We start from the raw sequence: 54646 nt of genomic DNA on the forward strand, positions 1-54646 counted from the left end.
CAGAAACAAGATCAAAACAAATTGAGATATCTTAGAAGTCAGAGACTCTGAATGTTTTGATGCCAAAATCCAAGAGCTAATTATGTGCTGCTCTTCCTTCCTTCCTTCCTTCCTTCCTTCCTTCCTTCCTTCCTTCCTTCCTTCCTTCCTTCCTCCCTTTGAGAATGTTCACAGCTGCCTTTCAGAGATTGGTACAAGAGGTAGAGGGAAGAGCAGTGCCCCTGGGGAGGGGCCCAACCTCCCTGGGAATGTTGCAGGAGCGGCCCTGGCTGAGATCCGCCCTCTGCAGCTGTCTAAGGGGTCCCTCAGCTCAAGGATGAAAATAGAATAGCCCGCTTAGCCCTAGGTCATCTGTAATCATAAATAGCCTCCACCCAACCCCATTCAACCTCCTGTCAGGAGGGAAGTGGTTGTAGTCAGGAGCCATGGAGGTGAGGGGTGGGGCGGGGGACTCAGAGAGAGGCTGGGGCCCCCCTCCTCTTCCCGGAGGGACCTCCAGGAAGCCTGGGCAGAGCTGGGGACCCAAGGCTGGCCCTCCTTCTGGAAAACAAGCACAGCTCATAGCTAAGGGGGAGGCTGGACGTGAGGATCCGCACAACGCTGAGAACAGTCCCTCCAGAGCGGCAGGGCGAGGCCCCTCAGAAGTGACCTCCCCTGCCTGGGCCTCAGCTTCCTGCTCTGCAACTTGGGGATGGGAATCGGCTTCTCAGGCCGCCATGACTGGCTCAGCAGTTGCAGCCGTGGCTTGTGAAGACTGGGACGCCTCCCAGCCCCCGTGTTCCGGGGCCATCCTGCGGGGTCTCCACAAACACCCCAGAGGTAGCCCCTTCAACCTTGGTAAGAGGAGGGGAGCCCTGCTTTTAGGTGGCCGAGAACAGACCTGGGCTTTCCCGAGAGTCCACCCTGACCCTCACCCGGATTCAGTGCACGCCAGCCTCACCCTCCTGCCCTTCTCAGCCCCGGGCATGACCACCCAGCCCATCCTATCTTGCAAAGCATTCCCACACTATTTTCATGGAACCTCTGACCCGAGCCAGGCACACATGACAGTTACATTTTCAGAATAAAGAACCAAAGTTCCCTCCAGAAAGTTCGTGCTGAGTCATGCTGTATTTGGGGATGCCCCTTTACACTGAGGCCAGCTCTGGAGTTTAAGAACTTTTTAATTTTCAGCTGTTTGCCAAAATACAATATTGCACTTTTTTAATAGATGAAAACAAGAAGAAGCAAATATATTTTATTTTATTTTTTATTTTAATCTTTAAATGTTTTATTGTTATGTTAATCACCATACATTATATCATTAGTTTTTGATGTAGGGTTCCATGATTCATTGTTTGTGCATAACACCCAGTGCTCCACGCAGAACGTGCCCTCTTTAATACCCATCACCAGGCTAACACATCCCCCCCACCCTCCTCCCCTCTAGAACCCTCAGTTTGTTTTTCAGAGTCCATCATCTCTCATGGTTCGTCTCCCCCTCCGATTTCCCCCCCTTCATTCTTCCCTTCCTGCTATCTTCTTCTTTTTTTTTTTTCTTAACATATATTGCATTATTTGTTTCAGAGGTACAGATCTGTGATTCAACAGTCTTGCACAATTCACAGCGCTCACCATAGCACATACCCTCCCCAATGTCTATCACCCAGCTACCCCATCCGTCCAACCCCACCCCCACTCCAGCAACCCTCAGTTTGTTTCCTGAGATTAAGAATTCCTCATATCAGTGAGGTCATATGATATGTGTCTTTCTCTGATTGACTTATTTCACTCAGCATAACACCCTCCAGTTCCATCCACGTCGTTGCAAATGACAAGATCTCATTCCTTTTGATGGCTGCATAATATTCCATTGTGTATATATACCACTTCTTCTTTATCCATTCATCTGTCGATGGACATCTTGGCTCTTGCCACAGTTTGGCTATTGTGGACATTGCTGCTATGAACATTGGGGTGCACGTACCCCTTTGGATCCCTACATTTGTATCTTTGTGGTAAATACCCAGTAGTGCAATTGCTGGATCGAATGGTAGCTCTATTTTCAATTGTTTGAGGAACCTCCATACTGTTTTCCAGAGGGGTTGCACCAGCTTGCATTCCCACCAACACTGTAGGAGGGTTCCCCTTTCTCCACATCCCCGCCAACATCTGTCGTTTCCTGACTTGTTAATTTTAGCCATTCTGACTGGTGTGAGGTGGTATCTCATGGAGGTTTTGATTTGGATTTCCCTGATGCCGAGCGATGTTGAACGCTTTTTCATGTGTCTGTTGGCCATTTGGATGTCTTCTTTGGAAAAATGTCTGTTCATGTCTTCTGCCCATTTCTTGATTGGATCATTTGTTCTTTGGGTGTTGAGTTTGATAAGTTCTTTAGAGATTTTGGATACTAGCCCTTTATCTGATAGGTCATTTGCAAATATTTTCTCCCATTCTGTCGGTTGTCTTTTGGTTTTGTGGACTGTTTCTTTTGCTGTGCAAAAGCTTTTTATCTTGATGAAATCCCAATAATTCATTTTTGTCCTTGCTTCCCTTGCCCTTGACGATGTTTCTAGGAAGAAGTTGCTGCAGCTGAGGTCAAAGAGGTTGCTGCCTGTGTTCTCCTTTAGGATTTTGATGGACTCCTGTCTCACATTTAGGTCTTTCAACCATTTGGAGTCTATTTTTGTGTGTGGTGTGAGGAAATGGTCCAGTTTCATTCTTCTGCATGTGGCTGTCCAATTTGCCCAACACCATTTGTTGAAGAGACTGTCTTTTATCCACTGGACATTCTTTCCTGCTTTGTCGAAGATGAGTTGACCATAGAGTTGAGGGTCCATTTCTGGGCTCTCTATTCTGTTCCATTGATCTATGTGTCTGTTTTTGTGCCAGACCATACTGTCTCGTTGATGACAGCTTTGTAATAGAGCTGGAAGTCCGGAATTGTGATGCCGCCAGCTTTGCTTTTCTTTTTCAACGTTCCTCTGGCTATTCAGGGTCTCTTCTGGTTCCATAAAAATTTTAGGATTATTTGTTCCATTTCTTTGAAAAAAGTGGATGGTATTTTGATGGGGATTGCATTGAATGTGTAGATTGCTCTAGGTAGCATTGACATCTTCACAATGTTTGTTCTTCCAATCTATGAGCATGGAACATTTTTCCATTTCTTTGTGTCTTCCTCAATTTCTTTCATGAGTATTTTACAGTTTTGTGAGTACAGATCCTTTGCCTCTTTGGTTAGATTTATTCCTAGGTATCTTATGGTTCGGGTGCAATTGTAAATGGGATCGACTCCTTCATTTGTCTCTCTTCTGTCTTGTTGTTGGTGTATAGGAATGCCACTGATTTCTGTGCATTGATTTTATAGCCTGCCACTTGACTGAATTCCTGTATGAGTTCTAGCAGTTTTGGGGTGGAGTCTTTTGGGTTTTCCACATAAAGTATCATACCATCTGCAGAGAGTGAGAGTTGGACTTCCTCTTTGCTGATTTGGATGGCTTTGATTTCTTTTTGTTGTCTGATTGCTGTGGCTAGGACTTCTAATACTATGTTGAATAGCAGTGGTGAGAGTGGACATCCCTGCCGCGTTCCTGACCTTAGGGGGAAAGCTCTCAGCTTTTCCCCACTGAGAATGATATTCACTGTAGCTTTTTCATAGATGGCTTTTATGATATTGAACTACGTACCCTCCATCCCTATACTCTGAAGAGTTTTGATCAAGAAAGGATGCTGTACTTTGTCAAATGCTTTTTCTGCTTCTATTCAGAGGATCATATGATTCTTGTTCTTTCTTTTGTTAATGTATTGTATCACATTGATTGATTTGTGGATGTTGAACCAAACTTGCAGCCCAGGGATAAATCCCACATGGTCATGGTGAATAACCCTTTTAATGTACTGTTGGATCCTATTGGCCAGTATTTTGGTAAGAATTTTTGCATCCATGTTCATCAAGGATATTGGTCTGTAATTCTCCTTTTTGATGGGGTCTTTGTCTGGTTTTGGGATCAAGGTAATGGTGGCCTCATAAAATGAGTTTGGAAGTTTTCCTTCCATTTCTAGTTTTTGGAACAGTTTCAGGAGAATAGGTATTAATTCTTCTTTAAATAGTGGGTAGAATTCCCCTGGGAAGCCATCTGGCCCTGGGCTTTTGTTTGTTGGGAGATTTCTGATGACTGCTTCAATTTCCTTAGTGGTTATAGGTCTGTTTAGGTTTTCTATTTCTTCCTGGTTCAATTTTGGTAGTTGATACATCTCTAGGAATGCATCCATTTCTTCCAGGTTATCTAATTTGCTGGCATATAGTTGCTCATAATATGTTCTTATAATTGTTTGTATGTCTTTGGTGTTGGTTGTGATCTCTCCTCTTTCATTCATGATTTTGTTGATTTGGGTCATTTCTCTTTTCTTTTTGATAAGTCTGGCCAAGGGTTTATCAATCTTGTTAATTCTTTCAAAGAACCAGCTCCTAGTTTCGTGGATCTGTTCTACTGTTCTTTTGGTTTCTATTTCATTGATTTCTGCTCTGATCTTTATGATTTCTCTTCTCCTGCTGGGTTTAGGCTTTATTTGCTGTTTTTTCTCCAGCTCCTTTAGGTGTAGGGTTAGGTTGTGTATTTGAGACCTTTCTTGTTTCTTGAGAAAGGCTTGTATTGCTCTATACTTTCCTCTCAGGACTGCCTTTGCTGAATCCCAAAGATTCTGAACAGTGGTGTTTTCATTTTCATTGGTTTCCATGAATTTTTTAAATTCTTCTTTAATTTTCTGGTTGACCCATTCATTCTTTAGTAGGATGCTCTTTAGCCTCCATGTATTTGAGTTCTTTCCGACTTTCCTCTTGTGATTGAGTTCTAGTTTCAAAGCATTGTGGTCTGAAAATATGCAGGGAACGATCCCAATCTTTTGGTACCGGTTGAGACCTGATTTGTGACCTAGGATGTGATCTATTCTGGAGAATGTTCCATGGGCACTGGAGAAGAATGTGTATTCCGTTGCTTTGGGATGGAATGTTCTGAATATGTCTGTGAAGTCCATTTGGTCCAGTGTGTCGTTTAAAGTCTTTATTTCCTTGTTGATCTTTTGCTTAGATGATCTGTCCATTTCAATCAGGGGAGTGTTAAAGTCCCCCACTATTATTGTATTGTTGTCAATGTGTTTCTTTGCTTTTGTTATTAATTGCCTTGTATAATTGGCTGTTCCCACGTTAGGGGCATAGATATTTACAATTGTTAGATCTTCTTGTTGGATAGCCCCTTTCAGTAGGGTATAGTGTCCTTCCTCATCTCTTATTACAGTCTTTGTTTTAAAATCTAATTTGTCTGATATAAGGATTGCCACTCCAGCTCTCTTTTGGTGTCCATTAGCATGGTAAATGGTTTTCCACCCCCTCACTTTCAATCTGTGGGTGTCTTTGGGTCTAAAATGAGTCTCTTGCAGACAGCATATCGATGGGTCTGATTTTTTAATTCAATCTGATAGCCCATGTCTTTTGATTGGGGCATTTAGCCCATTTACATTCAGGGTAACTATTGAAAGATATGAATTTAGTGCCACTGTATTGCCTGTAAGGTGACTATTCCTGTATATTGTCTGTGCTCCTTTCTGGTCTATGCTGCTTTTAGGCTCTTTCTTTGCTTAGAGGACCCCTTTCAATATTTCTTGGAGGGCTGGTTTCGTGTTTGCAAATTCCTTTAGTTTTTGTTTTTCTTGGAAGTTTTTATCTCTCCTTCTATTTTCAAGGACAGCCTAGCTGGATATAATATTCTTGGCTGCATATTTTTCTCGTTTAGTGCTCTGAATATATCATGCCAGTCCTTTCTGGCCTGCCAGGTCTCTGTGGATAGGTCTGTTGCCTATCTAATGTTTCTACCATTATAGGTTACATATCTCTTCTCCCGAGCTTCTTTCAAGATTTTCTCTTTGTCTCTGAGACTCGTAAGTTTTACTATTAGATGTCTGGGTGTTGACCTATTTTTATTGATTTTGAGAGGGGTTCTCTGTGCCTCTTCGATTTTGATGCCTGTTACCTTCCCCACATTAGGGAAGTTCTCTGCTATAGTTTGCTCCAATATACTTTCTGCCCCCCTCTCTCTTTCTTCTTCTTCTGGGATCCCAATTATTCTAATGTTGTTTTGTCTTATCGTATCACTTATCTTTTGAATTCTGCCCTCGTGATCCAGTAGTTGTTTATCTCTTTTTTTCTCAGCTTCTTTATTTTCCATCATTTGGTCTTCTATATCGCTGATTCTCTCTTCTGCCTCATTTATCCTAGCAGTTAGTGCCCCCATTTTTTTTTAAAGATTTTATTTATTTATTTGACAGAGAGAGACACAGTGAGAGAGGGAACAAACAGGGGGAGTGGGAGAGGGAGAAGCAGGTTTCCTGCAGAGCAGGGAGCCCGTTGCGGGGCTTGATCCCAGGACCCTGAGATCATGACCTGAGCCGAAGGCAGATGCTTAACGACTGAGCCACCCAGGCGCCCCTAGTGCCCCATTTTTGATTGCACCTCATTAATAGCCTTTTTGATTTTGACTTGGTTAGATTTTAGTTCTTTTATTTCTCCGGAAAGCGTTTCTCCAATAACTTCCATGCTTTTTTCAAGCCCAGCTAGTATCTTTAAAATCATGATTCTGAACTCTAGGTATGACATTGCACTAATGTCCGTACTGAGTAGGTCCCTGGCAGACGGTACTACCTCTTGTTCTTTTTGTTGAGGTGATTTTTTCCATCTTGTCATTTTGTCCAGAAGAGAAAAGATGAATGAGAGAACAAAATGCTAACAGGTTAACAACTACAATATTGCATTTTTAAAAGTTTTTTTATTTCTTGAAATGTGGAGATGAGCAGCTTTCATTTTTTGTGGTTTTTCCTATTTCTTTCATTACAAACGCTTTCTCCTCTCCTTATAGTTTGTCCATTTACCACTGGGGTTTTATTGCTTCTTATTGATCTGATTCCATTCTATTGAAATTGCCAATATTTTTCATTTGTCACGTCTTTTACCTTTGTGTTTTCTCCCCCAATGCACGAAAGTCTCATTTTATGAAATTGGATTTGGCAAGTTATTTCCCTTACAACTTCTGAGTTTCACACTGTCCTGTGAGAGCCACATGAAATGGTTCTTGAGCAGCCACCTTATTTTAGGGGACGCCCAACACCCTCCTTGATGCAGATGCTGGGGTTGCAAATTCTCCCATATCCTGGGGTTGTTTTCTGCTTCCTACTAAGTTTTTTACTTAACCCACATTTTTCTGCCTCCAGGGCTGCCATGAATTGCACCCAGAACACAACCCCTTTTCTTTACTTCCTCAAAGCCTCTCTCTCATGAAGGTATCATGGTGAGAAAGCAGAAGACCTCACAGCCTAGGGACCAGGTGTCTGTCACACTCCTTTTTTTTTTTTTTTAGCTTTTTTCAGATATAATGGACATGTAACATTGTGTAAGTTTAAGGTGTCCAACATGCTGATTTGATACATCTATACATTGCAAAGTGATAACCACTGTAGAGTTAGCTGATACCTCCAACACATCCCATAATTACCATTTCCGTGATTATGGTGAGAACATTTAAGATTTAGTCTCTTAGCAACTTCCAAGGACATGATGCACTATTACTAGCTATAATCACCCTGTTGCACAATAGATCCCTAGAACATACTCACCTTTTAACTGCAAGTTTGTACCATTTGACCAACATCTCCCCATTTTCCCCACCCCACAGCCACTGGTAACCACTCTTTTGTTTCTACGAGTTTGGTGTTTTAGGATTCCACATAAAGTGGTATCATAGAGCATTTGTCTTTCTCTACCTTTCTTTAAAAAAAAAAAAAGATTTTATTTATTTGAGAGAGTGCATGAGCAGGGGGAGGGGTTGAGGGAGGGGGAGAGAGAAAGAATCTCAAGGAGACTCCCTGCTGAGCAGGGAGCCTGACGTGGGGCTCCGTCTCAGGATCCCGAGATCATGACTTGAGCCAAAATCAAGAGTTGGATGCTTAACCAGCTGAGCCACCCAGGCACCTCTGCCTGACTAATCTTAGCATAATGCCCTCAAGGTTCATCCAAGTTGTTGCAAATGGTAGGATGTCCTTCTTTCTCATGGCGGAATAATATTCCATTGTATATCTGTACCACACCTTCTTTATCCATTTGTCTATTAATGGACACTTAGGTTGTTTCCATATCATATTGTGTCACACTACTTCTTACGCTGTATCTGGGTCACACGTACTCCAGGGAATTTGTCACAGGCAAAAATTTCTTCTAAAGTTCCCACCCGAAGCCTTTCACCCCAACCAACCACTGCTGAGATGCTAATTCTTTTCTAATTCTCATTTCTTTACTCCTCCATCCTCTGCCAACTCCACAACTCCTTTCAGACCAAGGTCCCTCCTCTCCATCCTCAACTTATACCTCCTGAGTGCCCCCCTACCCAATGTCACTCTGTGGAAAATGGGGTTTGTCATCTTGTTGTCATCCCATGTCCATATCTAGTGCTGAAAGATTAAAATGCCAAGTGACTATTGTAGAAGTCCTCACAGTCACAGCGCTACAGTTTAAGGAGTGCTTAGAAAAAATTCTACTGAATAATTCTAATTTGTATCTCTGGGCACCTGAGCCTGGCACAGAACCTGCCAGAGGGCAAGTAGGATCCTCAACTCTTCCAAAATCTCTTTGCTAAGAGGGACTCCGGGGGCAAGAGAGACGGACACACCTAGAATCCATTCTCTGCTATGACCACCTTGAGCTCCCCCTCTGTGCCAAGCCTTGCACTGATCCAGGTATGAAGTGGCAAACTGAGCAGACAAGGTAAGACCTCAAGAATTCCAAGTCCTGTAGGGGCAACAGGTATGAAAAAGCAAGCACTGACATCCATAAATCATGACAGCCTTTGAAGCCCAGCAGCAGATAAAGATGGCAGTGGGTGTGATTTATGGAGGATGTTTGAAAGGGTCTTTCTGGAGGGTGACTTGTAACCTGAGGTTGGAAGGACTCAGAGGGTAGGTGTGGAAGGAGTCGAGTCATGAGGGAGGTTGGCCCCAAAGAGGTTTAAACAAGGAAATTCATATTTACACTTGTGTTAGACACTGAACAAGAAACTAAAAATGGGAGTACAAACAGGAGGTTACCAAGGCAGGGGCTTTTCAGAAAGACAGAAATTTCATCTGAGACCTAAGGGATGAGATGGAGCATCCATTTAAACACAGGAGAAGAGTATCACAGATAGAATGACATGTGCAAAGATCCTGAGGTGAGAATGAACTGGGCTTGTTCGAGGAAACCATAGAAGCTGGGGAGTCTGGACTGTGGAGGCAGGGAGTGGAGCCCAGAATGAGGGCGGACAGATGGACACTGGGCAGGCACATGGGGCAGTGACAGCTTAGTCATGCACCCTGAACTTTATTCAGCATGCATTAGAGGTACCAATGGATTACACGTTGGGGTGGGGGATATGGCTGTAATTACCTCTTCTTAATGCCTCTCCTTCCTTTTCCCAGCCACCACCCATCTCCGCATGCTGAAGTCACCGGACCCCTGAGGCCTCCCATCATCTAACCCATTGGTATAATTTCCCATGGGTGAGCCCTCCCTGGCCCCAGACACGCCATCTTCACTTGGCTTCCAAGGACACCCCACTGTCCTTGGTAGGCTTTCCTCCTACCCACTGGCTTCCCCTACCCATGTCCTTCACCACTTCCACAACACTGTGACACTTGAGGGCTTTGTGGCTCAGAAGTGGCTTCTCCTTCTTGCTCTCACTCATCATTTGGCCTTTGATGCCCATAAAGCCCATTCCTTCACCGCCTTCCCTCTTAGGCAAGCATTCCAATGTTTCACGGGTGTCTTTTTCTGTTCTTATGAAACGTGGATTATATTCTAGGAAAAGCAGGTCACTGCATGGCCCCTGTAGTTGCTGCTCAAGTCACTGATTCTGTCTCATGCAAGCCTATGGCCTTTGGCTTTCTTTGCCTCTCTGCCACATTCCCAGGTCTCGGCCGCACTTCTGCCCTTCCTGGCACCTGGACCAGCCCGTCTCAAAGCCTTCTCACGTGGCTTTCTCCTCAGCCTGGACCTGGATGTTTCTCCGGAGCGGGGTCCTCTCCCCACAGCCTGCTTGTAGGACACAGTGCAGGAAGCGTCCCCCCACCCCGCCAAGGACTCTCTTTCCAGGGGCTTCTGCTCCCACAGTCTGCTAATACAAATGTCACCTGTTAATTCTCCTCACACAGTGTGTGAAAGGGGGTTGTGCCCCTTTAAACCTGTTTAAAGGTCTGGTTCATCTCTCTGCAGACAAAAACCCTCCTTCACTCCCTTCATTTGACTTCAGTGATTCAGCCAACAGACAACATGGCCTGAGTGCCCCCCTCATGACAGTCTTGCTGCAGATAATCTGCAGGGAGGGCACCAGGCCGAGGGGCGGTAGCACATGGTGATGGAGCGCTTGGGAGATTGGGGAGCCCCTTGCCAGCCGGGTGCCTGGGTCACGTTCCTCACCCTCTGGGCCTCAGGTTCTCCCCATGAAACTCAGCTGGGTGTGGTGAGGGATAAATACAGAAATGTGGTGACAACGCAGTCGCTGGGGATGTGGAAGCCTTAATCTATGCCAGAGAAGCCCACACAGACAGGAACAGGGGACCGTGGGTGGGGGAACACAGAACAGGGGGTACCACCCCTTTGCTCAGGGCTGGGGGATGCTCCTCAGAGGTGGGGTGTCTGGAGGTTTGCAGACAAAAACTAAGCAGAGAGTAGTTGTTCTTTCAGTTTGACTCACTGAAGGGCTGTTTATTCCGTTTGATTTATCCTGTCATAGCAGGAGCTGTTAAAAAAGGTTCTAGATTCTTATAAACAATGTTGACACCAAAAAAGATCTTGTTTCTCTAGGGAGTGGGGAAAGTATACAATTGTGAATTTTGACTTCTAATATGGCCTGAGTGAGAGGAACTCGCTGTCCACAAACCTGCACCTCCCTCTCCTGGAAGGAGAGCTTGAGACTTGCTGGGTGATCGGTGCCCGCAGACACACCAGAGCCTCCAGAACAGACACAAGCTCTAGGCTTAGATGCAAATTTGGGCTTCTTTTTTCTTCCCGGAAGGGCTGCCTTTTCTCTGACGGAAAGAGAAGAGCCTCGGGTCTTTGTGCTTCAGGCCTAGAGCCCAGATGCTGGCAGTCTTTTCCCCAGATGAGGCTTCGTGGGCTGCCTGTCCCAGCCAGAATCAGCATCACACGCCCTGGAAAGAAGCCCAGTCTCCAGCTCTTGGGATCTGTGGAGGCCCCCACCCAGCCTGTGGTCTGGGCAGCTAGGGAGAAGGCCGAGATGCTGCTGTCAGAGGCCCAGGCTGAGGACAGGCAGGGTAGGTAGTGCTGGCCAAGGATGGAAAGGCAGGTGAATGTGCAGCTTCCAAGACCTTAGCACACCGAGGAACACTCAGGCCCCGTGGGTACTGTGGCCCAGAAGCCACCTGGCAAGGCAGGATTCCCTCATGACATCCCAGCCAACTTGTCTACCACTAGGAGTTCAGCCCTGCCATCTGGGTCACAGATGTTTGGGCCTCACAGTTGGCCTCTCTGAAAGGGGCATCTGAGGGGCTCACCCACTTATTCTATTTTTTTTTAAGATTTTATTTATTTATTTGACAGAGAGATAGACAGAAGTGTACAAGCAGAGGGAATGGCAGAAGGAGAGGGAGAAGCAGGCTCCGCACTGAGCAGGGAGCCCGATGCAGGACTCGATCCCAGGACCCTGGGACCATGACCTGAACTGAAGGCAGCCGCTGAACCGACTGAGCCACCCAGGCGCCCTCACCCACTTATTCTAATAGTGGGTATATAGTAGGGCTCAGACAACGAGGCTGAAGAGAGAGAAGGACTTGAAGGACACAGGGTTCTGGGGCCCTAAGGGGCTGGCCACCTGAGTTGGCCACCTGAGCTTCTCTGTCCTGACTTTGCATATCACCGGGCTCACCAAGAGCCAGGGGTTAATCCCCTAATCGCAGCAACCTCAGGTCTTCAGGGCAGAGGTCACACAGCTTCATCTCAAATCTGCTTTGTCATTGCTCAGGCCTGCATCTGGCATGAGATGGCAACGGGGCTGGGGGGCGTACGGGTTCCTGAGTCAGAGCTCCGCGACTCATGTCTAGGTCCTGACACGTGTGGCTATGGGACCTTGGGGAAGTTACCTACGTAGTCTGTGCCTCAGTTTCCCCCTATAGAAGTGGGAATGAGGTGTTAACCTCATCATGTTGCAGTGAAGAAGAAATGAGATCAGTAATTAGCTCAGTCCCTCACACGTTTGTAGACGCTTAGATGTCAGCCCCTGTTCCTATCTTGGCCAGATGCCTAGCCCGGGAGGCCTCTGTGAAGGCCCTGGCTTAGGACACAGGCCACAGATGTGAAGGGCTGACCCGGCACACCCAGGATCCCTGAGATCTGTGAGGGAGGAGCGGACCGCTCACGGGGGAGGTGAGTGAGGGGATTTACTCTTGATAGGGATGGTTTTTCCACTAAATGAACATGGCCTAGGTCTGAGGGAAAAGCAGGGGAACATTGTGACCACCCTCCTGAGGAGATGTGACCCCCAGCACCAGCAAGCCTCCTGCCATTCACAGTGATGACAGCACAGGGCTAACCCTAGGGGTGTGGCTTGGTCCAGGAGGGGGTGGGGGGTGGGAAGGCACTCCCTGGGAGGGCAGTCAGAGCCCTGGGTCTGGGACATGTGAGAGCTGGGGTGCTGAAGAAGAGGAAGCAGGCCACCCAGATGCCTTCAGAGCCAGGCCCGGCCCCACTCCCACCAGCTCTAAAACACAAGCTTCTTGGGAATTTCCCACGGGAACTCGCTTCTTCCGAAATGGCCATAGCACGCCGTCTTCTGGTAGATGGGCTTCTTCAAATCCAAATCCCTGCACAGTCAGCAGAGGAAAGGGTCATTTTAAATGGAAAAGGAGCACAGAGTTTCTCTGAATTTTGAGCCCAGCAGTGATTATCAGAGTGTGATGGTCTTTGCATGGAGTGTCCCCACTCAGAGCAATTTCCCATAAACTTCCTGTCTGTGCCACACCATACCTTCTGAGATGACTGTCACTGGCCCTCAGGAAACAGGCTCAGACAGACACACCCAGGACCCAGAATTTGAATTCTGGCCTCACCGTGCCTCTCTCCTCTCCACTCCACTGGCCTGGCGCAGACCAACATCACCAAGCTCCAGAAAGCAGGGATGGCATTAGAAACAAAGGGAGATGGGACTAGACCTGCTGGCTCACTTCTCAGCATTCGGCTTTACGATTACTTTTCTATGACCCTCCCCCACCACCTGCCCCAAGATGGCCCCACTGGAGTGTCTCGGGGCCAGCCTCCTTCAGCCTGAAAGCAGGCATCCTGCATTTGGGGTGTCTGATGTGCCGGTCCAGGAGCCTGGACGCCCTCCTGCTTTGGGGAGGCTGAAAGTCCTTCCTTCTGTCTCGCTTCCAGTGGAACCGAGCCTCTGGGTGAGGGAGGAGGAGGGGCCTGTCCGGCAGCGGTGGGCGGCGCTTTTACCTGACGATGACACCGGGCCGAAGGTCAAAGTTCTTACTGACCACATCTAGCAGCTCTCTCTCTGTCTTCTGAGAGCTTCCGTAGGTGAAGATGGAAATGGACAGTGGCTTAGCCACACCAATGGCATAGGAAACCTTCCAGAAGAGAGCAGGGTCAGGGGCAGAAGCTTCTGTGCAAACATCCTCAGGGAGGGGCAGCTGGAGCCACCCACTTGCCCAACATGCTCCCCAACCTTGTCTGCCTAGAAAAATCCCCACCATCTTCACAGTGATGTATGCCTGTCTCCTAGAAGATTTTTTTCCCTCCCTCAGGTTTTCAGGGTACGCGCCCCAGTGCCCTTGGCAAAGTGTGTGGGCGTCCCACCGGGCCAGCACGTCCTCACCCAGGGCCGAGATGGGGTGGTCAGAGTGGGGCCCACCCACCTGCACGAGCACTCTCCGGCAGAGCCCCGCTTTCACCAGGGACTTGGCCACCCAGCGGGCCGCGTATGCCGCCGAGCGGTCCACCTTGGTGTAGTCCTTCCCAGAGAAGGCCCCGCCACCGTGCGCCCCCCAGCCACCATAGGTGTCCACGATAATCTTACGGCCAGTGACGCCCGCGTCCCCCTGCAGAGGGAAAGGAGGACAGGGAGGGAGGAGATAAGAACCAGAGTGCGCAGAGAGCAGGGCAGGAGGGCAGCTGGAGCACGCTGAAGGCCGCTGGGCTTACGTGGAAAGGGTGCCCTGAAGCTGCCTGCGGGCATTTTTCAAGACCTGCCCTGCCCCCCAGAGCTGGAAACCTTGGTCTTTAACCCCAGTTCAGTCACTGACCAATTCCAGAAGCCAGGTAACCTGCCAGAGCCCCATGAGAAAGTGCAAACAATGGGCCAGAGGCTGGAATCCCAGCCAGCTTCTACTTCAGTCTTTGTTTTTGTGAGTCAGTCATGCTGGAGAAATCCAACTGCAGGCAGGAACTGTGCTAAGTACACCCCAGGCTGTGGCCCTGGCTGGTGGCACCCGGCACATGCCACGGTGCCCATTTCCTCCCGTGTCTGCTCTGTGCAGCATCAGGCAACCACCATGTTTTGAAAGGGCAGGGGCTCCGTGTTCAGTGTTTTGGGGAAAGACTGCGTACTCTATCCCCCTGCTTAGAGACCCACCATTCCCACCAGCACATCTAGGCTTTGAGAAGTCCTACAAGAAAGGACAGTAAGCTTTGCCTTCCTTTTACCCTGTGTTTCTGCAAGACATTTGGTCATGGAACCCATTACGGGGGCTCCGCTTGGTGGCAACACATCCCCAGTTGAGGCACCCCTGGCAGAGGTCAAGCAGCCTCTCTCCTTCCTCTCTCCTGGAGAGAGAGAAGAAAGGGGGCAGCAGGGGTCCCCATCGAAACACCTGCCCCCACGCAAGTTGAAGGCAACCTGTGGCGAAGACCCCGTACTGCCACCTGGGGAGGCCGGTCATCGGCAAGGGTGATTTGGCAGCTCAGCAGGGTGAGGTAGCAGCGTAGGCAAGTATGACCAGGGGAGGCTGGGCAGCACTAGGTGGGAGGGTTCTGGGGACATGTCCCAGTTCCGCATGCACTGACGCACACACAGCAGGCCCCACGGAGTGCGAGCCGACCTCATGTTCTGCCCAGGCCCAGACGTGGCTGAGCCACACAAAGCCACCTCCTCCTTTGTGCTCCGGCAAGTAAGCAACCCCAGTAACAAAGGCAAATCAGGACTCTGCTCAGAGGCAAGGGCGCACCTGGGGACCGCCAATGACAAACCGCCCGCTGGGCTGCAGGTGGTAAATGGTGTCTTCGTCCAGGTACTTGGCGGGCACCACGGCCTTGATCACCTGCTCCTTTAGGGCCTTGCGCATGTCCTCCAGGGTTATGTCCTCGTTGTGCTGTACGGAGATGACGATGGTGTGGATGCGCATGGGGATGACCGCGCCATTGTCCTGGGTGTACTCAACTGTCACCTGTTGGGTCACAAGGGCAGGAGATGCGCTGAGCTGGGGACACATCGCTGCCAGGGACAGACACCCAGGAGCCAAGTGAGGGGGGCCTCCTGTCCTCCAGGGGCCTCCAGGAAAGTTAATCTGACATCTTCTTATGTTTGAGCAATTGCCACGTGCTATGTATGGGATGACTGGGTATGAGGCATAAGCTATTCCCACCTATGACCCCTATTAGTGCCCCTTAGAGACTCAGGGTTACAGAGTTTCCTCTCATTTGTGACCCAACTAGACTCCTCCCCTTCTGTCTCAGAGGGCTCTGGGTGCCAACAAATGTCCCCCTGGCCAAAGCCCTCTCTTGACACTCCACGGCCTGGAGCCAAGGTATCCCAGCTTCTGCCAAAGAGCACAGGCCTCCACGGGCCAGGCCGGCTGCCCCAGCCCCTCAGTGGAAGAGCTCTGGAAGTGCATGGGGCCAGGGGACTTGCCTGCTGGAGGGACAGGGTGAGAGGGGCTCGGGTCAGGCTGGCTGAAATTGAGGGGGCAGCAAGCTCTGGATGGCCAGCCTCTGGGTGTCTGAGCTAAAGAAAGGAAAAGCAGAGAGCACGTGGAGGGAAGGAGCCCACCTGCAGTACCCCTGCAAGTGAGCAGTTCGAATGCTCACTTCTACCCACCTGGGTCAGTGCTGTGCCCGTTCTGGGCATTACCAGTCTGGGCACACCAGGCTTGCAGAGCGAGAGCGAAGGAGACAGTGAGGACAGCAGGTGAAGCTGGGAAAGCAGCTAGAAGAGGTGCCCAAAGCTGTGGGAAGCTGTTGCTCACCCTGTTTTAAAGATAGGAGAGCTGAGCCTTCAGAACCTAAGTACCTTGGTCAAGATCACACAGCTGATAGAGCTGGGCTCTGCCCTGGGGCTACGTGGCCCCGTAGCTGGGGCTCTGCCCAGCAGAAGGCTGCCACTCAGGGCCCTGAGGGACACGCAGGAGCCACAGGCCCCAGTGCCCCCCGAGGCAGTGTGGACCCACTGGGGTGGGGGGGCCTGGGGTACGTGGGGGCTGCAGGAGTGCGACTAGGCCAGCTCTCCCTGGTAGCAACACCCTGCCCCAGGGCCTTGAGAGGACCTCGGGACAGCCAACAGCGCCTCCCCGGGGCTGTGCCTGCAGCAGGATCTCCACCTGCCCAAGGGCCCTCCGATATCCACCAAACACCGGCCTGTTCCAAACTACTACTCTGTGTCCTGCCTGGTTCAAAGAACCAGAGGGTGGAGTCCAGAAGGAGGAAGAGAATGAGCCCTGCCCACATGATGTCTGATCCTAGCGCAAGAGGCAGGTGCGCATGAACATCTGCGTACAGAGAACAACCTTTAAATGCTGGGCTACGTACACACAGCTGCGACAGGGAGCCAGAGCTGGGGTGGGGGCTCCCAGGAGGGGAAGCCTGTGGCCGCTCTGGGACCACTCCCCCGCTCCCTGGACTTCCCACTCGGCCAGCTGTAAGCCCCAGGCAGCATCCATGTAGAACCACACAACTGCAGCAGGGCAAAGGGTTCCAAGTACGCCCCTTATCTCTCCATGTCAGCAAGATGTGGGGAAAAATACACCACGGAAAACACAACTCTGACCAGGTATAAAAATAGCCATCCGCACTGCCACTCAAGTCTCCATATCAGCAGCAAGAGTTTGTTCAGGTGGAAAGACTCATCCTGTTCACGGTCAACACTCTGCTTAGATGATGAAAGTCCTTCTCATATGGGCTCTGGAGCCGGCCCAGAAACCGGTCCTGACACAGTGCGGCGCACAGTGAAGCAGCTGCAGGCGGGGACCCTCGGACGGCCGGGGCAGACCCCTACCCGTGCGTCTGCAATGCCAGGGTTTCGCCCCCCACCTTGCAGCAGGCCAGTGAGGCGGATTTCGGTGTCCAAAGTAGCATTAAGAGGTTTCCGTGCAGCACTGCAGGAAGGGAGCCCCCAGAAGAGCACATCCTCGCCCCCACCCCCCGCCGTGGGCTTGGAAGCCTTCAAGGACTAAGCGAGATGATGCAGGCCTTCCCTGTTTCGTCCGGTCCCATGGCGGTGCCTCCGGGCCTCCCTGTCACACAAGGAAAAGCAAAGCCCTGTCGCTCGGCTTCTCCCACCCCAGTTCCACTGATTCTGTGTTCCGTGGATCTCCACCGCACTTCCCGTCACAGCACGGCTCTGGCCCAGGACGGGGGCCAGGCGCGCCAGCATCTGTGTGCCCCTCTCTTTTGATGCCACCACAGTCTTTGCATGATAGCTCCCCTGCGCCACAACCTCAGAGAACCCGAGGAGTGCTGGTGGTTCCACTCCCCACCGAGGGGTCACGTGGAGAACACCACAAAGGGTTAGCTTGAGGCCGCAAATGCACTTCCTTGCCCTCTGTGAGGCCTCCCACCTGGGCTGAGAAGGATGCACCTCGGTGCAGGTGGGGTAACAGGACAGTCACGTGCTCCATGCTGAGCTACACAACCGCATGTGCTGAATTCCAACTACAGGAGCCAGAGAAGGCCCCGTGAGGTGGCGGCCACCAGGGAAAACCACAGGAGGTGGGGGCTTTGCTGGCCACTCATGGACAGGGGAGAACCGAGAAGATTCCAGGTAAGGTGGAGGGTGCGAGCACAGGTGCAAAGCACTGGAAACAAGGGGAACATGAGTGAAATCAGCCAGATTAAGCAGACTGGGGGAGGGGAGGTAGAGGAAGGTAAAACCGGAAGACCATAAAAGGCTTGGAATACCAGAATAACAAGCAGGGGGTTTGTCCCCCTGTAGGAAGCAGAAAACTGCTGAGGATTCTACTATATGTTGGCTAACTGAACATAATAATAATTAAAAAAAAGAAATTAAAAGTCCGAAAGGAGTTAAGGGGAGTTTCCAGGCAGGGAGAATCCTCGGGAGGGCACAGTGCGGATCCTGGCCCTGGGAACCAAGCTGGAGAAGAAGAGATGCTCTGGAGGGAGAATGCCTAAGGCAGGGTGGAGACAGAGAGGGTGCCGAGCAGGAGGGGGGGCACCACCACACACCCTTGAGCTGAGGAGGAGGTGACACTGAAGCTGCACACGATGGCTCTAGGGCACGGGTGTTTACAGGGTGGATGAGAAAGATGGACGCTGATTCAGAGACCCTGCAGGTAGAAGCTTGGGGTGCTGAGTGGGACACGGTAGAAATTGGGTGTGAGCGTGGGTGGAGGGAGAGGGTGTGCAAGAGGTGCCAAGGACCTGCTGGAGGGCGAAAGAGGAGCCAGGGGAGGAGGCCCCAGGAAAGGGGCCCGCAAGGTCACCAGGGTTAAACAGGGCAGGGACGCGGAGCGTGGAGGCAGACAGGGCCCTTCCACGTCGGCTAACTCTTGCATCACGGCTGACCTTCAAATGTGGACGTTGGTGAGGACTTTCCCACTGCCTGGAGGGGCGATGTTAGGGCCCGAGGGGACAGAGAGTCCGAAACAGCAAAGGGAAAGCCTTTTTATGAGAAACAGGGGTAAAGGGCCACAGTGAGACGCAGACAACACTTGTCAACTAGTGTTTAGTCTTTGCTCAAGGGGTGGAGGCCTGTGAGGTGGAAGGGCAGTGACCGAAAGTCTGAAACTGATTAAGCACCGTGTGGCAGGAGCCAGGAAATCACATGACCAGAGTCAACATCTGCTAAGAAGGCAAAAAAGAAAAATCTAGAACGGTTCTTTCCATTTTTCTGTATTTTAAACATTTTTTCATAATAAAAAAAAATTGGGAGAGAAAACATCTAGACCTGAAGAGTTTTCAAATAAATAGTTCTTTTCACAATCAATAATTCTTTGAGTGTCCTGACTGAACATTTTGATCTTAATCATGACATGAATCAAGAGGGTCTGGGGGCACTGGAAGGGCGCGTCTGGGGCTCCACGGGGGAGCGAAAGGAGGAGGCTCACCTGAGTCTTGGAGTCAGGCCGCAGCCAGGGGAGGACCCCGGAGCGTCTGAGGTCTGCCATCCGGGCGTTGAGTTTGTGAGCGAGGATAACAGTGAGGGGCATGCACTCTTCCGTCTCATCGGTGGCATAGCCGAACATCAAACCCTAGAGCAGGGGAGAGGGCCGACTGAGCAAGGCCCACTTTAGATCACGGGACAACTTGCTGCCAGTCTAACACTTGGCTGCTACTCCGGCCAAGTGTGTTGGGTCCCTCGTGCACGCACCACCCGCACGGGACTGTGCTCAGTCCAGCACTCATGACTCTCCCAGCCAGCCCCTTCTGGGGGTCCGAGCCAGGGAGGAGACAGGCAGTGCCATCCCGACGGCCTGACAAGGCGCCCACGCCCCCTTTAGTTACCTGGTCTCCAGCCCCGACGTCCTCCTCACTCCTGTCCAGATGTACGCCCTGGGCGATATCCGGGGACTGCTGCTCCAGAGCCACCAGCACGTTGCAGGTCTTGAAGTCAAAGCCTAGGCAGAAGGGAGAGGGGGGCTTAGTGGGGACACAGGTCAGGCAGAGCATGGCTGTGAGCTTCCTGGCCGACTGCTCCACTCCTGACGTGGCATTTGGTGTTGGGGCGGGTGGTCTCTCACCAGCTGGGGTCTGTCTGGGCTCAAAGCTGAGGCCCAGGGGTGGGGAAGCCCATGCACCCTTCCCATATGATCATCTAGAACTCTAAGTCAAAAAAAATCCTCCACAGTGCATTTTACTATATTAAATTATACCCAGATTAAAAATATATATCCTAGGGCACCTGGATGGCTCAGTTGGTTAAGCGTCTGCCTTCAGCTCAGGTCATGATCCCTGAGTCCCAGAATCGAGTCCCACGTCGGGCTCCCTGCTCAGTGCAAAACCTGCTTCTCCCTCTGACTCTCTCCCCTCTCATGCTCTCTCTCGTGCTCTCTCTCTCTCTCTCAAATAAATAAATAAAATCTTAATATATATATATATATATATATATCCTGCACAGAACTGCAGTATAAAAACCAGATCAAGAGCTACAGCTACTCTGGCTGAAGAGCAGGTGGGTGACTCATGGCCCTGTCCCCTTAGGCACCTTCTAAGATCTAGGCTGAAAATCGCCTTCCAGCACTGCAGTTCAGAAGCCCAGGGATGTGCCTGATGCAGATATTAAATATATTGGACAAATACAGCGCACAGAAACTACTCAGACATGCTCCCAGACCTAGAGTCCTCTGATCCCAGGCGATGCACAGGGCTTGGAGCAAAATGGAAAAGGCACCCCTCTGGAGGCTGAGGCCCCATCTGCCCATCCCCAAAGGTCAGGCACAGAGATGGAGGCTGTTCTCTCCAGCAAGGGGCTGCAGGCCCGGAACTGGTTCACGGAGGTTCGGCCAGTGGCTGCCCAGCCCAAGGAGCCCAGGAAGGGGCTGCCACGCCTGGACAGCACACTCATCTCCCTGTAGGTCCTCGGGCCTTGCTGGGCTCAGCCATGCGGACTGCGTGAATGAGGGGCTGAAACTGACAGAGGCTCCACCACAAGGTCAAGTGTTAGTGACAAGCTGAGTAGCTGTCACTCTCTTGCCAGTCTATTCAACCTAGGCTGCCAGTGTGAGCTTACTAAAACCAACCAACCAACCAACCCAGATCCAGTCTATTGTTTCTGTACATGCTTCACGTGGGGACCTCCCGCCAAATGAAGCAGAGGCCAAGCCCCTCAGCCCCGCCCAGCCCCACCCCGCTGAACCGCTCTAGCCAAATGCGCTTAGGTGTAGCCTTCAGCGTGGCTGGCTTTTCTACCTCCACTAGGTGTCTCGGTGTAGAATAATCCCCCTCCTCCTCTGACTCCCCATCCCCACACACCCAAATTCAACCAGTTCTCAGTAAATGTCCCTAGGTGTCCCCTCCCCCTCCCTCCCTTCACAGCACACTGTGCCACCGGCTGGCCACAGGGCACCTCATACTGCACCATTTAATGCCAGGCAGTGCCCCCACTCTGGGAGCATCAGGACGCCTTTGTCCCTTGCAGCTTCCTGTTCCCAGCAAACGCTTTTGGATGCACAAACCAATGAACCATCTTTAGAGGGCTGCCAAGGACTCACCATGGTGCATTAAACATTTTGCATTTTTCCTAATCACTCTCTAAATGGTGAATCTTCTCAGCTCTGCAACTCCATCAAGGGCTCCGAGTGATTAGGAAACGGCATTCAGGGGACCAAGGGGAGAGGAGCAGGGCTCAGAAAGGCAGCCAGTCCAGTGACTATGGCCCAGAGCCGTAAGGGGCAGTTAGCCTGGCCCCCCGCCCCGCAGGGCAGCCACCATGCTGCACAGGGTCCTCTGGGTGCAGGCACGGGGATAAGCTGGGCACAGCAGAGCTGGGCTCTCTTTCGCTTCTCTTTCTCTAGGGGACATGGCCTCCTGGGAAGTCTCCTTTCCACCTAGTACAGAACAAGACTTGCTCTTGAATAAGGTCTACACGTATGTAAACAATCGGCTTTTCCTTGTAGAACACGGTGAAGGCTCTGCAGGGTGGCATGTGGGGAAGCTGCTGATTGGGGACAGAGCGTTTCCTCTATGAACACTCTTGTGCACTGACTGGGAGATTCTGCTTGTGCTCACTGGTTCTCCTCCTGCTGATTCCTGACATGGATCCCCCCAAACTTTTATGTGCTCAAATGAGTGCTCTGGGCAGCTCCGAAGGCGGCTGCGCTGAGCTTCTGTGTCTGCACCCTCAGTGGTGTGGGGCTCTCGCTCATATGGGTGCAGTGCCTCATTCTAGCCTGCCCTGACCCACGCGGCGGCGCATGTCACCCTAAAGACCCAGTAGCTGGGAGGTCAGTGCACACAGGCCTTCAGCATCTGGCTCTCGCATGCTGTTCTCTGAGACCGCTCCAGGCTGGGCCCCTTCCCGGCCTGCCCCGTCTCAGATGTTGGAATTCGCTTTGGGCCCTTCTGTTCTTTCCAACTGTCTCCTCCCATGCCCGCCCTGATCACGGCGCTCCTCCTCACTTCCTGCCAGGGCCTGTGTCCCTTCCCTGGAATGCAGGCTCCCGCACTGCCTGGCACTGGAGCCCACCTTAGCCAGCTTGTCCCCTTCACCGGCCTTGGGTACCGGTTCTGGGCGGAGTCGCCTTTTTCTCTATCATGAGAAGCAGCATAGGGAAGCAGAAAGCACAGGAGTCCACATGGGCAGCCACCTGCTGGCCGTCACCTTACACAAATTATGGACATTCCCAAGCTTCAATTTCCTCATCTGCAGGAGGAGTACGGCAGAGGGCCTCAAACAGTTAAAAGGACACCTGCAAGGAGCAGCCCCAGGGCCTGGCAGAGAACACGTCCCCAGCAGGGGGCAGCTCCCCTTACTCAGTGGGTGCTTCTCTCTTCCAAAGCCTTTGCCTGCACCACGAAGACCAGAGTCAAAAATGGATGGACGGACAGACAGACACGGGGTAGTTCAACTGGGTGCCGTCACATGGGCCACCGTGCTGTTGCCAGAGACTTTGACCCCTGACCCTGCTAGGAGGGTCTAGGAATGTTTTCCTCCCGGTGGTATTTGCACTAGCCGAGGACCAAGAGCCTCAGCTCGGACGCAGGGTCGGGGCGCCCACGCGTCTCAGACCCGGGGCCTTTCCTCACCCTTGGCAGAGTCGTCATAGCCAATGTGCCTGATGGCGCTTCTCACCACCCGCTGGTAGTCCACCGTGGCCGTGGAGGTGATCTCGCCGCAGAGCAGCACCATGCCCGTCTTACACACCGTCTCTGCGAGACAGGGAGAACAGTTGGTGGCCACAAGCCAGCGGAGGGGAGCCCCCCTCCCAGACCTCTCGCAAAGAGTCTCACAAAGCATGGATTCCGGACATAAGAGAATAATGCTAACAAACAGAGTAAACCCCAGCAGAAGTGCTGAGCACGGGTAGATCCCTCCCGGGGCACTACACTTTGGACAGAACGGGTCACATTTCGCCTTCGCAGCCAGCGAGCCACCTCCTGCTCGTGTCATCTTGAACCACTTATTTAACCTCTCTCAGTCTGCTTCCCTGTCTGCTACCTGAAGACCACAGTTCCACTGGACTGCTGTGTGGATCAGGGTGAGACCATGGGGGTAGGCGGCTGTCACATAGAATGCATGCGGGTGCCTCTCCCACCCCTTCTTGCTAACGCTGCACCAGGCTGAGATCCTGAGATCAAGGCGGGCCAAACTTCTCACTGGCTAGTCACAAAGATATCAGGGTGAGGGCCACCCTCAGAGGGCACAGGTCCCTGCGGTGCTCAGTGCAGAGGCTAGGGCAGTGCTGGAGAGGGAGGAAGCCGTCTGTGCGGCACACAGTGAGGACAGGGGGGCTCTGGTCTCCATGCAGGCACCCCCTCTCCTGTGACCTTGGCCAAGGCCCTGATTCAGCTGCACCCATGATCACTTCGGGGGCCCCCCAGGCGCTGGGGCCCCTGACTCCCTGCTGTGCCCAGAGCCCCAGCACAGGCACCAGCAAAGGCCTCGAGCCCAGCCCGCTGAGGTCTTCAGCAGGGAGGGAGCGGGTGTTTCTTACCACAGGCCACCTTGGCATTGGGGTCCTGCTTCAGATGGGCATCCAGCACGGCATCACTGATCTGGTCACAGATCTTGTCTGCACAAGAATGAACATGTGTGAGAATCATAGAAATATTAGGTATAACAAACTGAAATGTTAAAATAATTAGGTATTTGGTAAGTTTACATATCAAATTCACCTACCTAAGAGGACACTTTTTTAAATATAAAAAATTAAGAACTTTTTGAAATTTTTATTTCTTCCCATTTCTGCCTAATTTTGGATGATTTATATTAGATAAACTCATAGGGTTCCCTAAAAAAGAAATACATCCCAAAATCAGTTCTAAGAGACTAAAGCAATTCACAATGCACACCAAACACACACACACATAGACAGACATACAGACACACACACACATTCTCCTACTAAAAAGCCTCTTGTTCCTCAAGATATTCCCTTTAAGTCTAAAATCTAGAAAACTCCTAGAAATAGAAGTTAAAATAGCTAACAACATTGGCGAGATTAGGTGCCAACACGTAAAATCAGATGGGACAAACAGATACATTGCTCCGCAGGTTCTAGAAGCTGCAGTGTACTGTATATACGATGCTACGCCCAAATCCACCACCCCACCCACAGGAATTCCAGAAGAGAGCCTCTATACATCGCTGCTGTTCTACAGAACATTTCCATAAGCAGCTCTCAGATCATGCGCATGGCCACGCAGCCTCCTGAAGGCTAGATGTTCTAACAGCTGGGTTTGACCTCAGTCAAGGTGGAACTGACAACAGCTCAGCATAAGCTGGGATTTGATCTTCTTTTTTCACTACTTGCCTTAAGGACTCTACATGGTTGAGCTTGCAGACCCTCAATGCATTGCACTGTGGAAAAATCCACTCTTGTGTTGGGGTTGTGTGAACTGTCACTGTTCAGTTTCAGAAATAAAAGTGACATCTATTTACACATATTACATCTCAATTAATGTTCCCATAGAGTTTGCTCTTAATAGATTAATAAGTTTTTTTTTTCCAGTTTTATCAAGGTATAATTGGTGTACAAAAAATCTGCATAAAATTAAAGTATACAATTTGGGGAGTCTGGACATGCGAATACACTTACGTGACCATCACCATAAACAAGGTAATAAACATATCCATCACCTCCAAAAGTTTCCTTGTGTCCTTCTGTTTTGTTTTAGCTTTTCAGTTTTCATATTAAGGATCCAGATCCAGAATCAAGTGGTTCTGCTCTCACAAGTGCACCATTTAAAATGTTAACGTCAATGCAACTTAAAATATTAATCTGCCATTCAAGGTGAATTCTCTAAACTTTCCTTCAGAAACTGCTACTACACCTTGAGGCTCTCTGTGCAACCTCCCCCCATTGTCAGATCCTGGTTGTAAATCTAGGTTTGTCCAAGGTCACCGCCTCTGCACACCCCTACCAATGAAGGCCTGCTGCTAAAATATCCCTTTTAGGCCTACCCATCAGGACTCCTAGGGCTGCTCACAAGACGACTATGGCTGACTCTGCTTCCTTCAAGGACGCAGGTCACATGTACTCAGTCCACACAGGGCAGTGGGATAAGGGGTGTTAGGGATAAAGCTGGAGCTAAGCAATAGTGTTAAGATAGCTCCACAGACTAAAGGAATGCCTAAGGAGGCCCTATCTGGACAGTCTCTTTAGGTTTTCGGAATTTCTATCGATATTGCTCAGTAGCTTTAAGGTAATCAATAGCTGGTTTTCTTGGAAGTTGAAGAAAGCATTCATATTATCCTCCTGGTGGAGAAGTCAGCACTGGAATGACAAGCAAGCCATCACCAAGCCTTAGGGGAAGCTGACTTACATGGACAGTTAATTGATTGTGGCAAGTGAAAGGAGAGTCAGACAAACTGAAAGGCTACCATGAACTACCAACTGGTTGGCTAGAATTTTTCTTCTCTGTCCACTGAGCACACTGCTGTATGTACGAGGGGAGCACTGGCCACTGTGTGTCAAGGATGCATGTCCACATCCTCTGAGTGGAGCAAATCCTTCTCCTAACCCATGTATGGTCTTCATGTGTTACACACAGAAATGAATCTGAGGTTACGAGCATTATAGACCTAGAGACTTTATAAAGTTGTGCACAATGAAAGAGGCTATTTGTTTTGAATTGAGCTAAGTCACCTACAAAACCCAGCTTAAGCCAAGGTTTCTCAACAGCGTTACTGTTGACATTTGGGGCTGGAAAATTCCTTGTTGTCGGGGGGAGGGTCTTGTGCATTCAGGATGTTTAGAAGCATACCTGGCCTCTATCCACTAAGTGCCCGTAGCACCCCAACTCCTCATGGCAGAGTTATGACAGACAACCAAAAATGTTTTCAGATAATACAAAATGCCCTTAGGGGAAAAGGGGCAGCATCGTCCCTTGTTGAGAACCACTGGCTAAAGCATATGGAAGGAGTGGTGGGTGTGAGGAGATGTCCAGAGCTGAGTTACGAGGTATGAGAGAACATGGATGAGGAAAATGAAGAAAAGGTAGCCTTGGTGATAAGTTACCAAAACTTCAAATACTCAAATGAATTTTGAAGACGTGTTCAAAGACATAAATCAGTGTGTCTAGCCCCCAGGATTCTTCTAGAACAGTGGTTCTCAGAGTGTGGTTCTCACAGCAGCAGAGGACTTATTAAAAATGCAAACCTTAAGCCTCTTAAGGTCTTAACCCAAGACCTACTAAATCAGAGACTCTGGGGGTGGGCGCAGCACTCTGTGTTAGCAAGCCCACCGGGTGATGCCGATTATCCCTGAAGTCTGAGAACCACTGATCTCCAACCTGAGGTTCTGATCATGGGCCTCACTGTTCGCATGTGTGAGCCTCTCCCATTTCCCCACATCACCAAAAACTGCTCGAATGTTCTTCCTCTTCAGGAGGTCACCTGTACTTCTCTCAGGTAACACACCTGAGGCCTTCAGGACCTGGCGATCTATCTCAGCGACTACTAGAATGTGCTCTTCATGCCTAGACTGCACGTGCCTTACATGCCAAACTCAGTGACTGTGGTCTTGTCTGAGGGAAGATTCTCTGTTGACTTGAGTTGCTCAACAATAATAAAGCTGTATCCTCCCTGCCCCCCCAAAATATATATAAAGTTGATATTTGATGATATAATATCCCATGTATAATATGTTCCGTCAACCCACTGTGTGTCCTCTGCTGTGGGTGGAAGAGGTGGGCACAGCACGAGCCCTTGGCTTCATTACCTCGCCACTTCTCATTTCATACTCAGTGACTGTTTTACAAAACTACAAATTAATAGAATGAAAAACGCCTCATATTGTGCCTCCAGAGGTCCCACAGAGTAACCAACACAAACTGTTTTTAAGGCCTCTTGTGAAATGACCCCCCTGGCTGCGGCTGCCATGGGCCCACGACCACCTACTCACCCGGGTGTCCCTCTCCGACCGACTCTGATGTGAACATGAACGCTCCTTCTTCACTTAGAGAATGGTCACACAAGCCATCCACCGGGCCATTCATCTTTGCACACTTCTCCGCGCAGTTTCTTCAGGGTAACGATTTCAATGCCGTGACTTTGCCCGAGGTTTGTTTGGGTTTTTGGTTTTGTTGGTTTTTTTTTTTCCCCTTCTGTAAACGCAACAGGCTTGTCTTTGGCAGAGCCACGGGGCTCACTTCTGCCGAACAGCCCGCAAGCACGTGAGAAGGAGGTGAGGATGGTGAGGAGGAACTGAGCGCAGATGTGTCACTCCCTCCGACTGGTCACAGCTTGCTCCTGAGTGACTCCTATATATGGAAGAGTGAAAGTGCCTGAATAATCATGTGAGAAAATTGGAGGAGTCCATTTCCTGGGAGGGGGTTCTTCTTACCTTGAGGGATTCCAGTTGTCAGCTCGGACGTCCCAAGCGCTAGCATCTGGCCAATGTATGGTAAAGTAGGCTGTGTAGATTCTGCAGAACTGAAGCTCCTTTGGGACTCTGCTTCAGCTCTGCAGCTAATCTCCATATTGCTCCAAGGTTAACATCCCACGTTGGAGGGCGGGGGTCTGTGGTGACTCAGGGATACAAACAGGCAGCCAGGAAATCTTTCCCAGAGATACAGTTTAGGCGAAGACTGCAACACAGGGTGGCCTGTGCTATTGGGTGCTGTCCTTCCTCCCCCACACCTTGTCGGGCTTGGGCTCTCCCCCTTCTTCTACCTTCTCAGAGCTAAAGCATGCACCTGTATTCTGAGTCAGCTTGGATGTTACACAACACATTCATTTAGAAGAAAAACTTTTGAGCCCATATTTTTCTGCTAATAGAAATCGCCTAAATAGTCAATGTCTCTAAGACACTGGCAGTCACATTGACAAGCAATATGTTAAGAAGTATCTGGACAGGTTACAGAAAATGCTTTTTTTGGGAAAAGGAGTCTTGAGAGAAAGATTCATTACAGGGAAATTATCAGAGTCCAAGTTCCCAAAGCTCCCATAAGATAACTTAAACATCTACCTATTCAGTTCTGTATACCTGATCAACACCTGCTCACAACTCCTACACATTTTTTTTTGCTTTGACCAAGAAAAGAAGTGGACAGGCTTACATCTTTAGCCAATTCATGCACTAAATGACAGCATCTCTCTCTCTCTCTCTCTCTTCATTTTCTCCCACCCTCAGATCTAGCTGCATCCTCAGGCCAGCGCAATGGTAGGGAATTGAGATCAGACAGTGGGAATGGGTGGAGAAACCAGTTCCCGCTAGAAGGCAATAAAACGTAAGCAGCCAAAAGCCTGTGCACCAAACACTGGACTGTGGGAAGCAAAAGTTAGGGTGCCGTAACCCCCCACTAACAATTCTGCTGCCCAGATCCCCTCTACACTCAGAATATGAGCACTTAAAAATTTTTCTCTGGTGCTCCAAATCTTGAGTGTTGCCAACTCGTCAGCAGTAGCAACACTATCCCCCCAGGGAGAAACTATATAAAAGTGACCTCTTTTGAGATGAAGTAAGGGATTCTACATATACATATTTCATCAGAGGCATTTAAGAAAGAGTCGTTGGAATGCTCAGGCACAAGATTGTTGAAGGTCCAGAGAGGAAAAGGCCACTGGGAAGGGATGGAAAAATGAGGATCAAATAGGGACTTTAGACAACATAGCCTTGTCCTTGTCAGCAGACAGGAGTCCTCCTGTTTGCACTTAAAATATTTCAACATCACTGTCCCTTTGCAAATTTCTTCTGGGTACACTGGTTTCAAACCTGGAGGCAATATGAGCTAATGTTTAATGTGAACTATAGACCTAGCTTAGCCTAGCAGCTAGAACTATGGCCATTATGTTTTAACTCTGCTTTAAGAGCAAGATGGAGTTTAAGTAGCAAGTACTCACCAAGGTCCCAGAGCTGGCAAGAAGTCGGAACACAAAGCTGCCTAACTATCCTTTGAATTCCAGAATGACTAAAAGCATGGGGCGGAAGGGTGTGTCCCATACAGGGAAGTGGTGCTTTCGGAGACATAAGCAGAAGGCTTCTGCAGTCTGGACACAAATTCAGAGTGAGGGAAGGATCTGGAAGCACCAAGTTCAGTACCCATCTTATGTGTGAGTCTCGTATGACATCCCCATTAAATCTAGGCCACCTAATATTCTTTCAGCCCATAGATGTTAATAAGCAGTACACAGAACGTGGTGGTGGGAGTGCGGGCTTCAGGGTTGGAGTCGTCTGGCCTCTAACACACTATCCACCCTGGGACAGGCTTCCTAACCTCTCAGCTCCTGCTTCGTCATCTGTAAAGCAGGGTAAATGATTACCTATCTCACAGCATCATTGTGAGAAATAGATGTGGTCATTCAGGTAGGATGAAGATTGAGCATAGAGCCGGTATACAATAAGACCTTAATGAAATATTACTTAAGCACCTTCTATGTACATAATATATGATTTTCTTAGGTATAAGGATAAAATGCAAGGCTGTAGCAATGCTGAATCAATCAAAAGATTTCCCTCTTTTAGTAAATGTTACCAGTTAGAGAAAAAAAAATTGCATTTGCACCAAGAGTTAAAACAGTGGCTTCAATCTACCCCCTTCTGACTTAGAAAACTGAACCAATGGGGACATTGCCATCATAAACTCAAATTAAAACCTGACTTACGCACATGCTGTCCCTTACGCATGAATTGTCCTAATGTCAATCCCCCCCAAGCTCCACTGATTACCTAAGTCCAATTCGTTGTGTCAAAGGCCCACAGTTGATTTCATTTCCATGCAGCAACCTTCAACTCTGAAGCTTTGCTGACAAGCTCTGTAGAAACTTGGCTTTGAAAACAAATATCATTTTGGTCAGATTTGCCTGTGATATTAAAACATAAAATACCACATGAATATAAAATACCAAGCAAATGGCTATGTTTCCAGTAAGCAGTGTATGCAAGGACTGTCCAGTTTTAGGAAGGGGCTTTGAGGGCACCTAACCCCAGGTACCTAGTGGAGAGCACCTGGCCAGAGGGTGCCCTTGACCAGCTCCTGCACCTGCCACGCCTGATGGCTCTGCCACAGGCAAGAGAGAATGCAGTTTTGATGACCCCAAAACTCTGGATACAGAAGTGGAGTGCACAGTCACTTCTTAAATGCTATTTAGGTGCAAACTTTTCTCAACTTTGGTGAGAAGCTCCCTTAACCTAAATGGCATAATAACCCCATGGAATATTTGCAAAAGATTTACTACTTTTGTTCTCATTAATTGAAGCACAAGCCCTTCCCACATATATCATTCTAAAACATGAATAACTTATTTATGAAAGAAAGATAAATTTTTTTAAAATTTTAGGTCATTTCAACAATATGTGACTTTGGTTCAGTAAAAAAAATCCAAATAAGCACTCCATATACAATGGCTATTCTGGAAAGGAAGAAAGAAAGTGTGGAAAGATTTCATGGAAAAAAAGCAGGATCTGAGCTGGACCCCAAAGGAATTACAGCATTTCAGAGGCAGCAGAGAGATGGTAAGGCCGTGGGGACTTTACCAGCCAGGAAGTCCCAGTGTGGCTTAGAGCTGGTGCAGAGGAGCATTGCCCCAACTTTACTGGGAGCTGTGGGGTACATGGGCAGGGAGGTGGAAGGCTGGGAAGGCAGGCGAGGAGCCATGCTGGGAGTCAAGCAAATGGTGGTTTTCTATCTGACAGGAAAATGCAAACTAGATTAGAGAGGAAAAGCATTCCAAAATCAGAGACAAGAGGTAAAACTCCTGCCTTGATCCAGGAGTAGCCTGAAGAGCAACAGATGCTGAGACATTCATATGATGTAAATCCTGCTCTGCCTTGTTGTTTTTCAAAACTCCATTGCTTCCCTTCCTAGAATCATCCCTTCCCCCAAACACATCTACCCCAGCTCTGAGACTTGAGATCTTGAGAGGTTATTTCAATTTCTGATTCTTTACCATCAGTATACAATTTCCTGCAAAGCTTGTCAGCAATTCTTCCTCAGTGGTGCCTTGGAATTCTCCCCCTCCATTTTCGTGTCCACAAATAGTTGCTGCCTGCACCCATCCTTGTCATCTCACATTTGAGTTAGGCACCAGCTGGGCCCACCCTCCCATACCAACATACCCTTCAGAGGCTGGTACCATGCTGCACATACTAGGTGCCTTAAATTGGCCTGCTAGTTGGTACCTGGAAAAACAAGCTATCTCTTATACTACCTCACCTCAATTAAGGCGTACAAACAAAATATTTACACAGTAAGAGCTAAACAATCTCCTGGAAATACTCTTATGCTGGAATACCATTCAGCAGTCAAAACATGAACCACAATATCACACACAAAAATATGGATGACTTGAAACAGTATTCAGTGAAAAGGGGGCCAAAAGATAATATACAATCCCTTTTTAATAAAAATAAAATAGGATTTGTAACATGTACTTTTTGGGAATATCTAGAGATCCAATAAAGGATTCAAAAAGGAAAAGAAGGAAGTGAGATCACTGAAAATGGTGGAGTAGAGAACTCAAAGCTTCCATCCAGCTGTAAAAATCAACTAATAACCTAGAAAAAATCCTGCTTAAATCAACTTTTGCAAAACTCTGGAATGTAGTCAAGAATTTGTAGGAAGATTAATAAAGAAAGAGGCTGTCACACTTACTGTGATACTTATTGCTGTCACCCTGCAGTAAGAGAATGCTGTTGCATTTTAAATTGGCCACCTCATCCTGCACTCCTTAGATTGATGGTATCCATGAAGATGGTAATTCATGTTCCCAGTGCAGGTTGTTAGCGCAGAGTGAGCAAAACAAAACCTTATTCTCAAATAACTGAGGTTATATTTGTTTGTTTGTTTGTTTGTTTGTTTTACCTGTCTAGCAGTTCCCAGAAAGACTGGTGTAAGGGCTGGCTTTTATTTTGCCCAACTCAGAGCAGAAAGAATACCTGAAGAACTAATACCTAAAAGCTTTACAAATTTGGTGAGACATCAGTTTACACATTCAAGGTGCTCAACAAACTCCAAGCAGAATAAAATCAAAGAGATCCACAAGGAAACACATTATAGTGAAACTGTTGAAAGACAAAGACAAAGAAAGAATCTTGAAAGCAGCAAGAGAGAAGCATCTTATCACATACAAGGAATCCTTAATGATATTAATAGAGATTTCTCTTCAGAAACTGTGGATGCTAGAAAGCAATGGGATGACATATTTAAAGTATTGAAAGGGAAGGGGGAAACCCTGTCAATCAAGAATTCTGTATCCAACAAAACTATCCTTCAAAAATGAATGAGAAATTAAGACACTCACAGATAAATAAAAATTAAGGGAGTCTGTCCCAGTAGACATGCCCTGTGCAGAATGCTAAAGGAAAGCCTTCAGGCTGAAATGAAAGAACACTAGACAGTGACTCAAAGCCATACAAAGAAAGAACAATGGTACATGCACAGGTACATAGGTAAATATAAAATTATTATTGTGTTTTTTTTTCATTTTTAACTCCTCTTTTTTATTTAAAAGACAAATGTATAAACCAATTATAAATCTTTGTTAATGGACACACTACATATAATTTGTAATTTGGGACAATAACAACAGGATACAGGAGGCAGAGTTATAAAGGATCAGTGCCTTCATATACTAGTGAAACTATGTTGGTTTTAATTCAAGTTTGATAGTTTTTAAGTTGCTAATTGTAATCCAAAGGGTAACCACTAAGAAAAAAAAACTAAAATATATACAGTAAAAGAAACAAGAAAAGAATAAAAATGGTACAATGGGGGAAAATCAATCACAAGAAAGGCAGTAATGGAGAATCAGAGGAACAAAAAAGGTTTGACATACAGAAAACAAAGAGCAAAATGGCAGAGGTCCTTTCTCATCCACAATTATTTTAAATTAAAATGCATTAAACTCTCCAATTAAAAAGTAGAATGGATTAAAAATAAAGCAAAATCCAACTAAATACTGTTACAGGAGACTCACTTTAGAACCAAATATACAAATAGGTTGAGAGTGAAGGGATGGAAAAAGATATTCCAATCAAACAGTAACCAGACCTAGGGTGGCTAACCCTAATGTCAGACAAGATAGAATTTAAATCAAAAGCTGTTACAAGATACAAATAAAGGCTTTACATGTTTTTTGGGTTTTTTTAAAGATTTTATTTATTTATTTGACGGAGAGAGACACAGCGAGAGAGGGGACACAAGCAGGGGGAGTGGGAGAGGGAGAAGCAGGCTTCCCACTGAGCTGGGAGCCTGATATGGGGCTTGATCCCAGGACCTTGGGATCATGACCTGAGCCGAAGGCAGATGCCAACGACTGAGCCACCCAGGCACCCGAAGTCTTTACGTGTTGATAAAACAATCAACTGAGAAGATATAACCATTATAAACACACCTAACAACAAAGTTCCAAAATATATGAAGTTAAAACTCACAGAACTAATGGTAGAAATAGCTGGAGATTTCGGTATCCTATTTTCAATAGCAGATTTAACAAATATACAGAAGATCAAAAAGGAAACAGAAGACTTGAAAAACACTAATCACCAACTAGACCTACCTGATGTATACAGAAAAGTCCACCAAACAACAACAGAATATACATTCTTCTCAAGTGCACATGGAACATTCTCCAGGATAGACTATGTATTATGTGACAAACTCTCAATAAATTTGAAAAGATTGACATCATACAAAGTATCTTCTTTGACCATAATGGAATGAAGCTAGAAATCAGTAACAGAAGAAAAAGTAGAAAATTTACAACATAAAAAACTTAACCTACACAATCTTGGACAAAAATGGATCAAAGAGAAATAAAAATGAAATTAGAAAATACATTGATATGAATGAAAATTAAAACACAACACATCAAAACTTAGGGCATGCAGCAAAAGCAGTGCTCAGAGGGAAATTTATAAAACTGTAAATGTTTGTATTTAAAAAAAGATCCCAAATCAGTAACTAAGTTTTATGCCTAAATAACTGAGACAAAAAAGAACATGTTAACTCTGTTTTATACCTAAATAACTGAGAAAAAGGACATGCTAAACCCAAAGCTAGCAGAGGAAGGAAATAATAAAGAATAGAGCAGAGATAAATGAGACAGAGAACAGAAAAACAAAAGGATCAACAAAATGAAGGCTTGGTTCTTTGAAAAAAAAATGTCAATAAAACTGATAAACATTTAGCTCAATGGAACAAAAGATACCAAAGAAAGAAGACTTAATTAAAATCAGAAATAGAAGTGATGACATTACTACAGACCTTACAGAAATAAAAGGGATTATAAGAGAATATTATGAACAACTGCATACTAATTAGATAACCTATATGGACTGAACAAATTTCTAGAAGCACACAAACTATGAATGACTCAAGAATCAATAGAAAATCTGAAAAGAAGTATAACAGATCAGAAGATTGAATCAGCAATCAAAAACCTTCCAACAAAAAGCTCAAGACCAGATGGCTTCACTGATGAATTCCTCCAAATACTTAAAGAAGAATTAACACTAGTCCTTCTCAAACTCTTCCAAAAAATAAAAGAGGAAGCTACACTTCGTAATTCATTCTATTTGGCCAACTATAAGTATCATGATATTTAAGTCAGACAAAGATATCAGAAGAAAACTATAGGCCCGTATCCCTTATGAATATAGATGAAATAATCCTCCATGAAATGCTAGCAAATAAACTTCAGCAACATCTTAAAAGGATTATGCATCATGACTAAAGAGGATTTATCCCAGGAATTGCAAGGATAGTTAAAAATATGAAAATCAATGTAATATACCATAATGATAGAATGAAAGAGGGAAGACACACGTCTAATTTAATGCAGAAAAAGCATTTGAAAAATCCAATTCTCTTGTATGAAAAAATACTCAGTAAATTTAGACTAAAAGGAAACTTGCCCAATATGATAAAGGGCATTTATGAAAAATGCACAGCTAACATCATACTCAATGGTAATTAACTGAAAGTTTTTCTCCTAACATCAGGAACAAGTCAAGGATGCCTATTTTCACCACTTCTATTCAACACTGTACTGTGAGTTCTAGCCAGAACAAATCAGCAAGAAAAAGAAATAAAAGGCACTGAAATCGAAAAGGAAGAAGTAAAATTATCTATTTGCAGATAACATGATCTTTTGTATAAGAAATCCTAAGGAGGGGCGCCTGGGTGGCTCAGTCGTTAAGCATCTGCCTTCGGCTCAGGTCATGATCCCAGGGTCCTGGGATTGAGCCCCGCATCGGGCACCCTGCTCCGCGGGAAGCCTGCTTCTCCCTCTCCCACTCCCCCTGCCAGTGTTCCCTTTCTCGCTGTGTCTCTCTCTGTCAAATAAATAAATAAAATATTTAAAAAAAAAGAAATCCTAAGGAATCCACACAAAATAAACTATTAGAGTTTGTAAGCTAATTCAGTAAATTTTCAGGGTACATAATCAACACACAAAAATAAGTTGATTTCTATACACTATCAGTGAACAATTTGAGAAGGGAATTAAAATTCCATTTATAATGGCATCAGAAAGAAAAAAATACTTAGGAAAAATTTAACTAAGGAGCTTCAAGACTCATACACTGGAAACTACAAAACATTGCTGAAATGAAGAAAACCAAAGTAAATGAAAAGACATCTCATATTCATAGATTGGAAGACAATATTGTTAAAATGACATACTGCTGAAAGCAATCTGCAGATTCAATGCAATCTCTATGAAAATCCCAGTGGCCTCTTTTCCAAAAATGTAAAAATTTATCCTAAAATTAATATGGAATTACAAAGGATCTCAAATAACCAGAACAATCTTTTTTTTAAAAAATAGAGTGGCTTTATTTTTTTTTAATTAAAAAATTTTTTTAAATTAACATCTAATGTATTATTTGTTTCAGAGGTAGAGGTAAGTGATTCATCAGTCTTACACAACACCTAGCTAGCTCTCACCATAGCACATATCCTCCCCAGTGTCCATCACCCAGCCACCCCATCCCTCCCAGCACCCCCCCCACTCCAGCAACACTCAGTTTGTTTCCTAAGATTAGGAGTCTCTTATTACCCAGAACAATCTTGAAAAGGAAAAATAAAGTTGGAGGACTCATATTTTCCAACCTCAAAACTTACTAGAAAGCTGTAGTCATCAAAATAGTATATGATACTGGCATAAACAAAATGTTCCCCAAGTGGGAAAGCAATATAATATCCCCAAACCTCTGGGTTTTCTGGGGCTGGTTTCTAATACAGAAATGAAAGCAAAATGTTTTGTGTTAAATGGTGCTGTAAACATCTAATCACAATGTTCAATTATATTAGGCTTCTTTAAAAAAATAACATTTAGGGGTGCCTAGGTGGCTCAGTTGGTTAAGTGTCTGACTCTTGATTTCAGCTCAGGTCATGATATCAGGGTTGTGAGATTGAGCCCACCTTGGGCTCTGGGCTCAACAGGGAGTCTGCTGGAGATTTTCTCTCCCTCTCCCTCCTTTAACTCCCCACTCTCTCTTTCTAAAATAAGTAAATAAATCTTTAAAAATTTTCAAAAGAACATTTATTGGATTTACTTCTGGTGTAATTTATGGCAACTGTGGGAAAATTTTAGAAAATAGAGAAAAAATACTATGATCCTTCTATTCATAGATTGGTAAACATAATTAACATGGTGTGTTTTCTCTGGGAGGAAATATATCCATATGTTTATGCATCTATAGTCCCTGTATGTATTATTTAGGTAAATATTTTAAAGTTAATTAGATATGTGGGGTCCCATGGAATAATCACAGTGTACTCCACCCTGACTCTGCCATTGAGTGTCGCCATAAAACCTGGACAGAATGCATGGAGTAGCTGTTTGAGGACTCTGAAAAGTAAACAGTAGTAGGAAAATAGGGGAAGACCAGAATTCAAAGTACCACTGAAAAGGCAGTGAAGTTCCCATTTTTTTCCCTCCCGTATCCTGGACCCAAGGGCGTGCAAACCCGGCAGTGGGCACCTGGGCACACAGAGAAAGCTCCAGGAGAGGCTCCCCTTCTCTGACTACAGAGCACTGTGAGAGGGTGGAGGGAAATCCTCTGTCATTTTCTTTCTTCTACTCTCTCGATCCCCGGCTCCCAGATAATTCCATGGTGACAAAATGGGCAGTGGGAGCCTGCAAGCACCTAAATTTCTGAGGGAGGGCAACTGTCTCTGATTGGAGGAGCTGCGATTCCCCAGAAAGTGGAGACCATCCCTGCTGCTCTTTTTCTCTGTGTCTCCCGCCACCTGGCCCCAGAGGCAGGCATAGTCATGGAAGGTGTACAGCAGAGCCGGGTAACTGAAACCCAGCTGCCTGGACAAAGGACCAAAAAGGGCAATCTGGGAGTGGAAGACAACTGGGAAGTCCAAAGAAAGAGAGAGCTCAGGAAAAAGATCCCACGATGTTGTACCGTACTAATGTCAGATGTTAATCATAGGGGAAACTGGGTTCAGGGTATACAGAAACTCCATACGATCTTGGTAATAATTCTGTAAAGGTAAAGCTGTTCTAAATTTTTCTTGTATTTTTTTTAAAGATTTTATTTATTTATTTGACAGAGAGAAAGAGACACAGTGAGAGAAGGAACAGAAGCAGGGGGAGTGGGAGAGGAAGAAGCAGGCTTCCCGCGGAGCAGGGAGCCCGATGCGGGGCTCAATCCCAGGACCCTGGGATCATGACCTGAGCCGAAGGCAGATGCTTAACGACTGAGCCACCCAGGTGCCCCTAATTTTTTTTCTTTTAAAAAATGAAATATTTCCCTTAGCTCCTTCATTCTTATATTCATTCATGTTACTCACTGAAATATTTACTGAGCACCTACTATGTCCCAGGCACTGCTCTAGTCTCAGGAAATGCCGAGAGCAAACAAAACCCACTATGATTCTTGTCATCAAGGAGCTTACAGTGCAGTGGAAAATGAAACAAACTACAGTTTGCTGAGAGAGGCTGTTAAGCCATAGAAGGAAGAAGTCCATACTTTCAAAGTTAAAAATGCTCTTCTTGAGTCTTCATTATAGAAGAAAAATCTTTGAGAAGTTAAAAGCCTAAGCTGAAGACTGTACAATCTGGCAACTTGATGACGAAGGAGCAGGCTATCCAAAGAGGGGCAAAAGGCTTGGCTCTGGAGCCAAATGAGGCCAATTCCTAGCAGGAGGCCCAGGCTTCTGGTCAGAGCAAGAACGATACCCTTGAGTCTTGCTTACGCCAGAGGCCCAGGCTCCCCATTGGCTCTCGGTAAGGCAGATCTGTGCTGGGGGACAAGGTGTGGCTAGGAAGAAGCATCGTGTCCTGCTGGGTGCTGTCTCGGCTGTGCTTGGGCAGGTAGGACAGGCTGTACCCCAGTCACACAGGGGTCCACACACCCACCTACCCTCCCATCTTCACATTCTACTCATTCATTCTCTGAAGGTGGACCTACTGCATGCCAGGAACAGGGGAGGCCTTCCAGTCATAACAGAAACAGATAAGCCAGGTGACCCTGGGAGAAAACGTCTCAGGCAACAGGAGGAACATTCACCGAAGCCCGCAAGCTAGAGAGAGCAGGAAACCTTCATGACATTTCAAGTGCTTAGTGAGGCCGGGGCACAAACTGTGGTCCAAAAGACAGCAAGAGGGGGGCTCTCTGTGGCTCCTAGAAGGAGTTTAGATGTCTTCCTGATGTCCCAGGGAAGCCAAGGGAGCATTTCAAGCTAAAGATGTGCATCGTTGGGGCATGTGATCAGGATGTGGACTTTCACCAAAGCCATTTTGCCAGCAGCTGCTGCTGTCACGCAGAGACCGGTCGAGGCTGAGCCGCCCTGCCATCGGGGAGTACACAGCACAGTCTGAAGTGGAGGCGGGATCTGATACCTCGCGGGAGGTAGGAAGCAGGGCAGCGGGAGGACTCCGGGGTGACCTTCAAATTTCTGGCCCCAGGTGAGGAGGTGAGGTGCCAGGCCAGCGTAATGATGACAGGGAACATAAACACTGTGTGTGCCCAGGATGTATTGGGATGCTGCCAGGAGGTGAATGGGTGCTGGTGCCCTCGGCGTTCTCAGCATCCCGCACCGGTCTCCCACCCTGCAAATACTAGTCCTGCCTTTTACCCGCATTCCCCAGGCCTTCCTCCAAGTAAACGTCTTTCTCAACAGGTCAGGATGTATTTAATGAGCATCCAAAAACTTTAAAGTAAACATTCTTTATATAAAAATATGAAGAGCGTCCCAGACCCTTATAAATATAGCAATTTCTATGAGGATTTCTATAATTGCGGGATTCTATATTAAATATGCATATTCTGAAGGTTGTTGTCACTAAATAAACAGCACTCATTTTACATAAGCAAACACACTCACTAAGGTAAATATCCAACTGAAGTAAAAATGGAGCCAACACGGGTGTGTTTAAAATTAGCCAGTAATTTCAGAGGACAAAGCAGGAAGTTGGGTGGGATGGAAGGGCGGCATGTGATTGGTCAGTTGATCTCCCAACACAAAATTACCTTGGGGGGGAGCGGGGAAGGGCAGGGGTGGATTACACAAGCCCAAATGTCCTTAGATGGGAAATCATCAACTGTGAATACTTCTAATCCTCTACTCCGTTAATAACAGCTTTGTTGTAGAATGACTTCTAGTATTTTTAAAGTAGAAAAACACTGAATCAAATATATGAGTCATCTCATAGTCAGCAATATGAATGTTAACTATATCATACATGGCTTTAAGGAATCCAAGGAATCTATCACTCCTCCGCTCTAAACTTAGAACACAGCTGGGATGCATTTGGACATTCGTCAGCATCCCTAAAGACTACACGTAAGCACATACCTTCCATTTTGAAATAAAATCATAATGGCCATAGCCAGTCAGTGTAAATCAGTTTTATTTTAAAAACTGAAGGTGATATCAATTGACTTTTTTTAATTTACAGAAATTTAAAATATCATGTCCCTCCCTCTAAGTCAACTCATGCCATCAATTCAACAACACAGGTGGGAAATCGGGGATTTGGGATTGACAGAGAACCATGTGACGTCATTCCACATTTGACTTAATGGGGTTAAATCAATGACCTAAGGTTTCACAATACAGCCAAAGGTATGGCAGAGACAGAAGTCAAGTTGCCTTTTGCCCAGAATATAATTTCTTCACTAAACAAATCTCCATCCCAAATAACTAAACAGGGAGGTAGAACATTTTAGAGGCAAAAATTGTAGAGAAATAAAACTACAGTTGTGAACTAATCTGGCTTTAGTTTTCTCTTGATATATTGTTTTCCCTTATTTGCCCTAGAAAATATTTTCATATGAAAATTATTGGGGTCTAAATACTTTAAGGGAAATAAGAAACTAAAATAATGAATTTTAATGATTATACCATTAGGCCAAACGGAGTCTCCCATCCAAAAATAAAATTTGGTCAGAAGCATTTCATGTTGGGAAATGTCTATATAATTATCTCATTTGGGGGTTTGAGAGCAGATATTAAAAACCTATGTAGAAGCAGCCTCCCATCCCTACTTTGTCTCTGACACCAATTTTCCAATTTAGACAGTCTTGCCATTTACAAAGCACTCCTATAAGTGTCATTTAGCTCTCACAATGACTCGGGCAGGGTGCTGGTCCCATTTAACAGAGGAGGAAGCTGAGGCCCAGAAAGATTCATCACAGCTGGTAAGTGACACCACACTCAAACTTGACTCTTCCAAGAATTCTCTCCTTTTCCTACACCATGATACCCATTAAATCTGCTTCAATTTTTTCTGAATTCAAGATAAGAAAAAGTAATTACCAACAAATTGTGGTTCCTTATCTGCTGTTAGCTACTCTAATTCTTCCTGCTGCCAGAGCTTAGAACAAGAGCCTCTCTCATAGCTTCATTCGCAGAAAGCTTGCTATCAAATTCTCCAGAACTATTCCCAAAGGGTCCTTGGATGATGCAGAAAACACATCCCTCATGCCACTGTTCAGTGTGATCTGCTTCCACTGGCTTTGAAGCCATAAGGATCACGAGCACCGCAGCTCTGTGTCCAGTGAATCAACAGACGCCATACAGGAGAAGGTGACACTGCTCACTTTCTGGTTGGGCTCAGAATCTACAGCATGAGCCAAAGGCACTGCCAGCACTATGCCCACCACCCACCCACCCCTATCACCCAGGCAGCCCTCCACCACCTCCCTTAGAACTGCGGTGCAGTTCTGCCCTCAAACTCCTCCAGTGACCCAAGTGTCTAAACACTTTTCCTTTTCTCTCCAGCACATTCTCCACCATACACTCCTAAGTACAGACTGGGCCCTTGTTATTCAGTGTGGTCTCCTAACTAGGAGCCTCAGCATCATCCGCCCACTTGTTAGAGATGCGGTATCTGGGGCTCCGCCCTAGACTCAGGAATTAGAATTTACACTTTAACAAAATTGCCCAGTGATTTATAGGAAATTAAAATTTTGGGGAAGCCCTACCCTAGGAAAAAGGCAAAGCAAGTGAACTTCCTCTTGTCTGCTTGCCCAACACCCCCACCCGGGGTTGTCGGGAGGTACCAGCTCTTCAGACTCTCAGAAGGTGTTTGGCCAAGTTCAAACCCTCCAGCACCAGCCCACCTGCTCAGCTACTCTCCTAACATATCCAATTCAACTAATTTTGTGGTTTAGCAAAATGGCTTAGACTACTTTAACTAAAATATCAATAACTAATAATATCTACAAATAGTAGGCTCTGGTGAAATGTTACTGAGAGAACACAGTGGTAACAAGAAAATGTTAAAGCCAGAAAAATCTGGGTTTGTTTATCAGCTCTCTCAATGATCAGCTATGAGAACCTCAGAAGCTTAAATAATTCTCTGAACTTCTGTTTCTGCTTCTGTAAAATGGAGATAATATCTGCCTTACAAAGGGATTAGACATAATGGAAAGTAGTTTTTGCACACCATGCATGGCTCTCTCTTCCTTCTGAATGAATGAACCATAATGTCGCAGCTAAATGAATTTCAAAATAGTGTTGATGCAAATAAATATCTAGTTGGTATTGCTCCAGCCACTGTGAGCACAGGGAGACATTTTGAAGTGGGTCAGCATTTCTCATGACTCATAAAATCGCATCTGCCCATCATCTTCAGCCTCGTTATGCTGGGAGTCACTCACCACACACCTCCCATTTGATAACTTCTCCTGTACTAACTTAGACTTTGGAATCTTCTGACCAAAAGCTCTTCTTCTTATCTCCTTGAAGGAAGTGTTTAATCATCAAATTAAAAGGCCAAAAATATTAGCTGGGGGAGAAGTATGTTGTGATGTTTAGGTTGCAGTAGTTTCATTTTTAGCACTTAAAATATCATTTCAGCATTATCACCAATGTACAAGTAATGAAAACTAGAATTGTTTTTATTCAGTATAACTGGTAAAAGTACGCTTTACCTGATTTTTAAATTGCCAGTTTGCTTATTGACCATGCTTGAAAGAAATTAATTTGGAAACTCAAATGAAAATAATTTTTAATGATTTTTAATGAATACCCATTGAGTGGGTATTCAGCTCAGGTCATGATCCCAGGGTCCTGGGATCGAACCCCGCATCGGGCTCCCTGTTCAGTGGGGAGTCTGCTTCTTCCTCTCCCTCTGCTGCTCCCCCATGCTTGTGCTCTCTCTCAAATAAATAAATAAAATCTTAAAAAAACTTAAAAAAAAGAAAATATTTTTTAAGGATAATCTTTAAATCAGCCTGAAACTAATAATGTTTCATTAATTTGTTAGGATATTAAAAAAGCACAAAATATAAACGGAAAAAAGTGGTTCATTTAACTAAAATAAAACTTAACATTTTTGCCCAACAATAAACACCACAAACCAAGTTAAAAGACAACCCACCACCTGAAAGATTTCCCAACACATATAACCAACAAAGAAAGTCAATAAGAAAAAGACAAACAAATCAATTGTGAATGTAAGCAAATAATATGAACACACAATTCCCAGAAGAGCAAACATGAAAAGATTTTAAACCTCACTAAATAATCAGGGGAAGTGCAAATTCACCACCAAAGGAGGTACCACATTACAGGGCTGTGATGGCCAAAAATGTTAGTGTCCCATGACCAACTACCGGAAAGGAAACGGCACCACAGAAGCCCCCATGCCCTGCCAGTAAGCGTATCTAGTAAGCTCAGTAAGCTCTAGTAAGCACTTCGGAAAGCAATCTGGCATCGTCCAGTAGCTGGAGAACGGGCACCGGGACGAACACAGGCCAGCCTTAGCCACCCGAGAGTATGTGTGGGATTGCTGAGAAGGAGCACTGCCAGGGAGCTTGTTGGAAAGGGAATACTCCAGCCCCAGCCTTCCTGGGAGTGCGTTGTAAGAAGCCCTCCAGCAGACAATTGCACTACTGGGTATTTACCACAAAGATACAAATGTAGGGATCCAAAGGGGTACGTGCACCCCAATGTTTAGAGCAGCAATGTCCACAATAGCCAAACTGTGGAAAGAGCCAAGATGTCCATAGACAGATGAATGGATAAAGAAGATGTGGTATATATACACAATGGAATATTATGCAGCCATCAAAAGGAATGAGATCTTGCCATTTGCAACGACATGGATGGAACTGGAGGGTGTTATGCTGAGTGAAATAAGTCAATCAGAGAAAGACATGTATCATATGACCTCACTGATATGAGGAATTCTTAATCTCAGGAAACACACTGAGGGTTGCTGGAGTGGTGGGGGGGTGGGAGGGATGGGGTGGCTGGGTGATAGACATTGGGGAGGGTATGTGCTATGGCGAGCGCTGTGAATTGTGCAAGACTGTTGAATCACATTTCTGTACCTCTGAAACAAATAATGCAATATATGTTAAGAAAAAAAAAAGAAGAAGAAGATAGCAGGAGGGGAAGAATGAAGGAGGGGAAATCGGAGGGGGACACCAACCATGAGAGACGATGGACTCTGAAAAACAAACTGAGGGTTCTGGAGGGGAAGGGGGTGGCAGGATGTGTTAGCCTGGTGATGGGTATTAGGGAGGGTACGTCTGCGTGGAGCACTGGGCGTTATGCACAAACAATGAATCATGGGACACTACATCCAAAACTAATGATGTAATGTATGGTGATTAACATAACAGTAAAAACTGCTATAAACATCGGGGTGCACGTACCCCTTTGGATCCCTACATTTGTATCTTTGTGGTAAATACCCAGTACTGCAATTGCTGGACCATATGGTTGCTCTATTTTCACCTTTTTGAGGAACCTCCATACTGTTTTCCAGAGTGGTTGCACCAGCTTGCATTCCCACCAATAGTGTAGGAGGGTTCCCCTTTCTCCGCATCCCCGCCAACATCTGTCGTTTCCTGACTTGTTAATTTTAGCCATTCTGACTGGTGTGAGGTGGTATCTCATGGAGGTTTTGATTTGGATTTCCCTGATGCCGAGCGATGTTGAACGCTTTTTCATGTGTCTGTTGGCCATTTGGATGTCTTCTTTGGAAAAATGTCTGTTCATGTGTTCTGCCCATTTCTTGATTGGATCATTTGTTCTTTGGGTGTTGAGTTTGATAAGTTCTTTAGAGATTTTGGATACTAGCCCTTTATCTGATAGGTCATTTGCAAATATCTTCTCCCATTCTGTCGGTTGTCTTTTGGTTTTGTGGACTGTTTCTTTTGCTGTGCAAAAGCTTTTTATCTTGATGAAATCCCAATAATTCATTTTTGCCCTTGCTTCCCTTGCCCTTGACGATGTTTCTAGGAAGAAGTTGCTGCTGCTGAGGTCGAAGAGGTTGCTGCCTGTGTTCTCCTTTAGGATTTTCATGGACTCCTGTCTCACGTTTAGGTCTTTCAACCATTTGGAGTCTATTTTTGTGTGTGGTGTGAGGAAATGGTCCAGTTTCATTCTTCTGCATGTGGCTGTCCAATTTTCCCAACACCATTTGTTGAAGAGACTGTCTTTTTGCCATTGGACATTCTTTCCTGCTTTGTCGAAGATTAGCTGACCACAGAGTTGAGGGTCCATTTCTGGGCTCTCTATTCTGTTCCATTGATCTATGTGTCTGTTTTTGTGCCAGTACCATACTGTCTTGATGATGACGGGTTTGTAATAGAGCTGGAAGTCTGGAATTATGATGCCGCCAGCTTTGCTTTTCTTTTTCAACATTCCTCCGGCTATTCGGGGTCTTTTCTGGTTCCATAAAAATTTTAGGATTATTTGTTCCATTTCTTTGAAAAAAGTGGATGGTATTTTGATGGGGATTGCATTGAATGTGTAGATTGCTCTAGGTAGCATTGACATCTTCACAATGTTTGTTCTTCCAATCTATGAGCATGGAACATTTTTCCATTTCTTTGTGTCTTCCTCAATTTCTTTCATGAGTATTTTACAGTTTTGTGAGTACAGATCCTTTGCCTCTTTGGTTAGATTTATTCCTAGGTATCTTATGGTTCGGGTGCAATTGTAAATGGGATCGACTCCTTCATTTGTCTCTCTTCTGTCTTGTTGTTGGTGTATAGGAATGCCACTGATTTCTGTGCATTGATTTTATAGCCTGCCACTTGACTGAATTCCTGTATGAGTTCTAGCAGTTTTGGGGTGGAGTCTTTTGGGTTTTCCACATAAAGTATCATACCATCTGCAGAGAGTGAGAGTTGGACTTCCTCTTTGCCGATTTGGATGGCTTTGGTTTCTTTTTGTTGTCTGATTGCTGTGGCTAGGACTTCTAATACTATGTTGAATAGCAGTGGTGAGAGTGGACATCCCTGCCGCGTTCCTGACCTTAGGGGGAAAGCTCTCAGCTTTTCCCCACTGAGAATGATATTCACTGTAGCTTTTTCATAGATGGCTTTTATGATATTGAACTACGTACCCTCCATCCCTATACTCTGAAGAGTTTTGATCAAGAAAGGATGCTGTACTTTGTCAAATGCTTTTTCTGCATCTATTGAGAGGATCATATGATTCTTGTTCTTTCTTTTGTTAATATATTGTATCATGTTGATTGTTTTGCGGATGTTGAACCAGCCTTGCAGCCCAGGGATAAAACCCACTTGTTCTTGGTGAATAATCCTTTTAATGTATTGTTGGATCCTATTGGCTAGTATTTTGGTGAGAATTTTTGCATCCATGTTCATCAAGGATATTGGTCTGTAATTCTCCTTTTTGATGGGATCTTTGTCTGGTTTTGGGATCAAGGTAATGGTGGCCTTATAAAATGAGTTTGGAAATTTTCCTTCCATTTCTATTTTTTGGAACTGTTTCAGGAGAATAGGTATTAATTCTTCTTTAAATGTTTGGTAGAATTCCCCTGGGAAGCCATTTGGCCCTGGGCTTTTGTTTGTTGGGAGATTTCTGATGACTGCTTCAATTTCCTTAGTGGTTATAGATCTGTTCAGGTTTTCTATTTCTTCCTGGTTCAATTTTGGTAGTTGATACATCTCTAGGAATGCACCCATTTCTTCCAGGTTATCTAATTTGCTGGCATATAGTTGCTCGTAATATGTTCTTGTAATTGTTTGTATGTCTTTGGTGTTGGTTGTGATCTCTCCTCTTTCATTCATGATTTTGTTGATTTGGGTCATTTCTCTTTTCTTTTTGATAAGTCTGGCCAAGGGTTTATCAATCTTGTTAATTCTTTCAAAGAACCAGCTCCTAGTTTCGTGGATCTCTTCTACTGTTCTTTTGGTTTCTATTTCATTGATTTCTGCACTGATCTTTATGATTTCTCTTCTCCTGCTGGGTTTAGGCTTTATTTGCTGTTTTTTCTCCAGCTCCTTTAGGTGTAGGGTTAGGTTGTGTATTTGAGACCTTTCTTGTTTCTTGAGAAAGGCTTGTATTGCTCTATACTTTCCTCTCAGGACTGCCTTTGCTGTATCCCAAAGATTTTGAACAGTGGTGTTTTCATTTTCATTGGTTTCCATGAATTTTTTAAATTCTTCTTTAATTTTCTGGTTGACCCATTCATTCTTTAGTAGGATGCTCTTTAGCCTCCATGTATTTGAGTTCTTTCCGACTTTCCTCTTGTGATTGAGATCTAGTTTCAAAGCATTGTGGTCTGAAAATATGCAGGGAATAATCCCAATCTTTTGGTACTGGTTGAGACCTGATTTGTGACCTAGGATGTGATCTATTCTGGAGAATGTTCTATGGACACTGGAGAAGAATGTGTATTCCGTTGCTTTGGGATGGAATGTTCTGAATATGTCTGTGAAGTCCATTTGGTCCAGTGTGTCGTTTAAAGTCTTTATTTCCTTGTTGATCTTTTGCTTAGATGATCTGTCCATTTCAATCAGGGGGGTGTTAAAGTCCCCCACTATTATTGTATTGTTGTCAATGTGTTTCTTTGCTTTTGTTATTAATTGCCTTGTATAATTGGCTGTTCCCATGTTAGGGGCATAGATATTTACAATTGTTAGATCTTCTTGTTGGATAGACCCTTTAAGTAGGATATAGTGTCCTTCCTCATCTCTTATTAGTCTTTGTTTTAAAATCGAATTTGTCTGATATAAGGATTGCCACCCCAGCTCTCTTTTGGTGTCCATTAACATTGTAAATGGTTTTCCACTCCCTCACTTTCAATCTAGGGGTGTCTTTGGGTCTAAAATGAGTCTCTTGCAGACAGCATATTGATGGGTCTTGTTTTTTAATCCATTCTGATAGCCTGTGTCTTTTGATTGGGGCATTTACCCCATTTACGTTCAGGGTAACTATTGAAAGATATGAATTTAGTGCCATTGCATTGCCTGTAAGGTGACTGTATCCCTGTATATTTTCTGTGTTCCTTTCTGGTCTATGCTGCTTTTAGGCTCTCTCTTTGCTTGGAGGACCCCTTTCAATATTTCTTGGAGGGCTGGTTTTGTGTTTGCAAATTCCTTTAGTTTTTGTTTGTCCTGGAAGATTTTTATCTCTCCTTCAATTTTTCAATGACAGCCTAGCTGGATATAGTATTCTTGGCTGCATATTTTTCTCCTTTAGTGCTATGAAGATATCATGCCAGTCCTTTCTGGCCTGCCAGGTCTCTGTGGATAGGTCTGTTGCCAATCTAACGTTTCTACTGTTATAGGTTACATATCTCTTCTCCCGAGCTGCTTTCAAGATTTTCCCTTTGGGGCGGCCTGGGTGGCTCAGTTGGTTAAGCTGCCTTTGGCTCAGGTCTTGATCCCAGGGTTCTGGGATCAAGCCCCACATCAGGCTCCCTGCTTAGCGGGAAGCCTGCTTCTCTCTCTCCAACTCCCCCTGCTTGCTCTCTCTCTCTCAATTAAATAAATAAAATCTTAAAAAACAAAAAAGAATAGCTTTAAAAAAAAAAAGATTTTCTCTGTCTCTAAGACTTGTAAGTTTTACTATTAGATGTCAGGGTGTTGACCTATTTTTATTGATTTTGAGAGGGGTTCTCTGTGCCTCCTGGATTTTGATGCCTGTTTCCTTCCTCACATTAGGGAAGTTCTCTGCTATAATTTGCTCCAATATACCTTCTACCCCTCTCTCTCTTTCTTCTTCTTCTGGGATCCCAATTATTTTAATGTTGTTTCATCTTATCATATCGTTTATCTCTCGAATTCTGCCCTCGTGATCCAGTAGTTGTTTCTCTTTTTCTCAGCTTCTTTATTTTCCATCATTTGGTCTTCTATATCGCTGATTCTCTCTTCTGCCTCATTTATCCTAGGAGTTAGTGCCTCCATTTTTGATTGCACCTCATTAATAGCCTTTTTGATTTTGACTTGGTTAGATTTCAGTTCTTTTATTTCTCCAGAAAGCGTTTCTCTAATAACTTCCATGCTTTTTTCAAGCCCAGCTAGTATCTTTAAAATCATGATTCTGAACTCTAGGTCCGACATCGTACTAATGTCCGTATTGAGTAGGTCCCTGGCAGACGGTACTGCCTCTTGTTCTTTTTGCTGAGGTGATTTTTTCCATCTTGTCATTTTGTCCAGAGGAGAATAGATGAATGAGAGAACAGAATGCTAACAGGTTAACAACGTTCCCAGCAAATATACTCTAAGCAAATCAGAAAACACCTGAAACCAGGGGAAAAGAAAGGGAAAGAAAGAGGAAAAAGAAAAAGATAAAAACAAACAAAAACAGAACAAAATAAGAAAAAACAGAATATGATCAAATATGATCAGGCTAGTGCATGGATCAGTGCCACACACTAGATTTTGGGTGTATTTTGGTCTGTTAGAAGAAAGTGCCTCCTAAAATTTTAAAGAAAGGAAGACTTATATATGTACAAAATAAGGGTTGATACAATGAAGGATGGAAGATGACTGTAAAGATTAAAATTATAAAAGATTTTATAAAAGGAATTGATAAGATAAGAAGTTGTTTGAAAAAAGAAAGAAGAGTTTTTTTTTTTTTAAAAAAGGGAGAGAATGTGATCAGGCAGGAGACTAGAACAAAGCCATACACTAGTGATTTAGGGTATATTTTGATCTGTTAGAAGAAACTGTATCTCACAATTTTAAAGAGAGGACAACTTATATATATATGCCCAAAATAAGGGTATCTACTATGAAGTGTTAGAATATGACTCTAAAAATGAAAAATAAAAAAAATTTTTTTCAAAAAGGGATTGATAAGATGTTGGTTGAAAAAGGGAAAAACAAAAATTCAAAAAACAAGTTAAAAAAATTAACTTTGAAAAACTAATGAATCATGGTTAAAAAAAAAAGCCATGAATTCTATGTGCAGTATTCCCCTAGCACTGGAGTTCTCCCGTTCTCCTTGATCGGTAAACTTGGTCTTGGCTGGCTGTTCTTGCTGATCTTCTGGGGGAGGGGTCTGTTGCCGTGGTTCCCAAATGTCTTTGCTGGAGGCGGAATTGCCCCGCCCTTGTTGGTCCGGGCTAAGCAAGCTGCTTGGGTTTGCTCTCGGGAGCATTTGTTCCCTGCAAGCTTTCTGTACAGCTTTGGAGGACGAGAGTGAAAATGGTGGCCTCCCAATCTCCACCCAAATGAGCCGAGAACTTGGGACCCCACTCCTCAGTGCACCCCCAGAGAAAAGCAGTCACTCCCGTCTCCCTGGTCTCCGGCTGCACTCCGTGCTCACCCGGCCTGTGACTGAGCGTTTCTATCTCTGGCACCCGACCCCATGTGGAGTCTCCAAACCCAGGAGATCCCTGCGGTGCGCTCCTGCGCCGCTCCTCCTGGGGGAGGAAGGGGAGTCTCCCCAGATCTGCCGCTTGTTGGGTCCCTGCTGGAGGAGCAGTGGCCCGACTGGGCCGCGGATCACAGTTCATGGCAACCCTGAGCTGAGAGCCCACATCTCGGCTCCGTCTCTGCAGCCGGCTTCCCCGCTCCGATCCCTGGGAGCTCTGCCGCACTCAGGCACCCCCGGTCTTTCTGTGACCCCAAGGGTCCTGAGACCACACTGTCCCACGAGGGTTCCACCCCCCGCTTAGCCACTGGAGCAAGGTCCCTCAGCGGAGCCGACTTCTAAAAGTTCCTATTTTGTGCTCCGTGGCTCTATCACTTGCCAGAAGCGGCCGATGGAGGCCCCTCCCCCGCTGTCTATCCTCCCGAATATCGCCTCGGATTCACTTCTCCGCACGTCCTACCTTCCAGAAAGTGGTCGTTTCTCTGTTCAGAGAGTTGTTGCTATTCTTTTCTTCGATCTCCTGTTGAGTTCGTAGGTGTTCAGAATGGTTTGATCCCTATTCAGCTGAATTCCTGAGACCAGACGAAATCCAGGTCTCCTACTCCTCCACCATCTTGCTCCGCCTAGGGACGTGGTTCTTGGTACATCTTCTATGAAGGTGGTCTGACACGTCTTGGCTTTAGTAGGACAGAGTGTCACTGATAGTTCAGGGACGGTGTGCAGACCATCCAGATTGCCTCAAAGGTACACATTTGCCCAAAGAGATATGTACAGGATGTACGTATAAATATAAATTAAAACAGTATAAACAGTTGCCAATAGAACAATACGTACAATGGTACATTATACAGCAGTTAAAATAAATGAAATATACATGAATCACCAGGGATAAATCCTGAAGATATAATGCTGAATGAGAAAAAGCAAGTTGCAGAATGACACCTATAGTAGGACACCATTAACATTAAGTTAAAATCTCAAAAAATCTACACTATTTTTGGAGATATACTGCTTATATTATTCTGTGTACTCTTGTGCATATTTAGAGTATTTCATAATACTGATTTTAAAGTTTGAAATTCACTATACTTGTGAATACTAGAAAATCTTATTTCTGTGCAAAAAGAAATCTTTTAAAGCCTCAAGGGGCAGGGCTTTTAAAAACTGAATCTTTGTGACATCTAGTGGTAGCAGAAAGTTACAAAACACAATTAGAAACAAACTTGATTCAATGTACTACTAATCTCCGAATTCTTGGTTTAATTAAGGTTTCACACAATTTTAAAAGTTTGTGCTTTTGTTTTGATTTGTGTTCTCAGGGGTCCACACTTGAATATTTTTTTTCACACTTGAATATTTTTAATGACACTTTGGAACATGACACTATAGTGTACATGTTAGTTATGTGGCTCAGACTCTGGTCTCCTGAAAAATGTATCAATTATGTCACTTCTAGTGTCTCCCAAACAAGGGTCCCCACCCTGCCACCACACTCTCTGGGTCAGTGAGGCCAGCAGAAAGGAGCTCCAAGCTACACACCCAGCTGGCCAGGCACCCGTCCCTAGAACACACCTGCACCTCTGCCTGATGACCCCAGCCCTCAATGGTGCCACCAAGGTTCCAGATCCAGGCTCTTCCTACGCCCCCCACACCCACCCAGTCAGCTTCCAAGTCCCCCTGCGGAATGTGCTCCACCCATCATTCATTTTCCTGACATCCCCTACTAAACTGTGAATGATTTAGAGCAGAACCATTGCTCACACTCGTGTTCCCCATCAGAACCTAGTACAGTTCTTGGCACGTAGTAGATACATAATAAATGTTCATAGAATGATTTTCCACTGCCACAACCCAGGCTCAGACCTTCATTACCTTAGCCCTAGACTAGGACGAGAGCATCCTAAGCCTAAAGCATCCTAAATCCCATCAATTAAATCATCTTAAGACCTCTCTTTGTGACAGAATGCCACTTCCTCTCTTCTGTTTCCAGCAAAGCTGTTCCACACACAGATACCATTTCCATTCCCGTCGTCAGCAGACACAGTCGAGACTTCTGAGCTTGGGATTTAATGTGCTTCATGACCCGGTCTAGATGGACTACCGAACCTCCCTCTCACTATATCCCTGCCCAGACCTACTCTTTTTCAAGCTTCCTGCAGGCATTCCCATCTTCATTGCTCTGCTCACATTTGCCCTCCCCACCCACCATCAATTCTATACCTTTGCTCTTTTGTGGGTGTGTTTTGTTCTGAGTCTTTCACTTCCATGAAGCTCTAAGTGACTTCTATCTAAAAAGTGAGTAGCACTACCTACCAAACTTCCATCCTTATTTACCTTCTTGCCTGTACCCTTGCTCACCACCTGCAAGAGTGATTCTCAAAGGCACTGAGCACCTCTCAGTCTGGGTTGTGCTCTCAGAAACTAGCTAAGTCCTCAGAGGGATTTGTGAAATGAGAAGAATCAGGTAAAGGGTGAATGGCCATTGATTGCAGTTGGGATAAGCCCTTATAATCTTTAGTCTGGAGGTAGCTGGCGTGTGATTCTGAATAATGTGTTATATAAGATGATCTCTTATATTTTGACAAGTTAGTGGAGACAGTGATACCAGCAAAGTGACTAGCTAAGAAACCTATTACCTGTGGCTTTGGACCATGAGAGAAAAAGGAGCAAATATCAGGCTCCCTGTATTGGGCTCGAAGTATGATAACCACAGAAGGGTCAAGGATGACTCCCACACTATAGATTGGGCACTTGGACAATAATGAAGATACCTATCATACTAAAGAACTGAGGAGGGGGAAAAGCTTCTAAAAAAAGTCAGGTGCCTGGATGGCTCAGTCAGTTGAGCGTCCGACTCTTGATTTTGGCTCAGGTTATGATTTCAGGGTTGTGGGATTGAGCCCCATGTCAGGCTCTGCACTGAGCGTGGGCCTGCTTGGGAATCTCTTTCTGCCCCTCCCTCTGCTTGAGCATGCTCTCTCTCTCTCAAAAATAAATAAATGAATAAATACATAAGTATAAATCAAGTCAACTCTATTTTAGACATGGCTATTTTCCAATGCTCTTAATATACCCAAATACATTCAGCAGTTATGTCAAACAGCCCTGGGCCACAAAGCCAGCTCCAAGACTCATTAGCGAACAACTCTGAACAGTTCCTTTCTGAAACTTCGTTTCTCCACACATTCAAACCCAGGCTCATACCCACAATCCCATGAAATCTCGGTAGAGCCTCTGGCACGAAGAAGTGCTCACCGTTGGTCCCCTCCCCTCCACCAGTTTTGAGCCTGATCCCTTCCCATCCAGTCACAAACCCCCTTCTGTCTTGTCCCAGTCCTTACAGTAGATGTCTATGCTGGACAATGGGCATTGACCCTATTCCTAATTTATGGTCAAGTTCCTTGTTAGGGCCACAGCCCTTCATAAACAGTGACTGCTTGGCTGAGCCAAACTCTTGCAGACTCCTCTCCCTTGAGTTATCCCCCGCTGCTGTCTCCTCTCCTACCTTGAGCCTCCCCTCCCCACACCGTTCTCTGGCTGGGAATCGGCTTTTTGAACAAGATCGCTCACCTCCTTGCCTAAAGCCAAGTGCTATCACCCAGCTGATGGCGAGCATGGGAGCCACACACTGCACTGCTGCTCGCACTTGACCCCAGACCCTGTGGTCCTGTGACGGTCTACCAATCCTCAATTCTAGGGTGCTCCTGTTACCTACGGATCCCACTCTCCCTCTGAGTTTGTTATGGGCCATAGAGAACAGGACTGAAGAACTCTGATGAAGATTCCACTTACCATTACAGTACCTGGCACATAAGACAGCAGAGGAATCACTTCACTCGCTGTTGAGTGCTTACTAAGTGCGAGGCACTGCTGAAGAAGCTTTCCATGAATTACATCATTTCATCTGCAGAACGATGCTAAGAGACAGGCACTAGTACTAATTGTCCAGATTAGGAAACTGACACACAGTACGCATCCATCAAGTGTTTGTGGAATGAGTGAGCTTGCAGTGGGCCCACAGTTGTCTGACAGTCATTTTAGTGGTCCATTCCCCTAGCATAAGTTTTCAATGCATCATCACTCAACTCTCTGACCAACCTCTGCCCTTCTCTCCTTCTTTACCAAAAGGATCAGATGGAGAGCATGTAAACTCTGCACTGCTCCGCTATCTCAAATGTTCATCCTTTTCGCTTAAAATGTCTTTCTCTACATTTTCCCCCTCCTGGAAGAAGACATCATTTTGAAAGTGCC

The 54646-nt window shown here is 45.9% G+C and overlaps 1 protein-coding gene across 1 annotated transcript; it reads right to left on the reverse strand.

Annotated features, from left to right (window-relative positions):
• Positions 1-10732: 10732 nt before the first annotated feature.
• On the reverse strand, positions 10733-27965 carry MAT1A (methionine adenosyltransferase 1A). The gene is made up of 10 exons (XM_027597006.1): positions 27745-27965; positions 27304-27661; positions 23893-23970; positions 22985-23107; positions 19745-19857; positions 19348-19491; positions 15238-15456; positions 13930-14112; positions 13508-13641; positions 10733-12873 (listed from the first exon to the last, which is right to left on the reverse strand). The coding sequence occupies exons 2-10, from the start codon at positions 27395-27397 to the stop codon at positions 12771-12773; spliced, it is 1191 nt and encodes a 396-aa protein (XP_027452807.1). The 5' UTR covers positions 27398-27661; positions 27745-27965; the 3' UTR covers positions 10733-12770.
• Positions 27966-54646: the final 26681 nt, after the last annotated feature.

Source organism: Zalophus californianus, chromosome 15 (assembly GCF_009762305.2).
Source record: "Zalophus californianus isolate mZalCal1 chromosome 15, mZalCal1.pri.v2, whole genome shotgun sequence".
Taxonomy (NCBI): Eukaryota; Metazoa; Chordata; class Mammalia; order Carnivora; family Otariidae; genus Zalophus; species Zalophus californianus.

Bases quoted from the DNA above. Each gene is read 5' to 3' on its own strand.
- MAT1A (XM_027597006.1), bottom strand. From the start codon at position 27,397: ATGAATGGCCCGGTGGATGGCTTGTGTGACCATTCTCTAAGTGAAGAA. The intron at 23,108-23,892 runs GTAAGAAACACC...CCTGTCTCGCAG, and splicing joins CAATGCCAAGGTGGCCTGTG to AGACGGTGTGTAAGACGGGC. The intron at 12,874-13,507 runs GTAAAAGCGCCG...CTGACTGTGCAG, and splicing joins CGGCCCGGTGTCATCGTCAG to GGATTTGGATTTGAAGAAGC.